Source organism: Tetrao urogallus (genome assembly GCF_951394365.1).
Source record: "Tetrao urogallus genome assembly, chromosome: Z".
Classification (NCBI taxonomy): domain Eukaryota; kingdom Metazoa; phylum Chordata; class Aves; order Galliformes; family Phasianidae; genus Tetrao; species Tetrao urogallus.
This window is the reverse complement of record NC_136816.1, coordinates 37,480,942-37,553,030: the sequence shown is the minus strand read 5'-3', so window position 1 is coordinate 37,553,030 and position 72,089 is coordinate 37,480,942. Positions and strand designations below refer to the sequence as shown.

Genomic DNA, 72,089 nt, shown 5'->3' with positions numbered 1-72,089 from the left:
CTGCTTCATGCTTCCAACTCTGATGCCAGAAACACTGCATACAGGGCCTGCTAGTGTTTCCTATGTTCAGTATCCCCCTGTTTTATACTGCTTTCCTGCTCGTGGTTCGTGCCAGTCAGACATTTTGTAATTAGACCAAATAAGCAGCGAATGCTAAAATACTTCCATAATTGTACCCGTAAGAGCTGTTCATACATAGCAAAAACAGATCTTTCCTGAGTGTTACACCATTCAGCACACAAAAAAATAATAATGATAATAAAATGTTCAGTGTTTACAGTTCTCTGTTACTGCAACAAAGCTAATAATCATTAATCACATCCACTGTACCAAGTTATTTTACACCTTCCTGGGATTAATTTTGCAGATTGTCATAGTATTTCAAAAGAAATATTTTCCCTTATAAAATCTGCATTGGCATTATACACCAGCAAAATAATGCTAAGAAGCTAAAAAGCAGAATTATAACTTTTTAACATTGCAGCATACACCCAAATGTACTTTCTTCAGAGATTCTCTTCTCAGCACATGCTTTTCACTCCTGCACTAATTCTGTATAGTTCTTTAATGTGAGAGAAAAATTTGGAGTCTCTTGGCTCTCTGACTTATGAATAAAATCCACTGACGATCAAAACCCTACATTAGTTCTTATGTGTTTCAGTGGGTGTAGATCACTTCTAAAATAAAGCCAAAGCAGCAACAAAAAACCTTTTTAAAGCACTGCAAACAAAATCTCTCTACAATAGATACAAATAAAAAATAGATTATGTCTTTTATATATATATATGTATATCTGTACATAAAAAATGATATTTATGTACAGGCATACACAACTGTATATCATAAAATACATCAAGGTGTTTTGCATCCAGGATAACATTGGAAGATACACTGAATAGAGATACTTATCAACCCAGTTACAACATGTCAGGATGTGTACATACAGTACTTGCTCACCTTACTATTGTAAATGTGTACTGTGGTACCTAACCAAACTAATTTCAAAGTGCACAGTGCAAGTGGGAGGATGGACCAGTACATACAAGGTAGCCAAATTAGGTTACAGTTCTAGCTTTTTTGTTTGTTTGTTTTTTAATACTTTAACAGAGCATGGAAAGTAGTTAATCAGAATGTACTACCCAATATCAGTGCTTGTTTCCTTTGAGAATAGGAATGAAATGTGTGTTATCACTTGACTCCCATCTGTAAGAAGGGTGTACTGCCTACCTGCACAAGGATTCCAGACCGTACAAGGGAAAGAAGATGAAGCCAAACACAAGACAGGACTGTAAAAGAGACTCCAAAGTTCTCCAGAATGCTTGGTCACAAGTGCACTCCTGAAACTGATCTCAACTCATTGCCTGACTGATTCTTAATAACATTCAGCATTCTAGGTTAATAGCAAATGTGTGAACCTACCTCACAGTTCACTGTCTTTCCAGTTTTGCTGTTGAAGATACTGAGATAAGCAGCTGCAAAACAGCCTACTAAAAACACAGAGAATGAGTACATTTGTGTCATTTTCTCAAACACAGTTAATATCTTCACCACAGGAGGACATAATTTGACATACTCAAGATGTACTTGAGCCTCTCTACTGTACAATGCTCTTTTAAAGAGCAAAGCACTGAAACAGATACAACAAAAAGTCTTTGATTACTTCAGAGGTTTATAAAAATAACACCTCAAACTACACTTGTGTGTATTCTCTGACCTTTTTCTTCGAAGAATTTTGAATGAATGTGATTGGAAAACTACTGTCTGAGATTTATGTCCTCAAGCTCAATGGTAAGAAGGTTTACATCAACAGCCATACAAAGTATGTCTGTTAAATATTCACATTTCTATTATGTTACTTGCTCTAGTTGGCTAGTCATATTTTCACATAGCAGAAATCTGTTTCTGAGCAGCTTAGTATCTGCAACAAATGTTAAGGAAAAAAGGGAAAAAGAACGCGTCAAACAGTGTGACCAGACCTCTGAGATTTAGTCAGTGCACATAACGTAAAGAGGAAATTCATTTATGTGTGGCTTCTCAGAATTCTCATTTTCACATACTTCTAAACACATATCTGAGTATATATGCACAAGCAGAGATTTACTGCAACATCTGTTAAGAAACTGCCACCCTGTCCTGCTCAACTAAACCACACAGAGCAGCTCAGCTACAGTAAAAATAAGGAAGCTTGCTTGTTTCTCTAGCTGAGGAAAAGATTATATAAGACCAGCGTGCTTCATTGTTGACTTAATGGGCTCACTTCCTCCTGGAGTTATCTAAAGAAAGTTGAAGCCCTTGCTGATTCACTGAGTCGCACATGATTCTTTAATTCAGCTGAAAGTGGTCTAGGAAAGCAAATACATATATATCCTGCATGCTTACTGGATATTCACCAGGTGCCCAGAAGCTCCTTTCCACATCAGACCAGCTGCCATCCATGCTAAGGCACATGGCTTATCTTCTATCTGCTTCCTTTCCAACACACAGACAACGAATATCAGGCAGCTCTCAGCACTGCACCTCTGTTATCTCGGACAGAAGGGACAATCACTTCTTAAAAATGTGTTTTGCACATAACACTGCCAGCAAATAGGACATTAAACAGTAGATATGCTGTCAGCCCCTCCAACACTTCACCTGGCCGAGGTTTCTGGATAGCCAGCTAATACGGCAGTGCTGAATTACCTTTTTTAGACATTTAAAAACATTTCAGAAAATGCTCTGAGAAAACAGCATGTAGTGTAAATAAATGCAGCACACAGTCAGGGATGTGCAGAACTGAAGGCTTATGGCTACAATCATTTAGCCTCAGGTGCTGCTTTCTGAGACCCAGCAAAATTTCCATGGATGACAGTCAAAACAATACACAGAAAACATGGAACTTAGGTATGCTCAAGTATGTAAATGCACACTTAAAACACAAACATGAAGAATGCTCTGCATCTTGTCTGGCATATACCAATATAGCGCATTAAAACGCCCCGTTTCTTCCCACCTATAAAACTAATGTAAGTGTTTTTACAGCTAGCAGCAAACAATGGATGGATATTAACAACTTAAAGCTCTGGAGAACAATCATACAGTTGTACAAAGCATTCAGCAGTAATGAAATCCAGAAGAATCTGAAAAATACATGGGATTAAAACCAAAGTCAGTGGAAGACTGATTTTGTTCCAAAGTGCCTTAAATATTACAGCCAAGTTCTGTTAGCAGAACTACTATGATGCTGTTGTAACATTCTTCAGTGTACGTTTCAAGTTCTGTCTCTTTAGAATTGCAACAGTAAAAAACTAACAAGAAACTCAACACTTTTTCCTGTTCCCACCTGTCCCAAAAATGAAGCAAAGATGTACAGTAAAGCACCTAGATGTCGTATTTTAATGTTTGATTGCAGAGGAGGTTTATTTTTAAACTAACACTTAAAAATAATCTTAGCATGCAGTAAAAGTGTTCCAGAAATTACTTAGCGTACTGAACTCTGACCCCACAAAAAGAAAAAAGATATCAGTATTAATACATACACAGGGCGCACCTGGCACAGTATGTGCATGTCACTCAGAAATGGTAACTTGCACAACCAGGAGAGAAAGGAAAAAACTAACTCACTTTGCAGGGAAGCACTGCAATGCCAACAGCTGGAGTGGGGTGAAGGGGTGAGTGGGCAGAACGTGTGAAGAACACCAGAAAACCCAGAACTTCTCTTCTGATCCAAAAATGCTATCTTTTTTTCCCCTCACATTGTACATGCATCTGACTTTCAAGCGTGGAAGTAAAAATCCAGCACAGATTTGCTTATCTGTGCCCTAAAGCCTTTTAGGTTAATAGCTTTAGCACAGGCTTGTTGCAAGTGAAGAAGAACATGCGTGGCCAATTAGCACAGCTCAGTGTAAGCTGGGCTAGCTCTCTCCTTCGAGCCAGGGGATACACCTTAGTCTCATTTTCAAAAGCCTTTAACCCACTTAGGCTTCTCAGTCCCACACCACACAGAGGGACCCAGACGTCGGAACTTTTGGAAAAAATAAGAGTTTGCTTATGTTTAAATATAACAAAACTAAGCAATATTAGCATGCTAGTCCTTTTGGTTTTGAGGGGGAAAGACACCTTTTATTTTTAAATTAGCAAGAGCTCTACTGTCTCATTACAGAACTTTAATTTCAGACATCTGTCATGCTGCCGGTCTCACAGCTTTTAATAAATATTTTCTACTTATAAAATGTCCGTCTCTCTCACTCTCCTATGAATAACTCACACAGAGACCACATTCTCACCAGCCAGGCACTGCTGATGCTGGGGAAGCGGTGAGAGTGACTAGAAAGAGTCCAGTCACACACCTAAAATAAACCACTATTCAGAAAACTTCTCCTCAAAATTTGTTTACAAATTGAAGCTTGAACCTCTACCCAATGCCACGACTTCAACAGTGGTTCACCACTATCTGCATTTCACATGATGAGATCATTAAGTGTTAATCCACACAGCTGCAGAGGCACACACACTTCCAGCCCAACACAACAGCGTGACACACACACACACAAAAAAAAAGTGCACACAGTAATGATGTCTGTTCCAGTTTTGTTACCCAAAGACAGCCAGAGATGCTGCCCAGCGGAACATCGAACCCACCCCTCCTGGTCTCTGGCACCTCTTGCTTACATCTCTCCCGGCACATCAGAACACCTGGCTTACACCACCTCTCCTACAAAGAAAGGCTGAGGGAGCTGGGCTTGTTCAGCCTGGAGAATGCTTCAGAGAGACATCACTGCAGCCTTCCGGTACTTGAAGGGAGCTTATAAACAGGAGGGAGGCCAACTTTCTGCACAGGCAGATAGTGACAGGACAAAAGGGAACAGCTTTAAACTAAAAAAAAGGGGAGATTTAGATTAGATGTGGCAAGGCACTGACAGAGGCTGCCCAGAGAGGTTGTGGCTGCCGCATCCCTGGAAGTATTCAAGGCTAGGCTGGATGGAACCTGGGCAGCCTGAGCTGGTGGGTGGCAGCCCTGCCCACAGCAGAGAGTAGGAACTGGATGGGCTTTAAGGTCCCTTCCAACCTAAGCCATTCTGTGGTTCTACAATATACCTACACCAGCAGAAAGCATTCCTGCAAGCAGCCCAGTGAGCCACTATTGCCCAGGGAGCTCCCATTCTGCCCTGTGTCAGCAAATAGCCTGTGGCATTGGGTAAGTGGGCTCTCTGGGCAGATAATAGGTGTCACTCAATGTACATTTCGCAGCTTTGAAAGCTTGGGAGAAAAACTGCAATAAAAGCATGGAAACACTTAAAAAGTTTGGACCTGAGTTAACAAGCCTGGTATGCCAGCTGTCTCTGCTGTAGTGAATGTACATCACCCAGTAATTTTACTTAAGCTTGCATTTGTTCAACTGTATGGATGGTATCTAGCCTGGTTCATTCTTATTGTGAATTCCCAAACAGCCACAACAGTCACCAGGCAGAACCAGGCCAGAAAGAAAACAGCGATTACTGTGTGTGCCAGTCATATCCACCTCCACCACTGTCCGTATCAGTTTGAGAAGCCCCAAACCTTCCACCGTGTCGGAGGACACAGTGAATCTCACAGAGCAGCAAACGGCACTTGCACAGGGAAGCACCGGCTAACTCTGTCCCGCTCCCTGCCGCACGTACAGGTCATGAGAGCAGCCCTCCCCCAGAACTCCTGGCACCGGTGAGGGCACATCTTGAGCCCCGGGCAGCGACTGCACAGCCAGAACACAGGATGTGGATAAACACATTTTAATTTAAAAGGCTCATTTTAACAGAAGCCAAATTCCTACTAGATAAGTATCGCAGCTGCATACTTGGAGCTCCAAAACAACAGCTACCGTTCTAATGAGAGACATACAGCGCCAAGGACTTTCTTTCCTGACGGGTGGGTGGGCTCCAAAAGTACTACGGGATCCTGTCATCCTCGGCACGCCTCAGGTTGCTCCCATCTCCTTGCCTGCACGCTAGCCTTCGTGGTTTCTTTTCCGTTTGTAACGTTGCTCTACAACCCCAGCACAACCCCTTATCCCAGTTTACCTCATTAAATACAAATCACAACAAACAAAAATGCGCCAAGCGAGCCAGCGGCCGCGAAACGAACGCCTGTTCCCGGCGCCGCACAAGGCAGCTCCCCCCGTGCTCCCCATTACCCCGACTCCCGCCCCTCCCGTCCCTCGCTCTCAGCTCCATGTTGGAGGCCGCTTCCCTCCCGCACCGAGCCTACCGCGGCGGGCACCCACGCCCCGTGGCGACGGGGGCAGAGCCGGCGGCTCTCTGGCAGGGCTGCGGCCGAGGAGGCGAGAGCCCGGGCGAGCCGGGCCGGCCCCGCCGCCGCCCCAGGCCCGACCGCGGGGACCCCGGTGCGCTCCCCTGAGGCAGCCGGGAACGGCCCGCGTCGCGCCGAGCCGGGTCAGGCCTGCCGGCGCCAAGCCGCACTCACCCAGCAGCAGCAGCTTCAGCTCCCGGCGCGCGTCCCGCTTGTCGCGGCGCAGCTGCCGCTCGATCTCGTCGTTGATCCGCCGGGCTTCCTTGGCTTCCTCGCTCAGGCAGCACGCCATGATGGACTCCAGAGTCATTCTTCCTAACTGGTTCACCCACAGCCCCCACCCCCTAAAATCGCACGCACTCACTCACTCACTCACTCGCTCGCAAGCCCGCACCGGCCGGAGTCCGCACCGCGCACCGCAGGGCAGACGCGGAGACCGCCTCGATGCCGCACGCGGGCGAAGAAAGAGGCAGGGCGGCTCAGATCCCCACCGCTCCCAACACCTCCTCTCCTCTCAATCGTGCACCGAACAGCGCGGACGCCTCCACCACGGCGGCAGCGGCGCTCCCCGGCCGAGCCCCGAACTCCCCGGCGGCTGCTGCCCCCGCCGCTCGCTGCGCCCACCCCGCCCGCAGCCGAGCGCTAGCGCCCGCCGAGCTTCCGCGCGGGCATCGCCCGGCCGCTGCCCTCGCCCTGGAGCTGGAGCCGGAGCTCAGCGACCTCGGCCGCGCCCGGCGGGGGAGCTTCCTCGCCCGCCCCTCTGGCGGGGACGGCCGCTGCCGTTGAGCTACCGCGGCTCTGCTCGGCCCTGACAGGGAAGACGGGAGAAGGGGTGGGAGGAGAGCAGCTGGCGGAGAGGAAGAGGAGACAGCAGGGGCCGGGCGAGCCCGGCTTTTCAATGGTTCGGCTGCGCGGGCGTGGTGAGGCAGGAATATGGCGGAGCGCCGCTCCCACGCACTCCCCCCCCCCCCCCGCGCCGCCGCACGCGGGGGGCGAGCGGCCGGGAGCGCAGGGCAGCTTGGTGGCCCCCCCGTTGCCCCCGGGCGCCCCCGCGGCGTTGGCGGCGGCGGAGGAGGAGGAAGAGAAGGAAAGGGGAAAGACAAGGGGGCGAGCGGAAGGCGACTGCTGGCGGCCAGCGGCCGCTGCGGCCCGTTCTGTGGGGACGCGCGGTTTCTCGGGCGCCTCGCCGCCCTCGTGCTGGGAGCTGACGGACATTTCCACCGCGATCCTCCACCGTCCTCCTCGGCTGCGGCTCGCGGGAGAGGGGAAACGCTGAAATTCCAGGGAAGTGAAAGGGGAGGGGGGGAGCCGCCTGTCCCCCTTCACAGGGAAACGCGAGCTTGGGGATGGATGCCGTGTTGCGGCATAGAAAAGCCGCAAACCAGCGGCACCGCGCACTGCCCGCACCAAAACCCAGCCGTCGGCCCTCGGCCCTCCCGGCGGGACGCACCGCGCGCTGTCCGCCGCAGCACCGTGCCCGCTCCGAGCCGGCTGCGGGGCGGCTGCGAGGCCTTCCCCCACCCTCCCCGCGCCGTGCCCTTTGCACCCCCACCGCCGGCTGTGGGTCCGCGGGCGCGTTCCGAACGCTTCGCGCACGGACTGGCAGTGCAGGCATTGTGCGGGACACGGTGGAGATGGAAGCGGAGAGCACAATCATCAGCCCCATAATGCAGTCAGTTAATTTGGAGAGCCCAAAACGTGTTTGTCATTGCGTTAGAAAACGAACGTTTTCTACCTAGCTTCAGGTAGGGTTTTATGTCCGATGTATAAGAATGGTCAGTGCAACTCAGAAAGGTTTTATGATTCTCTGTCCCTGCAAATCAACATGTCTCAGTTATTAATCAGAAATGATACTATTACAAAACCTATGTGTACATAAGTATAGCAATGTATTTGTCTGTCTACCCAGTGTCCCTGGGTTAATGTCTTAATGTTAAATGCAGTGAAGATTTCTAGAGATTGAATTTTAGATACAACTTGCATTTTTTTTTAAATAATGTTAACAAGAGACCAAAGGGGAAGAAATTCTTTGTAATATTAATCGTATCAGAGCCCTTCTCTAAAGACCAGACCTACAGTCTGAGAATAGGTGGCAAGAGACTTTCTGTATGTGCAGCAGTACTGTGCATAGAACGTGGCACACAGTGTTTGGGTTAGCAACGTCTGCACCAGGGCTGCACCAAGGATCCGAATGAATGGGTCAATAAGTTTGTGACCCACAAGTGAACCATTCATCCATCGCCCGAGGGCACTGCAGTCATCAGGCAATCCCTGGGTGATGAAGTCTGACTCAACTTTCTTAACCAACTCTCTTCTATGCACAGTGCTCTGTGTACCTCAAACACAAAACTGTCATTTAATTCTGCATTTTTAATGAGAAAAGACACCCAGGAGGCCATAAATGTAATTTGTATGTGCAGCTCCCACTGACATCATTGAATTTTAATCTCTACTGGATAAGTATCTTCAGGTTTCTAATGGAGGTGCTTTCTTGCCTGGCTCCAGCACCAGCAGAGAGTCACTGAGAGCTGCTCTGCCCCGTGCTCTCTGACTTAGTGGAAAGCAGAAGAACCCCCATTATGGACAATTACATGATAATAAACCCATGAGGAAGTTTCTCTCCAGCCCTCATCTTCATAATGGTCAGCGTTTGTTTTGAAACATGAAATACCGTTTATAAATATTTTATCTTAATAGAAATTATGAGTAAATGACAGATGCCATTATTACCCGTACAGGTAATTATGATCCATAGACACCATCCATAGAGCCACCTAATCCTGCAGAGATACTTCCCGATAAGCTTTCCCCATAACATTAATAATTTCATAGTGCTCTATGCAAGCGATCTCCAGCTCATGGCTCATAGCAACCCATTGTCTGTGAGACATTTTAGTGCTACATGCTGCCACAGGAAATTAAAAGTGAGGCGGACAGGGGGAGTAGAGCACATCATTAAGCACACTGAGCCCTCAGCACTCTTGCTCGGAAGCCAACAGAAGCTGGGGAACCACTAACCACTTTATCATCTCCGCATCTCTCCTTACATCTCTATATCACAGACTTGAATCGCTTCCTTTCATAGGTGTAAGGATTTTTATTGTCACTCTCTGTCCTCTCTGCATGAGACATACTCTCTGTGATGTTCTGACAGAATCCAGCAGCACCTGAGCCCACAGCTCCCGCAGCAAATCATCTGCAGCAGCATCCTGTCCTTAGCGATGGAGTGTGTCGCAGGTGCTTCTTGTTGCCATAGAGCATCCGGATGTTTTCAAAATGCCACGTACAAGAACATTCCAGCCTTGTTTCTGAGTACTTGCCATTAATTTAGAGACCAACAGCGTAAGCACAGGTCAAGTTGCCCTTCCAGAATACCTTCCTGATCCGCTGCCTCTGTGAGTTTCTTGCTTGCTTGTTTGTTTGCTAGAAAAAAAAAAAAAAAAAAAAAAGGAAAGAAAAGAAAAGGAAAGAAAAGAAAAGAAAAGAAAAGAAAAGAAAAGAAAAGAAAAGAAAAGAAAAGAAAAGAAAAGAAAAGAAAAGAAAAGAAAAGAAGAGAAAAGAAAAGAAAAGAAAAGAAAAGAAAAGAAAAGAAAAGAAAAGAAAAGAAAAGAAAAGAAAAGAAAAGAAAAGAAAAGAAAAGAAAGAAAAGAAAAAGAAAAAACAGTACCTGTGGGTTCTCTACTTGTGACGTCCAGCATCTGCCATTACACTCAGCTGAAACGTTCCAGTATGCCTTGTTTTGTCAGCCCACCTTCCTGGCATTTCCCCATGTATACCCATTGACAGGTAACACGTGTCTGCCGAAGTCCTCATGGTCAGACTGGTGACCAGAGTAGGGCTTAAGAAAGCATTTCTTCATTTAATTTACGTGAAGTACATTTGTGCAGTATATTTCCTTTTACTTAAATGCACATTAAGAAGTTCTTACTGATGACTTAGTTCCGTGGAAGTGCAAAAGCTGTGCAACCTTTTATGGTTCCCCAAACGCCGTCTTTGCCTACCACCGCCCGTGGGACGCTGCTGTGCGCACCCCGCGTGTTGCAGCATTGCACAGCACGCGGTCACGGGGCTCAGCGTTTTTAGCGCTCTTTGCAACCTGAAGTACCCGACAATCGTTCTCGTCTACAGGTCGCCTGTACACGCGGCTGCTTTCGGGCGTTCACAGGGCGAGGTCTCCACGTTCTGCAGCCCCGTCCCACCTCGGCACCGCGACCCCGGCGATACCGCCGGAGCAGGAGTTCGTCCGGCGCAGCCGCGGCGCCCTCTGCTGGCAACAAGGCGAGCCGCCCCTCCGCCCCGGCTCCTCCCGCGCAGCGCCCTGCACGGGGCGCTGAGAAACGAGGGGTCCGCGGGGGCCGGGCGCCGCTCCCGCTTCCTGCACCTTCCTGCGCCGCAGCGGAAGTGGCGGGCTTTGCCCGCCGTCCCTCACTCGAGGGCCGCGGTGTTGCCGGCGTCGCTGCCTTTCGCTTTCAGCCCCGAGCGCTACGGGGTCGTTTCTCCGCGGAGCCGCCTCGGGAACGGCTCCCCGCGCCGTCGGCCGCGCTCACAGCGCCATGCCTGTCCCGGCCACCAAACGGAGTGCGCCTGGACGTGGCGTGCCACGCCGGCGCTCTCCGAGGACCGCTTTTTGGGTCGAGAGAAAATCCTCCATAAAATAACACCGTGCGGCTTGGTGTTTCTCTTTGATGTCTGTGCGAGCCTGGGCTCCGGGCAGGTTACAGTCTCCACTGCTTATTCTTCCATGGCGGGAGAGGCCGAGCCGAGGCTGAAGAGCAGGAGGGAACCATGGCAACTACCGCCACGCAGAGCGCCCTGCTCGGCGCTGAGGCCGCGGGCTGAGGGGTCCGCAGTGCGGGACCGGGAGCGAGATGGCTGCTGCGGGTAGAGCGTCTGCTGCTCACTCTGTGGGCGTGTGGGGCAGAAGAAGCAGAGGGAGACCAATGACCTCCATCACCCTGTGATCCCCTGTCCTGCCCTGCCCTCCCCTGCACCACCCCACCTTGCCCTCTCTTCTATAGGCTTCGGTCCTCACCAGCTGATTGAACTCCTCAACCCAGCATGACACTGCGTATCTCTCCAAGTTACCTTGCTAATTGAGGCTTTTGGCGCTGGGAAATAGCCGAGAGTGGTAAGGACCACCTTAGGAGGCAGTCACCTACTGGACTGGATGCATCAGCCAACTGCTGGTAGAACAGCGTTGAAAGAATAACACTTAATACAGTACAACTTTCTGAGATGGATAGAATACTATTCCATATCATGCTGTCAAAGCAATTCAGTAAAGAAAAGTGGTTAAGTGTTTGGTGTTACCGTCAGTGACTCATCTGATAACTTCTGTCCTCTCGTTCATCAGCTGTCTTTATCAAGAAATGGATGATAGTTGTGCATCAGGCTACTGTATTTGTATGATGTGGGATTTGTTAACTGCATACCTTAAGATCTCCTCAGCAAAATCTTTCACAACGTATTTCTCTCTGGTGGGAGAATGGATGGAGAGAAATCGATATCATTCCTCTACTGCTGCCACCTAAAATGAAACCTATATTTTGGCAACATGGGAATACTTACGTTTCTGCCAAGATACCTCTTATGCTTTTTTATTATGTTCTCATTCAATCATATTTTTCATGCAACTTCTGATCTGATGCTTTTATTCTTATGAACTTAACATTTTTTGAGAAATCCCAAGTAAGTTACTCTTAGACTTCTCATTGTTCTTACCTATTAACCTATAGTGTTGATATCTTGTTTGGTTTTTGGTTTGTTTTGTTTTGTCACAGAGACATCTAATGCTTTGCTGCATTGATTTGCAAATGTTAATGAAATTAGATGTTTCGATTACTTATCTAAGGAAAAAAAAAAAAAAAAAAAAAAGAGATACCTGAGTGATAGTGATAGAAGGATTAAAATTATGACCTGGTCAATTGTGTTTTTGGATGAGAGATTAAATGTTTTTTATTGTTACATGTGATTTTATAAGATGATAGTAGGTGTCCATCAGGAGAGTATTTCCAGTCTTTGTTTTAAAGTGACTGTAGAGAAGGATCTTGAGGCAATGACTAATCAAGGTCTTTTTCTAAGTGGAAATACAGTAACAGTGAAGGTACTTTACTATCTTCTTGTGTGAATCTACCAGAAAATCTTGTAATACTAAGAAAAATAGACATTTTTGAAGTCTAATGTGAAACCATCACAAATACTTGAAAAAAGTATGTTTTCTGCAAGCATTTTTTAAATGGTGGAAAAGACTGAGTTAGCAGAAAGCAGATAATTGGCATCCATTTAGAACTTCTGCAGGAAATGAGACACTCCATCACGTACTGAAGTAAAAATGCAGGTGTGTTGTGAAACTTGGTTTATCACAGATAGCCAGTTAGAATGTTGCCTCAGCCCATCTGGCGTGGAGATTCTCATGCCTGAGATGCACGGCTAATGATGGCAGTGCAGTGCCTGCTGTATATTAGTAAAATTCCCTTGGCACCTAACACTGAATTTAGATAATGTTCCTTCAAGGAAGGAGACGAGTGAATATATGATAGTACTTGAGGGAAATACAGAAAGTCACTGGTGGGAAAAGGGCAACATCACTCCTTTAATTTATGTGAAGAAAGAGAGAAAGGAGGCTTTTGAACACTTGAAAATTCTGCCTTGGACATATACAGGGCATTGAATGGCAAGATATTTTATATACGTATTATTTTAAGTGCATATTTATTACTGCAGAGTATGATAATAAAGCATACTCTTAGGCTTCTGTACTTCCATTAGTCTGCTTCCAAAGCCAGTTAACTTTGAACATGAGAACTAACAAAAATAATATGACGTCTTGCTTTTATTTTGGTGCTGATATGTTTAAAGATGTTGCAGAAGGTGATTTTTTATTTTACTCCAAGATGTTTAATGCATCTGTTTCTCAATGAAAATTTGAGACCTTTTTGGAATTTGTGGTTAAACTTTAGGTTGGATACACAGAAAATTCTAACTATGTTTTGGATTGCATTGTATATTCAAAGCCCTTATATTTATGCTGGGAACATTTTGCCGTTCGTATCTGTTTGTGCTGAGAAACAAGTCATTAATCTATGGGATTTACATGGAAAAAGCATAGTGCTCCCCTCGCCACAGTTGCATCATATACAATTAGGCAGAAAAGCTGGATTGTCCTGATGGGTCCACAAAGATAAATCATAAAATCATAGAATTGCTTAGGTTGGAAAAGATCTTAAAGATCATCAAGTCCTACCACAACCTAACCATGCTACCCTACTTCTCTAAAATAAAGAAGCCCAGCTCCCTCCGCCTTTCTTCATAGGAGAGGTGCTCCAGCCCTCTGATCATCTTAGTGGACTCACAGGACTCACTCCTACTTGTTTCGGATGAGGCTCCTAGAAGTTAAAGGAAAAAGTTGCATCTTGTTATGACTTCCTTTTGCTCTGTGGAATTATCACTGATAAGAGCCAAAAAGACACAAAGATAAAAAAAACCTAAAAGCTGCTACTGAATTGTGTATGTGAGAGAATACATGTTACACTGAGCGTAACTAACTAGGGACCTCTTCCTGGACTCAAGTTGCAACAGGGGATATTGAGGTTGGAGGTCAGGAACTACTTTGTCTCTGAGAGAGTGGTCAGGCACTGGAGTGGGCTGCACAGGGAGGTGGTGGAGACACGGCCCCTGGAAGTGTTCAAGAAACATGCAGACGTACTGAGCTACGTGGCTTAGTGGGAAATATTGATGATGGGTGGACAGTTGGACTGGATGATCTTAGAGATCTTTTCCAACCTTGGTGACATTATGATTATATGATTTTCAGAAGTAGCTTGTGCTTCAGTAGAGACAGGCACTAGCATGAATATGTACATTTTTATATGGATCCTTGTTTTTCGCTAGCCTGAAACAGGGCTGTAGGTAGGACATCTTCTGGGGACTTGTTAATTTTCTGGCATAATTCAACTTTTCATTTTAGTAGCTACGGTTCTTTCTTAAAAATATGGCAGAAGTTTCCTGGTTCTCCTACTCTCATGTCCCTCCCCTCCCTCCTTCTCCATGTTTGGTCAATCTATAATGAAACAGAGAGCTGAATACCTGTTCTTAACACTCAGTGGAAAGATTTCATGGGCAGAGGTAGAAGTCTATCTCATATAAGAATAGTTGCATACTCAGTCTTATATTCAAGCATAGTGTTGAAATAAAAATCCAGGCAGTGATTTAATGCTGGTGAGCCACATGCCTCTTTTCTGCTTGTGAAGAAACTGCACTTTGTAATATATGCTAGAATATGTAGTGATATGCTGCTGTTTGTGCAGAAAGTCATTCAAAATTCAGGACCGATAGGTATAAGTGGCAGCAAATACATGTGCACAGATCTCAGAAGGAAGCTGACAACCTTACACCAGTAACACTATTGTTTCTAAATGTGTTGTGAGCAAAAAGACAACCACTAAGAAGAAAGGTTTGTTTTTAGGGCTGGTTTTTAGGGCTGTTTTTAATCCTCCAGAAGCTTTAGGTGGGAACAGGACAGGATGTCCTGTTGGATCATCATTTTATTTTCCAGTACAAAATGCTATGTGAACACATCTGCATGTTTTCCTGCCTAGAGACCCTTACTTTCTTTTCCCGGATGTTTGGTGAGGGTTAAATCTTGCAAGCACTCACTTACAGCTCATTTTTAACCCGGAATTCAGGTAAAAAGCTGTAACTGGTAGAAGAGAAGCCCTGTGAATATACTGAAAAACAGAATTTGAGACCTCATATGGGGTTTTTTTTTTGCACAATGTGTGAAGAAGCAGTGCTTTTCCTTGGAAAATATATCCCTCATAAACCTAAACGCATCAGAGAAGCGGCTTTTAATGTTCCTCATTCAAAGCTTAGTTGAAAAGCTCATTGCAAAGCATTTGTGTTGTGTTTTGCAGTTTGCTTTGGAAAAGCACAGGTCCTACAATAAGAATGAATTCAATGTCTGTAAGAAATGCCACACTTCATTATTTGTTCAGGAGTGACAATGTCGCTATTAACCTATTTCAGGTAATTATAAGTGGTTGTCCTCCCCCTTGCTTCCTGATGTTCTCAAGTCAAATATTCTATTTTTAATGACCTCAAATGAGCTGGCACTTGGAAAAAGGGCCTCAGCATGGGGAAAAATTACCCTAAGTGTGTTCTGGCATGCATACCTACGATTTTGAGATTTTGTGCGTCATGACTAAGTTCTGGGGTGGGGTTTTGTTGTTGTTTTTCTTTTTTTTAGAAGTAAACCAAACAATGGGTCAGAGAAACATGAAAACAGGAACGTAACATGTTACCTCAGTAATATACAAAGATAACTTAAATTTTGGTTCTTTAAAAGGGAGAGAATATAGGACACTGCATAGCATTCTTCATTTCAAACACAAACACTTAAAATTCTGTTTTATTTATGAACTTAGTAACTGCTTATCATTTTATTAATTGAACGTCCTAATGTGTAATTATGAGTAAGACAGGAAGTAATGCAAGCAGCAGTGAAGTTGTGTCAGCCTTTTTTTAACCTTTAAGCTTTTGTAAAGAAGAGAACAGTACGTACTTGCTCTACTGAACGAACCACAAATAATTCTGGTATGTGCTATACCCCATATTTTCTTTAAAACAGTACAGTCTGCAACCTGCCAAAACTTAGAATCTAAGCCTAAAACTTACCTTTTTTTTCAATTATGTGTGCATCTGCTGTTCTAGCAGAAAGTACTATCTCTTCCTGTAGATTCTGCCCATCCACAGGTTGAATGAAAATAGTACATGTATGTCATGTAATTTTTACCTTTTCTTCCAGCAACACTGAATTCTGAGAAAATCATCAGTTCTAAGGTGCAGTGGAATACCAAGGTTTACAGCAGCTTTTCAAATCTGAAGCACCATCTGGTGCCATTAGAAATTATTTCTGAAGTACAAAATAAATAAATAAAACAAATTTTAAAAAATTGAATATTTAGGCACTTAGTTTCTTTTTCATTTGGTTAATAAAAAGTGCTGTGCAGTGTGTTAAGCAAGTAGTGTACAACACTTAGAAGATGGAGGTCATTCTGAAAAAGGTTTGGTGTATTTCACAGAAATCCTGCTAAAGCCAAAAGTTGTCCCCATTATTCTATATACTTGGCTTGATACCAGGCTCTTTGTCAGACTCACTAAATCTTTTTGAAAAACATCGCACTTTGTTTTCCATGTGTGAACAGCTTTAAGTAAATGAATGTAATGGTCAGACCCTAAATGTAGTTGAATTGTAATGAAACAAACATGGACTTAGAGGAATGACACTCTTCATATATGGTAGCTGATATTGAAAACTGCTGTAGAGACAAATGAGTACCTGTTCTGGTACATGCATGAGCACAAACAATGTCTTTTGTATTGGATTTGCTTGAATAAGTTTCAGTAGTCATTGAATAAGAAAAGCGGAATTTAATGTTTTAATGTGAGTATGCTAGCAACATATTTTAAATCGTTAATTGCCGTGACCTAAGCTGGCAGCTTTGTGTTTCCTGCTGAAACGTGTTGTCATTAACACTTTTTAGGAATATGTTGTAATATTAGGACCAAATATAGCTAAAAATTACACTAGAAATATTTGTCTCCCTAGAAGATACTTTCATAAGCAGAGCTCTAATTATATGAATTTGTCACAAGACAACATTAAATGAAATGAAAATACTTTCTGAGACAATTTGAGTACTACTGGCAGCTCTGGAGGTGAAGAAATAATTAAATTGTTCACTGAGATACACAACATTATTATTGTGTTATAGTACAGGAAGGTGCAAAGATAAAGACCGGAAGACTAGAAATGACTTACAGACTTCCCTTTAAAATGTTAGATTCTGCTTTTGTGATGTGCTAGCAGAGATTTACAGAATAACCAGTTCCTTACATCTCACCCAGCAGTGAAGTAGCAGTTAAATTGAACAATCAGGGAGTCAGAGGTACAAAACCTTCTATGCCATTGGAGATCTTTTACAACGTTGCAAGATTTTCCCCTTTTTCTGAGGCAACAAATGCTAATTGTTAGTTAATTGTGTGCGGTTTTTTTAGTACTTGGTTCAATCATTTTAATTTACCTCAGAACAAATTTCCATCAGTCCCAGCAATCAGATCTCTGAAAAAAAAGATAATGTTTGTCTGAAATTTGTGCATCATACAAATCAGTAAATACTGGTGCATTCACACAGGTAATAAATTGAATTTACTTTTCCAGACAGCTTTCAAAAATCAAGACTTACTGCTTTTTGTTTTTAACAAGTGATGGGGAACTCTCACAGACTGTAATCTTTTAATAAATTGACTATTATCAAATCTAGTTTTGGAAGTCATTTACTTTACTGTCACAATAAGTAATAAATGAAAAGTACTGTAACAATTAAAAGCCTAATCCATATGTTTGTTCACATTGCAAATACATTTTACAGAATTTATCTTTCTAATTCCATAATTGCCAGTTTTGCTTATTTCGCAATTTCTGGCTTCAAGATCACTATCAGCATCCACAATCAAAAGCCATTTTCATCTGCTTATTAGCATGTTTGTTGTTGAATAAGACTTAACTTTTCTAGGAGAAAAAAAGCCAGACACATCGGCCTACCTTTACATATATGCTGAGCCATATTTTCATTTCTTCGAGAGATCCAAAATACTAATGTGCTGGATGCATCAAGCATTGTTATTGCAGCCATCATCACAAAGTTTCTTACAGACTCTTCATAGGTGACCTGGAAGTGGTAGGGTTGTACACACAAAAATAAGGTAAATTTCTCCAGTATCCCATATATATTGGCACTTATGCTTTAGTTTCTCTGTTCAGTTCAGAGCTCCCCAGTGAAATCACCATCCTATTTTTTTGGGGTTTTTTTTTTTGTTTTTTTGGTCATGCTGACATCTTTAAAATAGTTCAGCAAACCTCTATTTATTTGGGCTCATAACCCCAAATCCCATCTGTTCTGCACTGGAGCAGTTATAGAGAGAGAGCAAGCAAGTGCAGGATCTTCCCGGTAAGAAAGGCCCAACAGCAAACGGCTTACTGAAGCAACTGCTTTTAAAAGACTAACAAGACAAATTTAGTCAGTGACTAAATCCTGTGTCCTTTCAGATGCTCAGCAGCCCACCTGCCTGCAGCACTGGATGGAGCCTTGATGGATTTTCCCACAACACGTTTTGCAGGGTAGGTTCTGTCCATGAAGAGGTAGCATTTAAGTTCCTTACAAGAACACAATTGTATTCCCAAAGGAGATTCATGAGAACCCATTCATACCTCCCTGCTAAGTAAAGGTAGGGCCACACAGGTGAGGCCATTGCTGGTGCCAAGTGAGAGCAGGATGCAAGGCTGCTCCTGTACCGTGAGAGGTGGGGTTTGTCCTGCAGCCTGGAATGTGGGCAGCATGGCACAGTGCGGCCCAAAGGCAGCCAGCACATGCAGCAGAGCACAGCTGGTTCTGCATCGCCCCAGGTTAATTGCAGTGTGGGCACGGTCACCAACATGGCCAGGATCAATATATTCACCCCTTGCTCACTCTGGTTACCTTTGCCAGAGATGTAAGTTACAGAGTGTATTAATAACACACAGGCTTCTCAAGCCCTAAGCACAGGTCCCAGTGTAAAAGACATGTCCTATTCAAGATCAACAGCTTCTGAATGCAGTCTTCTGCAAGGCTCCCAACACACGATCTTCCAGTATTTCTTGCAAAATGATGGTGTTGGATGTTCTGTCCACTGTGCTGCTTACTGATTAAATAAAACTGCTAAACCAAAAGGCTGTGTTTTGCTACCACTTTGTGGCTTCATTAGATACTGCTCCAAGATCCACAAAGGAATTGCTTCTAACTTCATTCACCAAAGGGATATTTCATACCAAGCAGAAGGAATTTTGAAGGGGGTGGGAGAGCACCTGGCTCCCTTCCACTGCTCAAGAGTACTGCTGGGCATCAGTTGTGGGGCAGTGAGATATTGCTTCTGCATTACTTGTTAGTCATAACTATTATCTTTTCCCTTTTCTCTGTCTTAGTAAATAGTTTAATCTCAACCCGTAAGTTCTTTTTTTCCTATTCTCTCCATTACCCCACTGGGAAGGGAAGAGTAAGTGAATTACTGTGTGGGTTAAACCACAACATTAGCACCCAATCTGGGGCTCAAAGGCTTGAGTTAACAGCTGATCTGAGTGGAGCATGTTAACACAGGGTGTTGTGGTAATTTGATATTTGCTGCTCATGATGTTGATATTTTCCCTATGTATGGAGCTCTTTGAGAGTCTTCTCATGGAACTATATTGTGTAGCATTTTACTCACTGCTTGTTTTCCTTGTTGCGTTGTTTATCATCTCTGGGGGTTGGATTAAGGTTTTTATTTTGCTATGCTGTGTGGCCCTGGCATATATCATAAAAAAATTGGCTGCCAAGAAACTAATGCTTTGTGCATATTAGTGATTACAGTCATCTTTGGGTTTTGGAAGCCATATTGTTGATACTATTAGTAATTAACTCTTTCCCTTGTCTCCTCAGGGAGCCTCGCTATGGAGGAGATACGGGAAGACACTCAACCTCCCTTCTAATTTTCCTTCTTTCCCTAGAGCTCTAGAACTATACAACACTGCTTGATGATTTTGAGTATCCATGTTCAAACCAGTGTGCTGCTATTACTGTGTCACAAATGTGTTTCCAGTTATGTTTTAAATTAAACAATTATTTAAGGAAATAATCCAGAGATCTGCAGAGATGGGATAGTTCTGAGTGGCAGGGAGTGTTGTATGCTATGGGCAGGTGCGTAGAGCAGTGGACTGAAGTTCCAGACACCTGGGAGTGGTTTGGAACTTCACCTCTTCGTTACTGCAGAATTATTAAAAACTGGGAGAATATTTGGAAAAGGTCTCCTGTTGCCTACAAAAGCACAAATCATGGCAGCATGCGGGGGCCTGGCCCATGCCTACTGAGCTCTGTCCAGCATTATTCAGCATCCCCAAGGGTAAGAGAATCCGTATGGGTCTGAACTGAACAGAGATAGCTATAGGTCTGATAATAAAGCGAAAGACTCATCCCTCATGACGAGCCCTGCAGTTGCTCCTGCTACAGGCTGTTGCAAGTATTGCAATGAGAAAAAGAAGTCCTCCCAAAGTAGGTGCTCTGTGCTCAGACCAACCTGTGGTTCATCCAGCCCCTGCAACGGGTCCTGCAATTGATCTGACCTTTTCGACAGACCCCACAATTAATCTAAACCTTCTGATGCCACGACTCTCATGACCAGTCCTGTGCCACCTGTTGGATCAAACTGCAAGTACCCAGTTAATACTTTTCTTTATACGCGTTTACCATTTCAATCTCTTTTCCTTCTATGATTGGAAAAAATCCAGCTCTGCAGCCTCTATCAGGCCTTATCAAGTCCTTGTATATGAGGATTGCATCTAATACAGTTCTTACACAGCTGGCCATGCTGGGAGCTGCCTGTTTTAGCTGTGAGCTGAAAGTACTGCATGTCATTTGAGTTCTTTTGTAAATCATAGATACTAGTTATTGCCATTTGCTTAATCTCTCTTACACTCAGTTTTTGCCTTCATTGCTTCATTTGGATGCTTTGTTCATCTGTTGCATCTTTTTGTAAGTTATTCCAGATCTGAACTGTAATGCATGCAGGCAGACAGCAAACAACAGTTGAACAGTGGCTTTTCTTTTTTCTGTAATTATGTAATTTAGTGTTCAGAGAGCATTATCACAGTCCTAATTGAAATCAGCTGTAATACAAGTACACAGGAGAAGCTCTGTATGATAATGTAGGTATTTCAGAGAAATTAGTTTTCTCAGTGAATACATTTCCTTCTTTCACCATGGCAAAGCCCTCTCTGCAGGTATACTATATATCACCCAGTGTGAGCACAAATTGAATTCAGAGAAATCTTCAGCCCTTCTGCAAAGATGCAGAGTAGAACATTGAGCAGTTACAAGAACATTCAATAAATGTATCACCGTTAGTGAAATCACACCATCAGTTAGCAACTCCTGTATTACTAAGCCAATACAACTTGTTTGGTTGTCTGATTTGGGACATCGTGCCCTGGATCAGTGTTTAGGATCTGTTTTCTTTCTGTCTGTCCAATTTTGGATTTCTTTTTAGCAATTACTGTCTGTCCAATTTTGGATTTCTTTTTAGCAATTACTGTCTGTCCAATTTTGGATTTCTTTTTAGCAATTACCACCCTCACAACTTCCCAAAAGCTCTCTCCTTAGAAGGAACTTTCTGACTAAGTTTTCCTTAGTCAGAAAACTAATTTCTCTGAAATACCTACATTATCATACAGAGCTTCTCCTGTGTACTTGTATTACAGCTGATTTCAATTAGGACTGTGATAATGCTCTCTGAAGCATCCTTATTTGCTGGACACAGTCTGTCTCATGTTCTCTGCAGTGGAGTTTTTAAGAAAAGTCTAGATGCTTAACTTAAATTTGTTATTCAAGAATTATAGTAAAGATCAGAAAGATCTTTCTGTCACAAACAGATTTTTGTGTGCATGCCACAAAGTGAATTTTTAACTTTGAGACATCAGCGTGATACTCAGATGTAAAATGCAGCAGTTACCAGGAGTTTTCAGTATCTCTGTATGTCTGTTATATATATATATATAACATATATATATAATAATATATATATATATTAATATATCAGTATGTCTGTTTAGAAGTCATTTTACTCCCTAAGTATCAATAAATAATGAATAATAATACACATTTATTTTTGAAAGTTAATATGTATTTACATATTAATACATGTACCTGTATTAAGTATCAAAATGTTTTACTGCATATGATACTGTAGTAAGCTGTTATTCTTCATCTTTTTTCAAATGTTTTATGTCTCATCTACGGATAAGTAAGAGGCATCAGATATGACGTGAAATCCCGGAGTGCTCAGGTGCAGATTGCTGTTGGCTCCAATAGAGCTACACACATGAATGAATGGTGAATTGAGTTCTCAAGTGTTTTGCTAAGTATAGCTGCAAGGCCAAACACTGAAGTAAAAGGGCTTGAATAGCATTCTTAATAATACGGTTAATATGGTCTTAATACCGTTCATCTTATGTCAGGATTATGGAAGATTCAGACATCTGGTGTGGGCACTCAAGGATAACTCAAAGGTAGCCATTATGTGAAAACACAAGTCTCCATGTAGAAGATGTCCTCTGGATACCTTAAAGAGCAGACAGACAAGAATAATCTGAAAATAAGTTCCTTTCCTTAGGATAACTCCCAGTACAAATAAGCAGAAACAAGCTGTTGATTTTCCACAGAATTAAATGTTAGTCTCTTAATTAAATTAACTTGATTAGTAAAATGTAAGGTGAGAAAGCAAGTTTAATGGTAAAGAAATACTGAAGTATGAACCAAGACTATTACTGCATTGCACAAACATGGCTCCAAATAGGTTTGCCTGCTCATGGGTTTCCACAGCTGTTTTGGAAACATCCGGATTGAGCACCTCATCTCACGATATCAGCAAATATCACAGGTAGTCTCCATAAGGAATTCTTGCTGTGACAGTGGACGAGGCCAGGCTTCTCTTTGCAATTGGGCTACATGTCAGGAAGAGAGCTATTTCGCTGGAATTGCTTTAGGAGATTTGATTCATTTCTCCATTACTACTCTTTTCCGCTCAGGACAGCATGCTGTCTCTACATGTTCCACAGCTCTGCTTTTATTTTAAATGAAACCACTGCTAGAAAAACTTTGAGCTTCTATTTAGTAGTTGGTCATCTTGTACTTTCCTGAGTACAGTACTCACTGAGTCATTAGCAGTGCATTCTCTTACAACTGTGGTGCCAGCTGTATGTACCTTGTTGTCAAGAACATTTTATACATAAATCAGACTGTTACTTCTACTTACTTTAAATCTTGTTCATTGATTGCATTTCTAGGACTGCTTTGCTATTTTCACCTGGCTAGAAATACAACAGGCAGTAGCTTGTTCTTTTGAGAGAAAATTACATTATTACCAATTATTGTATATTGTCTTTGGGAACACCGTCTCTGCAAGTGTCCATTTGCCTACTGTTATTCAGATAACAATTATATTGAAGAATTTGTGACTAGTAAAAAAGTTACTTATATTCTTGAATTTTCACTTAATTTGTTTTCAGAAATGCTAATAGCCTTTCAGGACTTAGAAGGATGTCTGCCTCACATTACCCTGAAAAGTGCGTGTATAAATTTTACCTGCTGTTTGCCACTTAATTTCTTGATACAGGAAATACATTCTGGTGTACCAGGAGTCCACACCAAAATTTTGGCAGAAAAGAGTGCCTGCACAAGTGGCTTCTGTGAGACAAGGTGTAGGACTGTGTTGGACACAGTGAATGCACAACGGACTCACCACAGGACATGTGCAAGTCTGTCAGCAGCACTGGTAGTGCCACTGTGAAACATTTATTAAGGGTAAAAAATGCTGTATAACAGCTGGGAGATAGGAGAGAGAAAACATGAGAGAAATGGCCCTGCAGCCCCCAAGGCCAGTGCAGCAGGAGGGCAGGATGAGCTCCAGGCACTGAGCAGCAGTTTGGCTGCTGCCTGTGGATAGGACAGCAATGAACCATGGTGCTGGCCCACACAGGACCGTGCCACAGCAGTGGTCCACGCTGCAGCCATTGAAGGACTCTACCCTGTGGCAGGTATGTCCTGAAGGAAGCTGCAACCTGTGGAGAGACCATATGGCAGAAGGAACTGCAGCCCGAGGGGGATCCACACTGGAGTAGTTAGTTCCTGATAGACAAACCTGTGGAGAGGACTAAAGCTGTTCTTGAAGAGCTGCATCTGGTGCAAAGGACTGTATCCTACGCAGACACCGTCGAGAGACCTCACACTGGGAAGAAGAAGCAGAGGCTGTTACAGAGGCCTGTGGACTAACTCCTACATTAGAGATGTAAGAGGTAGAAGAATTGAGGATGAGGGACTGAAGTTGATCCTGGGAAGAAAGCAGGGTGGAGGGGAAAGTGCTTGTCATTTTTTTTCTTAGTTTCTTACCACCCTACTCTATTGTTTATTGGCAGTAAATTCATTATTCCCAGGTTGAATCCATTTTGCCTTTGATGTTAATTGGTAAATCATTTCTCTATTCTTATCTCAACCCTTAAGCTCTTCATTCTTACTTTTTCTGCCCCTGTCCTGTTAAGGAGAGGGAATGAGAGACTGGCTGGGCAGGCATTGCTCAGCCATCTGATGTCAACTTACCACGTATAGCACAGTACATTAGGCCAACTGTTTTAGCGAAACTTATATCTCTGTTTGACTTTTTAGGTGATAATATAAAATGAGCACACACTATTTGTAATTGAATAATTAAAATAAAGGCTAAAAATTCCTGCATCACTACATCTATACATTTTTCAAACTGCATAACAAACGTTGCAAGCATAGTTTGTATCTACAGCGTTCCTAGTGGACAAGGATCTGCAGACTACCTAGCTGGTGTTCAATAGTGTAAACATTGTGATCTACTAACAAAGAAATGTAAAATACATTAAAGTGTACATTTATATTCATATGCTAAATTTAATTTCAGCAGTTAATGTATTTTGGAGAATACACAGAAGTACCATTCTTGAGAGGTTCTTTTCTCTGCCAGTACAATAACTTATTTTATGACTTCTAAAGAGAAAATCCAAACATGGCATTGATGCTGCAAATAGAGGTAAGTTACATGAAATGATGCTCTGGAAAAGATTGGAAAAATACATGAGAAAAGAACAATCTACTTTCAGACTGAGATGTCACTGGCAGTGAAATTCAGGTAAAAAATATTTACATGTAGATCAACAATATTCATACACTGAATTCTTAACTATCATCAAACAAATATGTCAGAATTAGAACAGCATATTCTACGCTCATACTTACATACTTTTATACTCTACAGTCTATACTCCTCCTGTACTCACAGTTCTGTACTGCTACTTCCTTATTCCACCCCATTGCACTCTTACTTCTACACGCCTGACTGTGATGCTGGATTTTGTTCTTTTAGCATTTTGCTAACAATACACCTAAGACTGGATGGCTGCCAAACTACTTTACAGAGCCCAGCAAATGTTACTTTGTCTTTATACATCACAGTTGTGAGAATAATTTCATCCTTGACTGCAAGTCTAAAAAAATACTTTTTTTGAGCAAACACAGTGTTTTCCTTAGTATTTCTAAATGCCATCAACCACATATACACTGCAACAAATTGCTGCGGACCCAATTTTCCAATTCCCTATGTGAGAAAGTTCAAGAACTACTGCAGAATCTTGAGTGAGTCATTGGGTTTTATCAGGGTAAGAGAAGAGACCTCCCTATCACTCTCTTTTTTATTTACTTTTTGAATTTGGATTGCAAAGAATGCATCTGCAGTACCAGTAACACCAGCACTTGTTTCTGAAGAGCTTAATTCTTCCAAGATACTGATCTAAAGTTCTAGGTACACCTCTGAAAATTTACAAGCAAATTTAATGGACAACTACATACACCTAGAAAACTAAAAAAGAAAAGCAAAGAAAATGAAACGTTAGTGCATTCTTGGGAAATTATGAATTAGCTATAGAAATATGTGGCTACTACTTGAAAATGATTAATATGTTTCTAACTGTTTTCATGAAGTCTCAGAAGTCTAAACAATATTTTCTAATGAAATTCTGAATTTCTGTACTTCAGCATGAATTTTTAGTAAAAAGACACACGTGCGGGAAAATATTACAAAAATAAATGTGTAAGAGTTCTGTATTTCAACAATTTTTACTCCAGATTATAAAAAACCAAACATTTATTTAGCTCCAAAAGTATCTGCCTATCCTTTAATTTTCCATTTTTGAAAGGAACTTTTTCTGGAAATACAAATATCAAGAAATATAAAATGTTCTTTGGGTTGCCCTAATAGAAAATTCCTTAAAGAGACAGGAAGACCTACAAAAGTATGCAAGAACTTTGAGTCTAAGCGAGCCTCATTCAATGTCACAGAAGGACATGCTATTAACAGAAACTAAGATGTCATTACACATTGAGTAAAATGTCAGACATGATTAAACTAGTAATGATGAAAAGCTGAGCAGAAGAAATAAATGTATTATTGTAATTATGTAATAAATATTTGATGAATTAATCCAATTTCATTTGAAATTTCATTTCAAAATAAATTTAGCTCTTTGACCATGTATAGCTAAGTACAGCTCTGGTAATGAAAGCTGTACAAGAATTACAGCCTGCTGCACTCTGTGTTGCCAGCTAACTCTGCTTGGTGTTCCTCAGGCTAAGATGCATGGGCATTGTGAGGGAACATCTAGTTAGATGTCTAGCAGCAGTGCTGAATAACAGTGCTTAGTTCCTGTCTATGCCCCTTATGCTTAATATGGAAAATTCAGTGTTCCTCAGGCATTGGAGATCCCCCTGCAATATCATCTTACACATTAACATTACCAAGCTGGACGGAGAATAGAAAGCATTTGTCCTTTCAAGCATTTAACTCTATGTGATTGAGTCTTGTAATCTTTATCTTCCTCCAACAGATAAAAAGCACTTCTGAAACTTATCATAATGCAAATAGACTATTTTTCACCCTCCTTCAGTACTGAAATGCAGAAAGTTACTGTATATGTCAAAATTAACGTTCTAATGGTACAGCTACCACAGCTAGCTGTGGCAGTTCAGCCTGGCAGGTCTCTGCACTGAATCAAAATACTATGACTAATTCTATGCAATAGGTCTAGAAAATGGTTCCTAAGCTAGAAGGAAATGTAAGGATAAGAAGAGTTAGCTAAAAGTATATTACTGTCTTATATGTTCCTCATACCATGAATTTTACCTACATAACTATCTATATCAGAAAGAAAAAAAAAAGAAAATTAACATATATATCCTTATAAATACAGCTGCATGTAAATACACAGATGCAAGTTTTAGATAATACACAATAAAGTACTATATAGTACATTTTGGATAACGTATTTTGCACATATGCAAATAGAATACAGAATGTAGCTTTTTTTTTTTTTCATACTGTCCTTCTACATCCTCTTCATTCATTATTTCAGTTCAGTTCAGTTCAGGAGTCACTTCCTAACTCTTGGGCATTTAATTTCTTGGGTGATTTTTCCTTGTGGCTTCTCATTCACACGACTTTCAGAATCAATCACAGAATCACAGAATGGCTTGGGTTGGAAGCATCCCCAAGGACCATCAAGCCCCAACCTCCCTACTGCAGGCAGGGCTGCCAACTTCCATATCTAATACACGACCAGGCTGCCCAGGGCCCCATCCAATCTGGCCTTGAACACCTCCAGGGACGGGGCATCCAAAACCTCTCTGGGCAGCCTGTTCCAGCACCTCACCAGTCTTCTGTAAAGAACTTTCCCCTGACATCCAACCTAAATCTTCCCTCCTTTAACTTAAAACCATTTCCCCTTGTCCTGCAGTTATCAACCCTTTCAAAGAGTTGATTCCTCTCCTGTTTGTAGGCTCCCTTTAGGTATTGAAAGACTGCAAAGAGGTCACCCCGCAGCCTTCTTTTCTTCAGGTTGAACAAGCCCAGCTCCCTCAGCCTGTCATCGTAGGAGAGGTGCTCCAGCCCTCTATTTTCTAAGAATTTTCTTCCCAGATGGCTGAAAAAAGATTTTATGTACATTCCTGACAGTGAGACGGAAAGAAGTTACAAGATTGTACTGTAGACTGCAAGGACGCAGCTTTTTACAACAGAAAAGGAAGCCAGTGGTACACAAAAGAAAAAATTTCTACTAAACAACTCCTTTGCACTCAGCCAGGTCTTATACTCTACTACAATGAAAGCTTATCCATAAAAATAAGATAGGGTGTTATTTGCAGAAACAAAAGAACTGAATTTAAATGACCTATATCCATCTCAAAGTTTTCTGAAACAAAGAATATTCACCCTTGAGGTCTCAGCATTTCTTTTTTTTCCTCAGTCTATACATATTTTATATTTCCATCTTGCCCAGCTTTTTCTCTCTCTTTTCCCTTTAGGCTGTCCCGAGTGTTACTTCCTTAACACTGCTTCAGCCATGTCTACCCCACGTTTCTAGGCCTTTTGTGCAACTACTTAGTAGTAAATTAACTCAAACAGAGTTTGAAAACTCTTTTAATCATTCAGTGTGCTTTACTATGAAAATTCACAAACAGTAGTTCATTTTTTTTCTAACTGGCATGCCTTTGGACTGTCCTGGGAGAAATACTGAGATTTTGAGCTTTCTTTAAAATATTTCCTGTGTGTAAAAGTGCCACGTCCTTCTACGGTATAATGCATATAATAAATAATACTGTGCATTTGTCTTCATGCAATCATGAAGTTCCAAGAATAACATGATAAAGCTGTCTAATGATGACACAAATTAAAAAACTACAATCAGGAGGAAGGGCATATTTTTTTAAGACCTGATAGTGATAGGGAAACAGGGGAATGATTTTAAAATAAAAGAGGAGAAACTCATGTTAGCTACCAGGAAGAAATTCTTTACGTCAAGGGTGTGAGGCACTGGTAAAAGCTGCCCAGAGAAGCTGAGGGTGCCAGGCTGGATGAGGCCCTGGGCAGCCTGAGCTGGTGGGAGACAACCAGGCAGGGGATTGGAACTGGGTGGACTTTAAGTCCCAAACCATTCTGTGATTCTAATTATTTTCTGCTTGCTTAAAACAAAATTCTTAAGTTCCACCAATACATCTTTTCTTGAGGAACACTGCCACCTAGCAACAAAGTTCCCTTCTCACTTCTGGACGAAAGAACTGTCCTAGTAGCAGCTCTTAAAAGTTTTTCACGTTGTTTAGGAAACAAAGCTTTTGTTGTTTTGCTAAGTAGAATTCAACGCCAGAATATTCTGCAGAATACGGCAAAATTGTTAACCATTTTGTTTTACAAGCAGACTTAGGAGAGCAAGATAAAGAAACTGAAAAAAAAAAAAACCCCAACAAAAAACCCAAAAATGTTAAGTCATCAAGTAGGCTGACTTTCAGTCCACATATCCTTATAAAGCCAAGAAAAAATATGACAATATCTGCTGCACAAACAGGTTACCTGATAAGATTAACTGTACATTTTTTTTCCTCCATGTTGTCAATAAAAAGACTAACATCAGCTCCAGTGTAAAACTGACAATTGCTTGTAATGTTAAATTTGATTAAAAATAAGAATTTTTATATGATAAAAACTTAACAAAGCAAAACAAGAAGCCTAGAAAAATACAGGAAAAAAAAACACCAAACAACCCCCCTCCCCCCCCCCCCCCCCCCCCCCCCCAAAAAAAAACAAAAAAAAAACACCAAAAGAACAGTTAGAAAAATCAATTAGTTTAACAAATTCATCAAGATGATGGCTGATAAAGCAGGCATCATTTACCAAAGTGATAATATAGAATGGGTCTGTTTCGGAGCTGTTTTCTATAGCAGAGATACCCAGTATCTCATCAATCCTTTTCATACTTCTGAAGACCTAAAACTTTCCAAAGTAATCAGAAATGTCTCTGCCTAGAAAAAGCAAGGGTTATATTCACAATTAGAAAATACAGGATGTTCTACATAAAAATGAGAAATCTGGCCAGAGGAAACACAAAACACTACAGTAAAAATTCCAAGTCTCATTTTTTTTTTAATGCTCTCGTGAAACCAAATATCTAAATAGCTTCCACAGCATTGTCAGAATATTGTCAGAATTGCTAAGCTGGCAATGAATGAACATGAATGAAAGCAATACAGCAAAATGGCTTAGATCTCCAAGACCTAGGTGCATATATGTTTTTACAAACATCTTGTACTTATTATACATCTAAAAACATAGTATTAAGCGTATCGTGAATAAAAACAGAGATTTTTTAATACTGACCGAGTTGGGCAATACAGAGCAATGAACAAACTCAAGGAATGCAGGAATAAAATACAAAAAATAATATTGTCAACCACTAAGAGTACATGCAAAAATTATTTTCTAACACCCTGAATAATTTTTTCTGCAGAAAAGTTGGGTGCTCTGATACATTTATTTTTCATGGTTTATTTGTTCTTTCCAGATTAAATACAGGAGGCTGGCACAATTACTTGGAAATCTGTGAGAACAAAAGACTTCAGAATACTTTTCAATGGCTGGAATATAATATGGATTTTTTTTCTTATTTGCAAAACCAGAGAGAATACAGTACACATTCAGGTCAAATCTTTGTGTGGTTAGGGCTGAAGTAGCGAAAGCTTGCCCGTGTGTTCATTTTCCTGGACATCCAGAACAGTTCTTGAATGACATTACATTATTAAATCTCTTACTAACTTACCAAAAATCCAAATCTTCATGCTATTTTCAAAGCACACAGTGGTCATAAAATAGGATTACTTTGGTTACTTACAGTTACTTGAATCACTTGCAGTTTGTATGCTGTGGAAACACCATGGATGCAAAACTGTGATGGGAACTGAGATAGTAATGGCAGATTCATTGTTATGTATATTTATAGCTGCTGCCTAGGGCATAAAGCCCACACTGAAAGTCTTCACAGCGATTCACATGCACAGAACATTTCTGATGCTTCCTCAGCACCCAGGCAGCTGAGGAAGATCTTGGGCAGATCTGTGCTACATTAACCATATTTGATTATAAGAAAAAAGAAAAAAAACACTTTAAAGGAGCAAGTAGAATGAAAAAACAGTGAATTACAGAATCACAGAATCATTGAGGTGGGAAAAGAGCTTTGAGATCATCTAGCCCAGCTGTCCACCTACCACCAATAAATCAGTGTTGACAAAATGGATACCCAGCTCTGATTTGAAAAAAAGAAACAAAGTCTGGTGAGAAGCAACCTGCATCAGATTCTCCGCAATATTCTGAATTTCCAATCTGAATATGTCTTTTTATTAACAAATTCCCTTTTAATTATAACTTGATTGTGACCTTAGTAACTTGCAGATTTCAAGATCTAGGGCAATTGTTTGACAGAACATGATAGAAAATTGCAGGAGCTCTGTAACAGTGCGATCACTCCTCATCTTGATTTTTTCCAGGTTTAATCTTGATGCAAACACATGACACTGTATGTGTAACAGTTGCATACAGACACGTTTCTTGCTTCATCCATATAGCAACGACAGGGATGCTATGATTCAAGTTCTGTTTTGAACTTCCAGTCTTTACAACTGAAGCATAACTGACACCAGAATTGACAACAAAACGTAAGCCTGAAGTGTTTCTGGTTGGTAATATCTTTAGATACCAAGTGCACTCCCCTGGAATCTTCAGAGATCCTTTCTATCTTCCATGGCTTAGAATGCACAGGATTCCAAGTTACAACTGAAATAATAGATTAAGTACTTTAGATTAATTTCCCAAAGAAAATGGGGAAACGATTATAAATTCAACTCATATGTGGTAAGACAGGGTTATAGTTCATCTCATACCTTCGATTTGTAGGGTTAAGATTTGTAGACACCACCCTCCACAAAATCAGATTTCTGACTGACAAAAAAAACAGCTCAGAAACCTAAAAGGAGTGAATTTAAAAAAAAAAAAAAAAAAAAAAAAAAGTGATAAAGGACATATTAATCAAAAACAATTTCCAATGCTTGTGGACTAGCACTGAAGAAGTATTATAACTCCTATTCTGTTAATGGTGAGTTACCAAAACAGCACAGGCAGCATTTTATCTAGATGTGCCATAGATTTGAGTTTGCTTGAGTTTTGTCTGTGATCATAAGAGGCATTAGAAGCGCTGGGAATATTTTGTGTTATAGTCAGAATCTTCTGTTACCATTTGGATGCTTATAGCCCTGCACAGTTTGCCTTTTATGCTCAATTCACAAAATGTCATGATGAAACAATTTGTACAGACAGTGACCTGAGAGTTACTGAAATAATTCTCGTTCCAGCACACTTCATTGCATCACTTGGGCTGCTTTGGTTACTTCTGATGCTGATAACATCAGCTGTACATTGTATTACACCTCTGTGAACAGACAGCATTCAGACGATGTTCTAAGGGCCTTGATCTGCTTAATTTCTTTAGATTTCCTATCTTTGAAGTTTAATCCTGCTGTCTGCAAGCAGACTAGAAACACTAACTGGCCAAATAAGCAAACTGCTGTGACACCGATTTACAGCAGGCATTTTCTTAAGTGGTTGGTGCGCCTTTCAGTGAATGACCTGCAATTCCAGGGTTGGGACACTGAGTACGTGGAATTGGTGGAGTTAGAAGGCAGGTACATCTAGGGCCCTCCACTGTGTGCTAACAAGGGCTTTCCAGTAGGGACTGCGATCAGGTCTTTCTGAATTAAGCCAGCAAGGTACTGAGAAACGTGGCTAGGGAAGAAGGGTTTATTTGCTCTCCAAGCGCTCAGACCAGCTGTCGGAAGCTACTGCTGCCAGCCAAAATGCTGTAATGTACTCAGTTCACAGTGCCCAAAACATGCCTCTCTGGTAGTGCAGATATAGGGACGGTAGGCAACAGGATTGCTGTTTTCCCGGCCTTTCCTTAAAAGCTCTTTTAGAAAAGGAAAGCTGTGACATACTAACAGCAAAACCTCCACGAATCGTTCTCCAGGCGGCAGTTTGCCCCAAGCACAAGCAGGCCTCTCACAAGGCGCACAACTAAAGCCGAGGTGCCGCGCTCCGCCCGCACACCCATCCCTCCGCACACGTCCCCAAGCCGCGCAACCCCTCACTGCCGGCGGGGCGGAAGACGGGGAGCACGGCCCCACGCGGGGCGGGGCGGGGCGGGGCGGGGCGGGGCGGGGCGGGCGGTGGGCGCGGCCATTTTGAAAGCATGGAGGGGCCATGGCAGAGGAGTGCCCGCGGCGACCTATTGGGGCTGGCTCGCTGCGCTACGTGGCGGCGGGCTGTTGGGCGGTTGGCTGCCAAGGGAACGGCCGCGCGTGTAGGGGCGGTCGTGCGGGCCGGGCAGGCCGGGCGGCGGCGGCGGCGGAGCTGGCAGGCTGGGGAGGAGCTGCGAGGTTAGACCCATACCCGCTCGTACGGGTGGGACTCGGGGCTGGGCAGGCGGGGGAAGGAGGCGGCCGTGCCCGTGCTGGGCGCAGCTGCGAGGAGACATGTGGAAGGAGGCGGCGGCCCGGTTGCGATAACCCGTCGGGCGGGGGCTCTGCCCCGCTTTGTGCAGGTTGGGTGAAGCGCGTTGTCAGGGAAGCGGGGCGCAGAGGGCGGGAGGGAGGGCGGGAGGGAGGGAGGCAGCGAGGCAGCGCCCCTGGTGGCGGGGGCCGGGTGCGGGGTGAGAGCAGCAACGCACCGGTCTGTGCGCTGTGACCGGGGCTCTGTTTGCTGGGCGTTGGAAGCGCGTGGCTTGTGCTTCACGGTGCAGGCCGCGTCAGTCCGCTCTGCCCTGCCGGAGACCGGGAGGTGCTTAAGGAAGTGTATCGGCGGAGTGAACGTGAGCTCGTGTTGCAGCTCAGGGTGCTGGGCACAGCCCGTGCTTCTGTGAGTGGGTCTCGTGTGAGACCCCCCCGTCTTTTTTTTGAATCCGTACAAACTTTCTGTTTACTGAAAGCTTGCTTTGTGCAGCTGAGTATCTCAGGTTTGCTATGTCCTCTGTTTTAATGCTAGCCGATAGCAAATATACATGTTGCTATATATACATATTTGATAACTTCTTACTTCTGTACCAAAAGAGTAAATTAGTTTTCCTTACTTTCTCAAAGCCAGTCAAGACATTCTGGAGTTTCGTTAGATCTGTTGATATCCCTCTGCAGAAGAGTGCTGGTTTACATAGTGGTTGCTCAGTTGGGAACCTGGATGGCCTTTCTACATTGAATGCTAGGGCCAGGAGCTCCATGGGTGTGATGGGCAAGTGCTGGAGCAAAATGAACCATGAGAAAGAATAGTGATGAAGTTCCAGAGATGAAAGCTGTGGTGCTGTGCACTGATTCATCCCCTGATCTCTGGATGATTTTACATCTGATGGTCACTTTCTGAATGTGAAGTATTGGACTGCAGTTCACTCATTTCAGTTCCAGTGACCACGATGTGCAAATTATCTAATGCTAGTAACTTGGAGAGCTGAAGTAAAAGGGAATAAATAATAATAACTAGTGAATAAATCGGAGTAGAGGAACTAAGAACAGCGCTATACAATTTCAGTCATTGAAGTAATAACTTTTTTTAATCCCGAGTTATATTCTCAGAAGTAGCAGTCATTGCAGGCTTGCACACATCCATTAATTCTCCTTTTCTGAAGGTTCTTGAAGCTTTGTAGCCTTTAACAGTACAAACAAAAATTTGGTATTCTGTGTGGGATACTTAATTCCATCTTGAGTCAATTTGCAACCCTCAGGCAAAAAAAAAAAAAAAAAAAAAAAAGGGGCATGGGGTGCCTTTACATATTTCCCAAATGGAAATTTAGAGTTATGATTGCAGGAAGACGGTTTATGAGGGTGGATAGTGATAGGACAAGGGGAATGGTTTTAAACTGACACAGGTTTAGGTTAGATATTAGGAGGAAGTTTTTCACACAGAGGGTGGTGACGCACTGGAACAGGTTGCCCAAGGAGGCTGTGGATGCCCCATCCCTGGAGGCATTCAGGGCCAGGCTGGATGTGGCTCTGGGCAGCCTGGTCTGCTGGTTGGTGACCCTGCACATAGCAGAGGGGTTGAAACTCGGTGACCATTATGGTCATTTTCAACCCAGGCTATTCTATGGTTCTGATAGAGAAAATAACATACATACATACATACATACATGATATGTATGTATGTATTAATGTATGTGAGTCCGGTTGGAGGCCTGTAACCAGCGGTGTTCCTCAGGGGTCTGTGCTGGGTCCGGTCTTGTTCAACATCTTCATCAATGACCTTGATGAGGGGATAATGGCCACCCTCAGCAAGTTTGCCGATGATACGAAGTTGGGAGGATTGGCTGACACGCCTGAAGGCTGTGTTGCCATTCAGCAAGACCTGGATAGGCTGGAGAGCTGGGCAGAAAAAAACCGGATGAGGTTTAACAAAAGCAAGTGTAGAGTCTTGCATCTGGGGAGGAATAATTGCATGCACCAGTACAGGTTGGGGGATGAGCTGCTGGAGGGGAGCTCTGCGGAAAGGGACCTGGGTGTCCTGGTGGATGACAGGTTGGCCATGAGCCAGCAGTGTGCCCTTGTGGCCAAAAAGGCCAATGGCTTACTGGGGTGCATTAAAAAGAGCGTGGCCAGCAGGTCAAAGGAGGTGATCCTCCCCCTCTACTCTGCCCTGGTGAGGCCTCATCTGGAGTACTGCGTCCAGTTCTGGGCTCCCCAGTACAAAAAAGACAAGGATCTCTTGGAAAGAGTCCAGCGGAGGGCCACGAAGATGGTGAAGGGCCTGGAGCATCTCCCCTATGAGGAAAGGCTGAGTGAACTGGGTCTGTTCAGCCTTGAGAAAAGGAGACTGAGAGGGGACCTGATCCAGATCTATAAATATCTAAGGTGTGGGGGGCAGAATGGCGAGGCCGGACTCTTTTCAGTGGTGAGTGGAGACAGGACAAGGGGAAACGGCTGGAAACTGCAGCATAGGAAGTTCCGCACAAACATGCGCAAGAACTTCTTTACAGTGAGGGTGACGGAGCACTGGAACAGGCTGCCCAGGAAGGTGGTGGAGTCTCCTTCTCTGGAGATGTTCAAGACCTGCCTGGATGCCTACCTGTGCTACCTGGTGTAGGGAACCTGCTTTGGCAGGGGGGTTGGACTCGGTGATCTCAGGAGGTCCCTTCCAACCCCTACAGTTCTGTGATTCTGTGATTCTGTGATTCTGTGATAACATGTAGTTCTGCTAGGAATAGCGGAATAGCCCTTTGTATCTGTTGATTTTTGGGTCAGGAGATTTTCAAGGCTTTCAGGAATCTGCAGATCCTGATGCAACTAAATTAAGCTTTAAAATGAAAATGTGAACTTATCAGTAGTTTGTGCTTGTATGTTAGATTTTTGTGGTTTTATTCAGCTAATTCAGTATGCATGCTGAATGGAGGTTGATGCTGAATGAATTTCTTGTTGAAAGAAGTTGATATATTTTTTCCTTATTTTACAGGAACATTTATCAAGTAGAAAAATGATTGATTCTGTCCAAGTAAGAAGACAATGCATGCTGGATTTCTACTCACACTATGAACATCTTTGTGCAGTTCAAGGCTCTGTCCCACTGAAAGCTGTGAAAGTTAACCTGACTCAGGGTACCCTTGATCTAACTGTAGATAGCATCAAAGCTGCTGACTGGACACCACTTTTAGATGCTATTAGGCATGATAAGAGTCTGACTTCTGTTGGAATAAGAAGTTTTCATCAACAAGGTCTTGGAGAATCAGGTTTGTAGGAGTGTCTCTGCTGATATGTATGTTAAAATTGTGTAAAACTTCTGTGTGATTAAGTGCTTGAAAAGGATTGAACCATCCAAGGATTTATTTTTATTTAAAAGCAGCAACAAAATGTTTTGTAATTATGCTTAGTTTCAAGTCAGTAAAGGCTGGGGGTTATCACTGTGTAAATTTTTGTTTACTAGGTGTTGAAAGATATAAAACCTACTTTAGAAGGAGAATTCCAGCAATTAGATCAAAAGATTTGACTGGCCAACTATGCAAAGCTGTCAAAGGCTGTCTCAGCATCTCAGATGTGCTAAAAAATTTGGAACTGCAAGGTTTGCTTCTGAGGGAGAGAGATCTAATACTTCTAACAAAGGTGAGACTATATTAGTATGCAAATAAATGAAAAAATGCTTGGAGCCTAAGAGGAGCAGCAACTAAACTTTATTTGTGACAAATAGATCATGTTAAAACAGACACATTTTTATACATGTCTGTGTTATACAGTGTATGCATGATTCTTTTGAGATACTTAGTGTAACACTGTTTGTTCTGTCAAAAGCTGTCAAAATCACACAGATTTCCTATGCCCTGATTAAGGAAGGCTTATATGAAAGTTGTTAACAACTTTCCTGTGTTGTATGTGACTGTATACAACTTACACTTGTGGCTGTAACTACATTTAATGTGAATGGCAGAAGAAAAGTGATAAACCAAGAAGATAAAAGCAGGTCTCTAAGGTGTGTTAACTAGAATACGTCCTCTAGTTTGCATTTGAATGGCTTTTAGGAAAGGAAGTGCTGCTTGTTGCACGCAGGCTAGGTTCCTCCTGTGTTACAAAATGAACCATCTGAAAGTGAGCTTTACAATGACCTTCCTCCCAGCTCCCTAGGATTTCTTGTAGTCTTGGACTTCTATTTATTTGTATTTTTGAGTTTTGAGTCAGTAAAAAACACTGTTTTTATTCTGAAGGGCTTGGCCACAACTTCATCTCTAGAGAGCATTTCTTTAGCCCACTGTCCAATTGGAGATGGAGGATTAGAAAGTAAGTTGAGAATCAAAAATGTGTCAATATACTTCTTTCTTATAGTTTTCAAATAGATCAGTTATTGAAGCATTTGTCTTACTAAACTTATTTGTAGTGATTAAAATACACTTTATTCATGAGTTTACACTATTTAGACTTGAATGTCCTTTCTTGATACTGGCAAATAGCTAAACTACTTAATAATTACAACTGCTAGAAATAAAACTGTAAGTGTAATATGTAAGTTTGAGATGATGTCATCATGTTGAGATACGTAAACAGAAATAACACCTTTTTTTGCATGTTCAGATAATCTTTGCTAAGCACCCGCACTGAAATATATAATCTTACAACAACTTAAAGGCATCTTTGACATGGCATTTGCCCACTAAAATTGATTCAGCTTCTTAATATGACAGTGAAAAGATGTTTGTTTTGATAGCCTTATTGTGGTGTGTGTACTTAGTACGCAAGGTTTTTTTTGTTTTTTTGTTTTTGTTTTTTTTCCAGCAGTCTGTCAGAGTGTGAAGAATTCAGCTACTATCAGATATGTTAACTTCACAGGATGTAGCCTTACCTGGCGAGGAGCAGAGCACATGGGAAATGTATTAAAGGTAATTTCATCTCATTTCTGGGAACTAAATTTTCACAGTAACTTAAATAACTAAGAATAACAACTAAATTCAGCTTGTAACAAATCCTTGTCCCATTTTTTAATTTGATCACAAAAGCAGTGCTAGTCCTTGTATTGTATTGAGCTCAAGGAACGGCTCATGACTTTAAATCTCAGGGAAGAGAGATTATGGCAGCTATGTCACAGGTTGCCCTCTTAAGATATATATACCCTGAAAACTGTGTTTCATTGTGAGAGGGCTTTTGCCATGTTATTTTTTTATGCTGAGCTAATTTTTATTGTAATGAATTTCATAAGCCTACAAGTGATTGTCTAGGGAGACTGAATTATTTGTTACTTTTGTTGAAGTAGATTTAAACATCTTAGTATATCACACAAGCAATAATAAAGGAAAATGTTCTGATTAACAATAAGAAAAGTATAGGCTATGCTGTGTAGCCCATACTGATCACTGTGTTGTAATAGGACTGAGCTCAAAGGAAGCAGTATGTTTTGGAAGTAAGTTCTTTTATATCCTCTTCCAAGTTTTTCCCAATATATTAATATGTAGCAGGATTGAATAACGAATGAGTTGTCATTCTAAGTGGCAGTGAATGTGCAGGCGTGTTTTTTGTTTTAGTTACTATGTATTTCCTTAACTGAGTGTAGAATTAACCTGTGCTATTGAGTGCTTGTTTGTTTTTTTCTTTCAAGCTCTAACCCATCAAAACGTATGTGATGTTAAATGTGTGAACAGTCCTTCTGAAGTTTGTGAAACTGCATTCAGAAGAAGCGTATTTGTGGTGTGGGAAATTAAATATGGTCTTCCTTAATAGGCTTTGCTTAAAGAAATAACAGTTTAGACTGTCTTTATTTTTTTTCAAATGGGGATTAGGGCTGTAAATGATAGCTGTTCTGAGGAGTGCTTTCATCATTGTCGCAAGTGTTTCAAAATGTTTTAAGTATTCTTAAGCGTTTAGTAGAAATAATGTAATTGTTTGCTGTTGAAAAACTACTAATTAATAAGCTTGTGACTAGCACAATGTTCTAATTAATGTTAACATTGGCTTGCATGAAAGCACAAGACTTCCTACTGTGTATGTCTTATTCAGGGTGCATTGTGAGTGGGCAAAGAAGGTGGTAAGGCGTTTAGAATTCTCTGTTCATATTTAATAACTTCACTGGGAACTGGATGATGTGAACAAACATGACTTAACTGTAATTTTGATGCATGACTTGTATTATAAATGCTTCTACACTCAAACTACTAAGTACTAGTATTTATCTGTTAGTTATTTATAATGGCTTTGTCTTCTTGCATTCGGTAACATTTTGTTTCAAAGCACCAGGCAATGAAAAGACATGGTGAAGCTTGGGCTGAAAGTTTACGTTACAGGAGACCAGACCTTGACTATATGACAGGCTTGAGGCGTGTTACTTTCAACTGCAACATGCTTGTTGGAGATCGAGGAGCAAGTGCCTTTGCAGATTGTCTGGGAGAAGACCTGTGGCTTAAAGGTATTGTGATATAGTAGAGGCAGATGGGAAATAAAATTTGCTACCCATTACAGCAAATGTAAGCAGTAGAACAATTCTGTATTTATCTAGAAAAGAATCATCTCTTTGGAAAGCAATGTCTTCTTAGAGAAAGTGTCCTGTAGGATACTGGAGAAGTACTTTGTTCTATACTATGTATGTATAAAATGACTAATAGTGATGGTACAATTCAAAGCATTCTGTACATGGAATCTATTTCAATACCTAAGCCTCAGAGCCAGATGTACAGATAACATGCATATTGGTATAATAATTACGGATTACTTAAGAATTAGGGATTACTTAAGTAAACTGGACATATGGTTGACTATGGGTCCTGATGGGATACATCACAAATGCTGTAGGAGATCCCTGATGTCACTGAGTTCTGTCTCCATCTTTGACTGATCTAGGTGATTGGAAGAGGAGCCTGAATACAGGAGGAAAGCAAATTATACTACTTTTTTCAGGAAGGGCAGAAAGAATTCTGGGGAGTTGTTGGCCAGTGAGCCTTATTTTGATTTTTTTTTGGGAGGTGGAAAACTGCTGCCATCCAGAGGGTCCTCAGTAAACTGGAGAGATTCAGTGCAGTGAAGAAGAGTTCAGAGTGCTGCACCTGAGAAGGAATAATCCCATGTACCTGTACATGCTGCGGGCTGACTGGCTGGAAAGCAGCTTAGCAGTGAAGTACATGGGGGTGTCCTTTTGTAAACAGTTGACTGTGAGCCAGCTGTTTGCCTCTGTGACAAGGAAGCTGTCATACGTTAGAAGTGTTGGTAGCAGTTTGAGGAAAAATCCTCACTGCTCAGCACTGGTAAGGCCACCACACCTGGAGTAGTGCACTCTTGTGCAGGAGAGAGATGAATCTGCTAGAGAGAGTCTTGCAAAGGGCTTCTAAGATGGTCAAGAGACAGGACAATATGTCCTGAAAGCTAAGGCTGAGGGAGCTATTGCTGTTCAGCATGGAGAGAGAAGTCTTAAGGGCAGGTTTCCTCAAATGTACAGCTGTGTGAGAGGAGGTAGAGAAAAAAATGGAGCTGGATTCTATTCAGTATGTCTATTGACAGGAAAAGAGGCGATGGGCACAAACTGAAGCACAGGAGATTCCATCAGAAATGTTAAGAGAGATATTTTGCTATGAAGGTGACAGAGCAGTGGTACAGGTTGTCCACTGAGGTTGTGTAGGCTCCTTCCATCTTCAAAAAAAGATTCAAATTTTGCATCCTATTCAGATTGAGATTGTGTATATTATGTTACTTTGGGCTGCTGAATTAACTGGTATCCAGAAATATATCTACTGGGAATTTTCAATCACAGTGACTTAACTGTGATTTTGTATTCCTTCATTTGCAGTTGCTTAGCAGTCATTTCTTAATGTTGGTCTGTGATACTGATTATTAATTTCAGAAGTGAAAGGTAGAAATTTCAATGTTCTCCATTCATGTTCTGTGAAACAGGGTCTTTGAAAGGTATGGATTAAATTGTATTAGATATTCACTAGAAGTTATGCCACTGACTAACTTATTTTTTTAACCTCCCTAAATATTTTAGCACTTGATTTACAGCAGTGTGGAATATCCAATGAAGGAGCAAGGTCACTATTAGATGCTCTTCAAACTAATACAACATTAGTGATTCTTGATATAAGAAAAAATCCATTGATTGGTATGTATCTATAGCTGCTTCTGTCCTCTTCCGTGTAGGTTTTTTTTTTTTTCCTAGTAACTTGAGTGGGTGAAAATATAATGTTTTCAAAGAAAAAAGCATGCAACAATACTTTAAGCATTTAAAAGTGGCTGACGAGAGGGGGCAGCCATCAGTTATACAGTGATCTATTTTTATAAATACTTGTCTCATAGGAAATTCTCTCAAAGTAAATTCTTAAGACCTCTTAATTCATTCTAGATCACATTTTGATGAAAAACATCATTGAAAGAGTTCTCCTGAATGGAAATAGTGCGAATTCAGAGGTATGTGATAGGCATTTTGTTTTGTTTTTCTTGCACCTGGCTTTGCATTGTTTTTTTTGTTTTTTTTGTTTTTTTGGCAAGGTTTTGTTCAGACTTAATCTAAGGCAGCTATTCTAGTTACAAATAGGGAAGTGACACTTAAGCATTAAAAAACCCGCTTAATTTAAACCTTGATTTATTTTGATACTTAATATTGTTGATAATTTACATCATCAATTTTTAAGTTACTCAAGACTATTCTTTCCAGTATTAACCATCTTAAAAAATAAAAAATAAAAATTTCTAGAGATGTACAGCACCTTTTGCCATCTTAGTATGTAATACTGTGTACAGTGCTTAGAGTAACTTCCATAAAATGTCCAGGCCATTTAAATACTAAATCCTTTGTTCATAACATAAAAATCTAATTTAGTTGCCCAAAGAGCTAGTAAGCAATTAAGTTTACTCTTGTTTTCTGAGAAGTGCAGCAATCACAGATCCTGTTTTGGAACTTACTGCATTTTGGCTTTGAAAAAGCTTGAAAGTCAGAGCTGTGGGTTCTACAGGGAGAATTTAACTAACTGTGAATTTCATTTTGGCATCTCCTGGATTAATATGGTTTTCCATTTCAATGTCTTATTTACCTTTCTGGAATAACAGTGAAAGACTCCTCTTTCTCCTTGGCAAATGCAGTCAACACTTAAAAAATGTTGCAGATATGACATGAAAATTGGTATCTGCCTAGTGAGAATGTAGCTCAAGGTGATTGGAAAGTTGAACTATGAAAAGAAGCAATTGTCTGGGGAATGTCCCATTTACTGAGATTGCTCTACTCAAGACATTTGTTTTATATTCATCAAAATAGTTCAGTATACTGTGTCTTACTGTCAGTGCTAACAGTCTTACATGTCCAGTTAACAATATAAATGAAAAATAACACATCAGCAGCTTGCTAAATAGCAGCTTCTTCCACAAATTACAACACACCAGACTATATCTATTATCTCATAAACTCTGGGGGTGGTCTGTTGTAAGTAGCATTTACTGTTTATCATGGTGACAGTGGAGACATTCAAAGTTGGATAATCCTGTTTAGCCAGATGAATACAAACATTTGACGTTCTGGTTGATACTCTCTTGAAACTGAAACATTTACTATCCTAAGCTCAGTTTTTATAGTTGATTTTTTTTTTTTTTTTTTTTTTTTTTAAGCTCAATTACATAAGCCTTAATATTATCACAGAATCATAGGGGTTGGAAGGGACCTCCAGAGATCATCTTGTATCTTGATGTATTACATACTAACAACAGTATTGATGTTTTATATTTTGCATAGGATTTGGTGCTTTTTTTTTTTTTTTTTTTTTTTAACAATAAAAACTGAAAGAATAAACTTTAGAAGTTGTCAGGAATATCACATCATGGCTTGGTTTGGAAGGAGCTCAGTGATCACCCAGTTTCATCCTCCTCCTGTGGATAAGGTTGGCATCCAACTGGACAGGCCACCCAGGGTTCCATCTGCCTCTAGGGATGGGGCACCCACAGCTTTTCTAGGCACCCTGTGCCAGCATCTCACCACCATCTGAGTAAAAAATTTGCTTGTAACATCTAACCTAGATCTCCCCTTTTACTTGAAGGCCATTCTCCCTTGTCCTATCACTGTGTAACTTTGTCTGAAACTAGTCAATGGTTTGTTCTTCTAATAAGTTTCCTAACTCACCTGTCGTGTGGAGCCAACTAAAGATTTCCTTGAATGACTGTCCTTAGGACGTTCTCCAGATTCATCTCTCTCTGCTTACAGCTTTTTAACTTGCCAGGCTAACTGCTACAAATTCCGTGAGTAAAATTCAGAAAATGTGGAATCAGCCACCCCTCAGATACATACAGAGCTCTGTTCTATACTGTATAAGCAGTATACTATGTGAAATATGGTTTTTGCCTAACCTGCTTGTCCAGACAGGAAAAAAGGTTGAGGTGCTGGTGTTTTGCTTCCTAAAGTGGAGTTGTGGACTTTTGAATGGCATTGTAATAATAAGCCTAATTACAGAAGATGATGTACTGGCTGTCACAGCCTTTAATGTACTGTTATGACTTTCTCATTGGCTATCAGTCACAACAGTCCTTCACTTCTTATGAAGAAAAGGATGAATCACTTCTTTGCCTTTCAGTAGCATATACATTCTTGCTGTTTGTGTTGTTTTTTCAGTTTTACAAGGTGGGTTGCTAACTAAAAGCCTCTAAACATAAGAAATTTTCCCACAAATATAAAGGGACCCTTAAAACAAATGAAGTTGTATTATCCTAGCAGCACTGTATGGCTCTAATATTGTGGACTGCAATTACAGATATTGTATGTAACAGATACTGAAAGTTTGTGTAGTTTCTGGGAGAGACAGAAAAAGTTAAAAATTCATTGAAAATTCCTATAAAACAAATTATTCCCATAGCCTGAGCTTAAGAACTTAGTCATATTTCAACAGTCTTAATGTTTGCTGTCTCTATTCTTGGGTGTTGTACAACAGAAGCAGGTATCTAGAAGCAGGTAGCTATCTTCTCAGTTACAAATGAATGTCAAGTTTAATGTGCTAATAGCTGCTGTTTAACATGAAGTAAAGCAAAGTTATTTTTACTCTCAAAAATTTAGAGTTGATTTTATTTTGTAGTTGGAAATGAGCAGCTTACTTCTGTCAAGAGCTAGCTCAAAATATAGCTTATATAAGGCTTATTTAAGTCTGAAGGTTTTTCTTTTAAAAAAAAAAAAAAGGAAAAAAAAAAAGAGGGGGGAGTGGGGGGGAAGGCAGTGGGACAGGAAAGGGTCCTACCAGTGATAAAACTGTGCTGGAATTGCTTGGTTAAAACACAGTAAGTGCATCTTTCCTGTGCATTAGGTAGGGATGACATCAGCTTACTGTTCATAGTACTCTGATGTAGGCTTAGGGCTGTCTGAAATAATATTTGCATTAGTATTTGTTACCTATGATGGCTGCTTCATTAGTGAATTTTGTATCAATTATGCACACTGAAAGCTTTGTGACATGGTAGCTTGATTACCTACATGGAATAACAATAAATAATAACTAATAATAAAACTAATTGGCAGATGAGGAACCTTTAAAGCATAAAGCTGTTGCTGTGAAGAAATAAACAACTGCTTTTGGTTATTGTTGCCTTAATTATAATTTGGATATTCTAGAGGCAATGAAAATTAAACTTTATATTTTTTTAATTACTGACTTTGGTTTAAAAAAAAAAAAAAAAAAAAAAAAATAATGTAAGTTAAGTTTTTATTACTTTGGAGAACCCTGGCCTGAGCTAGTCATTCTTAGTAAGACAGCTTGCTTTAGAGAATGAAAAGCAAGAGCCAGAGTTTCCTTTTATGGAGTTGATGCTTTTATTTTCTCTATAAAAGGAAAAGTGTTTTGCTGATAATACAGCATTCAGACTTGCACTGAATCTGTCGCTGAGTTGGGGCGTTGTGGGATTTTTTATTTGCTTTATAGTTTTTTATTAAGTTGTATGTAATGAGCAGAGGCCTACATATATCTAACAAAAAAATCACTTAGTCTTAAATGAGCACCTTTTTAAATACCAGGTTCTAAAATAACTTTTCTTTCTTTATAAATCTAGTATAAGTGGCTGTCTTCCCTGTCTTCCAAGGATGCTTTGAAAGCTAGACCAAAGAAAAGAACTATTGTTCTAGGAAGTGGTCGAAAAGGAAAAGCTACTATTCGTATTGGTAATTTTGTCTTTATTTTCTTTAAACATTTCATAAATTCACTACAGTCTGTGTTTAAATGTCAGTGTTCTGCAAAATCTTTTTTTTTTTTTTAAAGAATAGTTTATACTTAATAGTGTCTTACTGTTAGAAATTTGTATAGCAAATTTACTCTTGCTTTTAATGTTGCTACATATATGGCTGGCAGAACAGGAGAATACACTGACTTGAATATGGTGAATCACATAATTCTGAGTGCATTCTCCCCACAAGTGTTTGCTTCTAGGACACTTGCTGTAGTGAGTTGTCTATTTTTTTCTGATTTTTGTAATCTTTCTGTAGCAGACTGTCCTCTGCCAAAACAAACAAGAATGATTTTTCTTCTACTGTTTTACAAAGAATGTTCTTTTTTTTTTAACTTCATATAAGCTCATTATAAGCAGTGTATTTAAAATAACATAGGTGTTGTGAATATTTATAAATATTCAACAGTTGAAATACACCATTTCTGAATATGTTACTGAAAACTTTACTGTAATACATTTGGCTCTTTCATCTTTGCTCCAGTTATCTGGAAGTAGAGAGGTAAGCATAATTCCATTTAAAATCTGTACAAATAAACTCTGGTTGAGCAGAGTAATGGGAGAAGAAAATACCTTACTCAAATACAGGATCCAGGAAGGGAGAAGAATGTTGAAAAATAAACAAACTCAGCCAACCTCTCTTGCCTTGCTTACTTGCTAAGAACAAACTGAAATTTGGAATACAGTTACTAGAGTTATGTATTTCTGCACCATTAAAAAAAAAAATTGGTTGCTTTACTGCACGTTCTCAAAGAATGAGTAACTTCAGTCCGTTCCCATTTAACAGTTTTGAATTGGTTACTTTTACTAATACATGATGCTTTGGTGATCATTCTACCTTCTAAATTGCTTTGCATTACGGTATAAGACTTGAACAATGACAAAAGGTTGAAGCAGTGAATATGAATTTTCATTATTGTTCCTGTTAAGTGGTGATATTGCTGGTGGTCTGTGGAAGTGACAAACATGAATCCCAGCTTTAGACCATCTTGGAAAAGTTAAAAAATACTTTTCTCACTGGAACCACTAGAGGGCTATTTAAAGAACATAAATTGCATTACTTTCTACTTGGGCTGTCTAAGCTGCAAGTTCAGAGAAGTTAGTTGAATAACTCATATTACTCATATGAATAAAACTCTCTGTGTGTGGAACTTTGCACCCTTTTCTGATACAACAGTTAAGTATACTAGACTGGAAACACATTAGCTGGCCAGCCCTCCTTTTGAGAAACAAAACAAAAGTTAGTTCTTGAACGCTTCATTAAAATAAGATTGAAAGATGGATTTCCCACAGCCCCTGTTACTACTTCAGAGATTTTGCTTATAAATAGTAAACTCTGATTTTATATGTAAATACCTAGGTAACATGAATTTTCTCATATTCTTGCTATTCAATACAGGATTAACCTCTAAAAAATCTGTGAGTCCTGGGAAAAAGAATACATCTGTGAAAGACAGTTATTCACCAAAGCCACAACCACCAGGCACAAAAGGCTTCCTTCCCTGGCGCACTGCAGAACGTGCAAAGAGGTGCAGGTGAGACCTTACTACAAGGGGAGAATATTAAAGCATAAAAACCTGCATGTAGGAGAGAACTGCATTTTTTTTCTCTTAAATACATGTTTGAAAGTTGAACATTTAAAAAAAAAAAAAAAAAAAAAAAAAAATCTGAAGATATGAGAATTCTTTAAGGATGTTATAAATCCCGCTCAAGTAAATTTTGAAAATATACACCATAGGAATCAACAAGTGTACAAAAATCTTGTTCTTTTGTTACTCATGATTTATCAACGTTGTGTAGCTGAAAATGTAATTTACATTTCCAAGCTTGCAGTATAATTGATCTGGGGTCCAGTTCAAGCTGTCTAGGTAGTCTGCGCATCTTTTCTTTCCACTTTGTTTCCCTACTGTCAGTATTATTACTGCCTAATAACTATCTTAACTGTATGAAGTTGAAGAAAATATTAATTTTACAACACTTGGAAGTTGTAATACTGTTGTTATGCTTCTCTTCCAACAGCATGGGGGGAAAAAAATGCGCGCACAAAAAAACCATAACCACAGATCCTTAGATATTGTATGCTCAAAGTTGAGGTTATTCAAATGAGCATACAAAAAAATTTACCTAATGCTTTATCATAACTATTTTTATTAAACTTTTTTTTCTAGAGGTTCTGGACACTAAATTATTCTGATTTTATAATAAACTGAGCAAGTTACCTATTGAAGGTGTTGTTAGCATCCAGTAATGCTGCCCTTAATCATGATTAAATAGGAATAGTAGCAGAACAGACTGTGGATGTAATGAATGTTAAACGAATGCTAAAAGTGTCTAACACTGTTTTAAGTGTTAGACTTTTCCCTAGAATTTCACATCTCCTAGAACCCTAGGAAATAGAAGTAGCAATGATGACATGATAAATTCCTGTTTTCAAAATGTTTCTTTTCTGACTTTTTAGGGGAGAGCCAGTGGACAATTCTGAAGAGTTACCAGTGAAGATTCAGGTACTTTCTTACTCTTATGGCAGTTTATCTCTTAGATGAGTGCCTATAAAAAGATGCGTGCTCATTAGAATCTTAGTATCTAACAGTTGAAACTGAAACATTATAACTTAGTTTCTTTGTCTCATAGAAGTGCAGAATAAGTTTTCTTCAGCATTCGGTTGAAAATTTGGTACTTAGTTTGTTCCCACTTCTTTATCACTAGCTTTTTATCTTACTCTAATTGGCAAGCTGGTCCATCCTGAGGCTATAAGGAGAATTCACATTTGTTTCTCTTGGAGATGCTGCTTTCTCCCTTCCTCTCTTCCTTCTGCTTTTGGACTACTTAGTTTTACATACTTGAGTTTGAATCTATCTGAAACTACCAAATTGTGGGGGAGGTAGGTGGAGGAAGGGAGGAAATCTTTTCCCTTCTCCATCTTCATATTATTCCATTGTTGTCCTCTCCCAGCCTTCTCTTCTTCCCTGTACATCAGGAAGAAACTGCATAGTTGGACAGGTTGAATGTGCATTTTAATGGACTTATGGAAAGTTTTACATTTAAATAATGCTTTTGATGCTATTCAATTTTTTTATTTTATTGCACGGATTGATACTGTTGCTGGACGTGGTTTTGTTTTATGATGCAATCAGATGGGTATTCCTGTGAAAGTGACTGTAGAAAGTGCTTCAACATCTGAAACTGAAGAGACTGAAGATTTAGAAGATGTAATCCATCATCCTGTTTTGACAAAATCCCAAGATAAGGTTAATGTAACAGAGTATCAACAATTCCAGGTAAGAAGCATGTTTTGTGCCCTAAATTTCATGAATACCAGTGATATCAATTCAGCTGTGTTTGAAAGGTGGAATATTAGGTGGGAAGGGAGTTGGTTAGATGATTGCATTGTGGTCAATGGCTCTCTGTGCAAATGGAGACCTGTAACAGGCAATGTCCCTGAGGAATCCATCTTGAGACCAATACAGTTCAACATCTTTATCAGTGATGTAGATGATCGAATTGAGCGTACCTTCAGCAAGTTTGCTGATGTCACCAGGCTGCGTGGAGTGGTTGATACAGCAGAAGGAAAGGATGCCATCCAGACGGACCTTGGTAAACTTGAACAGTGGGCCCTTGTGATCCTAAAGAGGGTCAACAAAGCAGGGTGCAAGGTTTTGCACTTAGTCGAGATAATCCCAGATCTGTATACAAACTGGGAGAACTTGAGAGTAGCCCTGCCAAGAAGGATTAAGGGTCCTGGATGATGGAAAACTTAACAAGTCAGTTGTGTGCTTTTGCATATTTGTTCTTTATTCCTGCTGCTACTTTGGTAGTTATAAATAAATAAAAAATTAAGAGTAGTAGTGAGAGTACAAATATCTTCACAGGGCACATTCTAATGAAATTAAAACAAAGGGCATGTTTAAGTGAGCCCATAACTCTACTGTCCTATTCTAATTATGTTATAAAAATAACATGCTCACTCAGAGATATAATCTCACGTGTTGTTAAGATGAATGGAGAAGCTATATTGCCTCCAAGTACATACTGCTTAAAATAAGACCTGCAGTTGGTTTTCATGATGGCTGTCATTGTGCACAACATTTACAAACTGCTTACAAAACTTACAAACTGACAAACTGCTCAGGTCTGTAAATACGAGGATGACAGAGCTGTCTTTAGATAGCCACATTGAAGTCCAAACTTCATGCTGTTGCAGATCTGCATTCAGTGGCAAAGTTAGGATAGCTTAGAGTTAATAGGAAAAGCAAAATGACTACAGATACAGGGTAAATAATAATGTGACTTTTTTCAGCTAGTGTATACTTCCGGCTTGTCATTTTTCTCTGGAAATTTTATTCAGGAATGTTTTCCATGGGCCTGAGTTAAAGTTGTGTAGGAGCTTTCTTCTTTGTAAGTGGTTTCATATTAATACTGTTCATGTGCAGCACACTGATATTGTGCTGCACAGTGATTTCAACACTCTCAGCTAGAGTATTGTTGGAATCGTGGAAATCCATGTTATATGAATATTGTGCCAGAAACTTGTATGCAGGAAGAACCTCACTGTTTTCAGGAACTACTTGATGTTTTTGTTCCTGGTATTTGGAGAGAGTGGAATATTAATTTCAGGACACAATAATTAGAGTGTGAAGAAGTTCAACAAGGAGAATTTTGAAGTCCTGTTGTTCCTGGAGAGGAACAACTCCAGGCACCAGTAGATAAAGGGAGCTACCCTCATAGAAGGGAACTTCACATAAAAGCACCTTAATTTCCTGGTGCACGTCATATTGAACGATAGCCAATGCTGAAGGCCAGCAAAGAAGGTCAGTAGTATTCTGGGCTCCATTAGGAAGAGTTCTCAGCAGGTTCAGAGACATGGCCCTTCTCCTCCTCAGCCGTGGTGAGGCCATATCCAGAGTGCCGTGTTCAGTTCTGGGCTTCCCAATGCAACAGAACCATGGACATCCTGGTGAAGGGTCCAAGGAACAGCCATGAAAGTAACAAAGGGACTGGAGCATCTCTCTTATTAGGAAAGGCTGTTTATTAGGGTGTTCAGCCTAAGGTAGAGAAGGCTCAGGGGAAATCATTACTATGTATAAATTTATGAAGTGAGGATGCAGAGAACACAGAGCTAGTCCCTTCAGTGCCAAGTGCCAGTACAAGAAGCAGTGGACACAAACTGGAAAACAGGAGATTTCATCAAAAACATCAGGAGAAACTTCTTACTGTGAGGGTGACCAAGCATTGACATAAGTAATCTTTTGGTTACATGTAGTGCATCCATTACGAAGGGAAAACTTAATTTGTTTCCTGAGAAAACTACAAATTTTAGGGATATATTTGAAATATATCAAAATTGGCTCCAAATGCAACCATCTAGATTTTCCTGATTTTGTTTTGAATTGTTTTTTAGTTATATTAAGAACATAATTGTAGTGTTGTTTTCTATATTTGATAAACAAAACACTTCCGAGTTCCGTAGTTATGTATCTGATAGCACTGTTTAAGCAATATTGGGCAGTTCCCATACCTTTTTGTTATGCTGACGTAAAAGCAGTGTTTCACAACATGGCAGAATGAAACTAACTATTTGCCAGCAATTAATTGTGAGGTCTGCTTTCCCTGCATCTTTTCATATTCTTCCATTTCTTAATTTTCCTTTCCTATCTTGTATCTTTTTCTGTTTATCATATGGCAAGATGATTCAACATGCAGTTTTGGCAGAAAGTGATGTTTTTCCAGGTTAGTGCTCAGCCATGTTGATGATTCGTACTTGCCAGTGTGACTAACTGGATTTCAGAAATAGATCAAGACGAATGGCAGAAGTCTGTGGCTAATAATGTGAGACAGGAAGTGATGGACACTTCAGCTGTCGTGACTGGACTTAGGTTGTTAATCAGCAGTTATCACACTGATGCTGGGATCAAGAGTTAGCTTGAGGAGTTGATCTAGCTGAGAAGCAATCAAAATGTTCAGTTGTAGCAGGATTTGTCATGTTCTGCTACCGAAGTGGGACAATCGTATGGGTAGCACAATGATGAGATTGCAAAATGGGAATAAACAGTAAAAGGTAGAAACTCCTTACACAGCTAGCATGCCAGAAAAGATCAAACATCTTTGATGTGACTGAATGACTAGGATTTGACTTCATTATGCAACACCTTGAGAACTTAGCATCCTTCTGCTCAAGAAAAGGATTTAAGCATTCTGTTCAGTTGAAATACAGTTTTGTTTTCATCATTCACAAAAAATGCTTGGCATACCAAACTTTTAATTTCTGCTTAAATAGAAGGTAAGATTTGATAAATACTTGTTCCTACCACTAGAGGGAATTTGAGCTGTCAGAGCTACTTATTGATGAGAATGTAGTTGAGGGAACTTGCGGATCTTAAAGTTGTTGCTTTTACATGTTGTGTTCATGTGTAATACATTTGGAAATAAATCTTCTGTTTTGTGATAGCTGGAGCTGGAAGAATGCATGGGAAAACTAAAGGAAGAACAAAGAGCAAGAGTCACTGCTGAGGAACGGATAATGGAGGTAGTAATTCTTAACTATTTACCATCTTTACACCTATCAAACTACTTACTTACGTATTTGGAGTAATTTTCAGTAACTTCCTAACTCATAGCTTCCAGAACTTCAGTTCAAAGTTATATGGATCATTCACTAACCTAAGGACAATGATGAAACCTACATTTAGTAATGTGTTTGTTCTGTTGATCCTATTCCAGAACCTTGAACTCCTGGCTGTGCTGAACTTCCAATGTACTTCATTCTTTAGGTCTATCAGTTACAAACAGGAGCATTTTGGCATTGTTTTTCCTTGAGAAAAGGATTTGTTCTGCTTGAAAGTTTTAACAGTTACAATTCTTTGATTTGCACTGAGAAGCTGTTTGTTTGTAAATATATATTTTACTTATGCTGTTCCTTTTATTTATTTAACCATTCCTGTTGATGATGAAAATCTCAGATGCATTTACGGGTAGTTAGCTTGTTGGCCATAGTTATGAGTTACTATTGCTGACCTAGATAAGACCCTTTCGATTTAAGGGTAATCACTAAGCAGAATTCTTTGCCACAGAGTTAAAGTAATGTAAAATAAACAGATTTTATTCTTAGATGTGATCTGCAGTGGGATGAATAAAAAAAGGGTGGCCAGCAGGGAGAGGGAAGTGATTGTACCCCTCTACTGTGAGGCCTCGTCTGGAGTACTGTGTCCAGGCCTGAGGCCCCCAGTATAAGAAAGATGCAAAGCTTTTGGACCAAGTCCAGAAGAGGGCCACTAAGATGATCAGAGAGCTGGAGCACCTCTCTTATGAAGAAAGGTTGAGGGAATTGGGCTTGTTTAGCTTGGAGAAGGCTCGTGGAGACCACATTGTGGTCTTTCAGTAGTTGAAAGGAACATACAAACAGGAGGGTGAATGACCATTTACTTGGGTTGATAGTGATAGGACAAGGAGGAATGGTTTTAAACTGAGACAGGGGAGTTTTGGGTTAGATATTAGGAGGAAGTTTTTCACACAGAGGGTGGTGACACACTGGAACAGGTTGCCCAAGGAGGTTGTGGATGCCCCATCCCTGGAGGCATTCAAGGCCAGGCTGGATGTGCCTCTGGGCAGCCAGGTTTAGTGGTTGGTGACCCTGCATATAGCAGGGGAGTTGAAACTAGATCTTTGAGGTCGTTTTCAACCAGGCCATTCTATGATTCTGATAGAGGTGGTACCTTTTTGAACTTTAACAATAAATGGTGCCCAGTACAGTGAGCAAATTTCCCCCAAAAGAATCTGTGCTCTATAAGGTTCATTGTTGTTCTTCACTGTGGATATTCCTATTCTGTCATGTGCAGTGGGCTCTGATAGTTGTATTTATATACTTTCTAGGTTAAATATCCCCTGCAGGATGTCTGTCTTTCTCATGCTAGGCTGCCTGGGGTTGTACCTTGCCTTAAGGGAAGGGATAATCTAAGTAGCAGCAATATCTAAAGTTTTTCACTTACTAGTTTAACAGCTAGAGTATACTACTTAGATCTCTGTTTTCTGTTCTCTGTTGTAAAAGATGAAAGAAAGCCTGTGGTAGCTCTGATTATATAGCTAAAATAAGTGAATGACAATGCTTCTCTCATGCAAAAACCCCTGTGTATCCTACAGTTGTCATTCAGCTCTAGATAATCACTGATGTGATTCATGTTGAATATGAAGAAAATGTAGGTTATCTTAGTTCCATTTCTGACGTGCACAGAGGTGGTAAGAAAGATAATATGCATTCCCTTCGATACAGAGAGATGAATATAGGAGAATGATGGCCTTCATTATGGTTTTTATAAGTAAAAATAAGTTATTTGTGAATGTGTTATATGTCTGGAACTATGTGATTTAAAAATAATGGCTTTTTGCTTGCACTTGCTCTGCACTGTTCAGTGCATACTGCAGATAATGCTGAATCATCAGTTTTGAGTTCTTGACGCAAGTTCACATATGGTAGCATAGAATTGCATCTGTAGACAAACAAACGTGTTCCATGTGGCAGTGCTCTGAATAGTTCTGGTACCGGAAGCTTGCCATTAGTTATTTTGTGTATTTCTTTTTGTGATCTCTATAAGCTTGCAAAGATGTTTGCTTATTTTTTGAACTGGGAATGATAGGAATGGCTTTACTTTTTTTCTTTAGCTGGAAGTTGAAAATGCAAGGCTGAGGAATCTAAATACTTCTCTATCTGAAGCTCTTCATGCGCAGTCGGTAACCAACATGATTTTGGAAGATGAAGGTGTTCTAGGCAGCATTGAGAACTCTTTCCAAAAGTTTCATGCTTTTTTAGACCTCCTTAAAGATGCTGGGTAAGTTCTCACTTTACTTGAGTTTAACTGTCTCTGTTGAGATTTTATTATAGTTATGCTCTGAATTATGTGGCCTTCTTCCTTCAGCTCTCTAGAATTGTAGTAGTAAAGAGCTAAGGGAAAAAAACGAATTGCTGTACATTCTTGCTGTTCATTCCCTTTGTTCAGTGACACAAGCACTGTTCCACTGAATTCAAGGATCTGTCCCTCACAAAGATTTTGAAGAAACGTGTTTCCAAGAGTAAGAAAGCTGCTATTAAAAAATCTTTGCTCAATCTTTGTTGGATTGTCTGTCACTTTTAGCATTCCTGTGGTTCAAAAGGCTTAGAGTGCAGTTGATCTGGCTTCAGAAAGTTTTGGGCCCCTTTCTGCTGATTGATAGAAAGGAAGATGGATGAAAATATCCTCTGTACTTAAGTTTTAGATTGCTTATTAGAACTTGAAATATTCAAGAGAACACTGATTAAAGTTTATATTAATATTCTGACATATTTTGTAGTGTCTCAGAGTTTGGTTTACCTTTTTCATTCATCAAACTTAAGTCCTTAAACCTGTTCTTGTAAGGCTTATTTAGCAAGCCATGGCATATTTGCCTGGTAGAATGAGGGAAAGACATGAAAATATGCTGTAGCCTACTCAGATGTTCAGAGAAGGCTAGTTTTATTTGCCTTCCCTGCCTCCTGCTACCCCTTCCATTCTCCAGATTACAGTAATGAAGCTCAATGTAGACTTCACTGTGAAGTAATTTTCTATTTTTTAACCAATCAGTGGAGTTACCATTACTTCTAGGATGAATGTCAAGCTTTGGAGAAAGGGAAATGTGTTCTCTTTTTTACATCAAAAATATGTTTTTCAAATGTGCCACACCTTCAGTCAGAATTTGTTAAAATTACTGGGAGTAATTGAATAATGCTCATTGTAGGTTCTTTCACATAGGGAGCTGCTCTGAAACTTACAAAATGCCAATCAAAAAGACTGGCTTCCTCAGTAAGGTTCTCTGATGTGCTGTGTTATCAAATAGTGGCAGCAACTTCTCACTAAGACTTAGGCAAGCAAACCTCATATTGACAGGTTTGGCTGACTACTAACCTGGCAGATACAACAACATGACTGTATTTGTGAAGCATATAATTGCATTTGGCTGTTAAAGGTGATGCTAGTTTGGGAGATGTGCACAAAGTTTCTGCTTGAATGATAAAGTTTTAGTCTTTGTTCTGCCTGATAGGGAGAATGTTTGCTAGTATCCTGCTCTGGGATCAATGCTAACTGGAAGAACTTCATTACTTCCCCTGGTAACACTGAGTCAAAACTGACAGTTTAGTACATGCAAGCTAATTAGTGCGAAGATGAGAAAATAGCTTTCACCACCTGTTTTGATCTTCTGTAGTCTGTTCTGGGCCTCTTAAAAATGGAAAAATATCTTCAAAAGTTCAAATAGATACTGTTTCTTCTGGTTTGAAATTTGTAGATCTTTTACATGGATAATAATTTAGTCTTATTTAACTTTGTTTTACAGACTTGGACAACTTGCTGTATTAGCTGGGATAGACCAGTCAGATTTTGGTCTTTTGGGACATCCACAAATGAATTCTACTCTCAGTAAACCTGCTAATATGCTAAAGGAGAAGTCCTTTGAAGAAGGAAGACAAGAACATGCTCAAAACAGCCAGGTCAGTCTATAGAGGGAATTCTAGCTGTGGTGTACTTGATGCTATTTTAATGAATTTTTCAGCAGTTTTTCCACTCTGGACAGTAATGATTACCCAGTGATCCAATTATCACAATTTTTTTCTGTAGCTGTATTTTACAGATGATAGCAAATCAGTGCTTTAGCTTTTTAAGTAATCAGCATTTTCCACTTTTGCAGTTGGAATATGTTAAAAGTAATGGGACTAATTGAGTAATTCTATCATAGTTCTTTCACATAGCTGTTGTTTCACTTGCAACAGTGGTTTCTCTGTGATGTTAACTTGTTCACAGACCTAACCATGATTTTTCTAATTCCACTACATTTAGAAGCCTGAATTGAAAGTATTTAAGTTATATGTGGCAAAAGATGAGTACAAAAACCTCCAATTAATGTTTACACTATCTCATACTTTCTCCTAAGATTGCATGGTTTAGATTCTTTTGGCAGCTAAGTATTGTGGGATAGGTTACTGGTATCAAGCTGCTGTAAACTCATAGCATAGTGAATTTCAAGTATTTCAGAATGTTGGTAGGGATTGTGCTTTGGCTCCTGTGGTGTGACTGACTCATTTCTGTAGCATAAAGTTCAAGCTAATAGGGAAACAGTGAAATATACCTACTCTGTCATGACCACGTTAGCAATCTTCTGAAACTTGCTTGCTTTGTAAGTAATAAAGGTTATTATAAGGTAATAACTCTTAATATATTATAAGAGACTGCTCTTGTCTTTGAACGTTTTCTATGTTATGTGAATACTTTATTTTGCTATGTAGATTCTAGCATATAACAGTTGCAGTGCTGGATTTTCTCTATCAGAATCTTTACCAGAATCTCTTATTTCAGAACAGAGATGGGAACATCCATCTTTCTCCTGGCACATCTCAATCTCAGATGATTGTGAAGTTCTCTGCTCTTAAAGAAATGCATGAATATCAGACTGCTGTGCAACAGCTGCAGCCAGCCTTATGGAAAGAAAAGGAAGCTCAAGCAACTGACCAAACTAAAGAGGATAAAACTCGAAATAGCACTCCAGCATTATCTGAGAGGAGAGTCAAACAGAATGAACAAGCGAAAGGACATCATTCAACAAGGCAGGTGGTTACTAGTCTGAATGCATTTACTGATTCGAGCGTAAATATTAAAAATAACGGTAGCGGGACATCCAGTTCTTCTGGTGAAAAAAGCAAAAATTGTTTCTCAAAGAAATATATTCCTAAAGTGACTGAAACTTTAATTGCTAATGATGAAGAAAGAGGAGAACAAAGTAGACTGCAAATGGTAGACCATTCTGGAACTGACATTGTAGAATCTGTGTCTGAAATACAAGAAAGTATACAAAGTATTGCCAACACTTGAAATGTTTGGACTGTTCATTACATATGCAGGGTTAAAAATAAGTTTTGAAGTTCTGTGCAAGTTGAGAAATTTTCTGTAAAGCAATGTAGACTTGAAGACTTAGCATTCCATAGTAGTAGTAGTATGTAGTAACAGTTTTGTTTCATGTTTACAGCACTTTTCAACAGATTTCTGTTTTTTTGAAATGCATTATGTACTGGTACCCTTCACTTTTTACCACTTGAAAAGAATTTCCTGGAGTATGCTTTTGTTTGTCGTTGATCTTTTTATAGAGTGTAAATGTTTTCTGCTAATAAAACAGTTTAAATTTATTTTTTTTAATTTACTTCTAGTCTGTTGCAGTGGGAGTGGACACAATGGTTTTTGGGGGAAACACCAGTTCATGCCTAACTATGAGGGCATGGTACTCACAAGCATAATGGAAGCATAATGGATATGAAAGTGAACACAAACATCTCTAAAATGTTTAAATACTGTCATTATGGCTGTGATTGCAATTCAAAACATAATATATTGTGGAAGGTACCTCAGAAGGGTGTGCAGTCCAACTCAGGTTGCTCTCAGAAGCTAGAGAAATGTGAGAAGATAAAACTAGAAGAGTTGTCATTGTTTTGAAACTCCTGGGATTTTTCCTCCTGCTACTACTTCCTATCTCTTCACAGGCAGCTGCCTTGCAAATTCCAACTATGGCATGTAGTAACAGACTTTGACTTGCATGCAGCAATGCAGGAATTATCATTTTGCACAGTAGATGCACTTCAGTATGGCACTGAAAAATAGTGCAGTATTTTTTTTTTTTATATCTGTACACTTGGAAAAGGCAATCGAAGAGTCTAGTATGATTTGTACTGTAATTGTAATTTTCTTTGCTAATTTTAACAATGTTTTGGGTTTTTTGTGGGGAGATATATTGTTTTCTTCATACAGAGTTCTGTAAAGTTAACTTCTTTGGACAGGTCATAGAAATGAAGTTGTTGAACATTTAAACAAGTTCTCTGAACAATTTTTAAGTTTGTCAGCAAGGCAAAATTTGCACTTGGAAGAATGGAAGAACCTACATTTTTCTAGATTAGACTACAGCCCAGGTCACTTGGTTGTTGAGCAATAGGAATTAGTTTTCACTTTGAATAAGCCAGTCAATTTTCTTTGCTTAGAAGATTCATGATCCTTGAGGTCCCTTCCAGCTCTGGCCATTCTGTGATTCTGTGAATTTTCCTGTGGCTTTTTCACATGCATGTGCTTGCATTGGTCTTGATTCTGAAAAATTGCCTCTTTTAAAAGTAGATTAAATGTTGAAGTTTTATCTTAATTTCATACCTTATAGCTGATGTTTTCTGTAATCAAAAACTTTTACCAATTAGTGATGAAGATTTTTATTTTTTTCTTGACCTTGGGATTTCTTCCAGAGAGCTAGGAGGAACAAGGAAGTAGAGCAGTGGAAGACTGATTTTTACGTGTATGAATTGGGCAACATAATTTGGGCTGATCTGAGGGGTACAGAAATTACCACGTAATCTTTTTTTTCTTTCTGTTATGTGTTGTGAGAATTCTGTAACACAAAAGATCTGTAGAAATTCCTGTCTCTGTTTCCGTGAGAATTATGAACATACACATAAATCCTTAAATTTTGTACTGAGCAAATAGCAGATCACCTTGGCTGTTGCAACAGTGCACAAGTAATTGCACAATGAAAGTGCACTATTTACACAGTCTTCAGAATAGCAGAGTAATATATTAATCTGTGTGGTTTTAGATATTCTCTTAAACGTTTGAGATCTGTGACTTCAGTCATGATTCACTGCTTGTGATTTTGGAATGACTGTCTCATTTGTTGATGAAATCAGATTCTTCAGCAGTAAAATGCTATGTGTGATCATTTTAAAACAAAAACGATAAAGCTAATCACTATGAAATAGTGTATAACAAAATTTCAGAAGTGTTCACCTGTGTGGGATTAGGAATTTCTTGTTATGTGCCTCTAAGAATACTATCAAAACCTTAAAACAGTTTATGCATCGTGTCTCTATTAACAGGCGGCACAAGTGATGACTGTTAATACTTTAGAAGCAAATACTAATGGTGTCTATTTATGTCAAAAATAATCATGTAAAGCAAAACTGATCAGGTGGTACATAATTTAGATGGTCTTTCTTGTCTTCATCTTGTCGGAGGAACTGTTTTGTAACTGCCCTACTATCAGAATCTGGTGTGCATACTTTTACAGTTGAATGTTGCATCTGAAATCAGTAGAGAAAATGGTTGCAAGGGGGAAAAGCATTTTTTTAAGGCTATCATGAATACTTAAGAAATTTCAAGATAATTTTTAAAAAGTATTAAGAAAAAAAAAAAACAAACACAACTTTTGGTATACAAAAATGTGAATAAAGTATTTTAATAGAAAGTAATATAAGTATTACAGTATTTTGTTGGTATGCATCTCAAAGGATTACCTAAGCACCTTACGACTGAGTTTTGCTCTAGGTTGTTTCAACCACTTGCTATTTGTTAATGTTTTACATAACTTGTCTATGTTCTTGTTTGACATAAAAATCTAGAATCAATAAGTAGCCCAGCTATTTGCTAGAGAATGCATTACTGTTTACTATAAAGCTCTAGCATTTTAGTTGTCTTATTAGTTTCCCAGGAATTATTACACACATTCTGTAATTGTATTATTTGAAGTCAAATCTCTGAGGAAAACAAAACAAAACAATACCCTCTAATCTACCTGCATTTTATTTTCAGTCTCATCAAAATTTGCCCGTCTGGCTAGTTTGCTGGGCCAGACATCCTGCCTGCCTCCTGAAATGGATGCCAGGTTGCTATGTAGTCAGCAGTATTTGTCTTTGAATAATGACGTCAGTTTACTCATAGTTGGACTAGACAGAGAACGTGTGTACTCAGTCTCCTGGAGTGAGTCAATTCTTTTCCAACAGTAGCTGGTGAAAGTTTTTCTCTCTAGCATGATATTAAATCATGATGAACCCAATGAAAGTTCACTGGAAACTTTGGGATTTAAATTTCTCTAAATTTTGATTTGCTTTTTCTAGTATCCATCAGAGTAAAAACAGCACTCACTGATCTGAAGTTTTTAATTATACAAATTCACATTTGCAGGGGCTTGTGGTACTTACAGGGTCACAAATCAAATACTGGAAGCCAGAAGTAGTACTGTAAGTCGTGATTTTTAAAGCCTATGTTTTATGCAGGATGCTTATGAATACTGGCGTAATGAATGTATGGATTTTGACGTAATAAAAAGATAATAATTGCTGGTAGCAAAATATTAAAATAACAGAAATCTCAATTTAAAAGTAACAAAACTTTGATGTGACCTTCAACCATTTTTCTGCATTGTCTCCAATTGCAAAAGCTTAATAGCTGCATGTGAATAGAAATGGACTGTTCTGTGTTCAGGTAACTGTCAGGTTTATTCATCCTTATCAATTTTATTTACTCCCTTTCAGCACACAGGATGTAATGGATTTTTTTAAAGCACTGGGTGGCAAGTCTTTCAGCAAACTCAAGGGAGCTGCTGATTTTTATCTTCTTGGTCTTGAGGGGTCTCTCCTGAAGTGAAAGAAAACAGTAGCTGGTATTTACTCCCTGTGCTCGGAGCTGATAGTTTCTGCTTTTGTGTTCTAGCAGCGGGTACCAGAAATTTGAACAACATTTAATTCCAAAGTTTTAATTTACATTTTGGGTTGTGACACACAGTATTCAAGACCGATGCTGTTTGGACATCAGTGTGCTTGGTATGGTAGGGCCCAGTTTGTTGATGTGAGCCACCAACCTGCATTATTTCTGATCATTTCCACCACCCCTCCTTGGGTACCTTGTTCCCATCGAGTTCAGAGTTGATCCTCTAGGCAAATAGAGGTACTTTTGGCCTGTACAAAGATCATGTACCTCTTTGCCCACTTCTGTTAGAGCCTCTAACAAAGGCAATTATATTGTGGCACCTTTTATGTTGTTACTGGACAGCTCAGCTGGGATTTCCATTCAGGTAGAACTAGTCTGAATAATTAGAAGTAATTTAGTTGTCTTGGGTCTTGTGACCTAAAGTGATCTTTAAAAATACCCTGATGTTTTGAAGAGAATGTATCAGATCAGCATTTCTCAAGTTTGCTTTTAGTTCTTCAGAACCAAGGAGGGCTCTGGTGCCTCAATGCAAGTTTGGTGAAGTTCTTAAGCTATGTCCATGGCCAGAATGAAGGTCATCTCTTCTGTAAAGCTGCCATCTCTGTTAACCTTTCTTAAGCAAATTAACATGCACAAGATGAAAATGTTTTTATGCCAGAAAATTTTTTTCATAGTGCCAGATTGACTTGGTTAAACAGGGAAATGAACAAATTAAAGAGTATTTCTTCACTGAAAAAAATTTGTGATGGATAGTGATTAGTGAAGTAATAATTTCTTTGTACTTGGCACTGGTGGAACCACACCTTGAGTTCTGTGTTCAGTTTTGGGCACCTTGCTGCAAGGAAGACATTGAGCCCTTGTAGTGTGTTCAAAGAAGGGCAGTGAAGCTGGTGAGGGGTCTGTAGCACAATTCTTATGAGGAGCAGCTAAGGGAGCCGGGATTTCAGTCTGGAAGAGACTCAAGGGGAGACCTTACTGCACTCTACAACTAGCTGAAGGGAGGTTGTGATGAAGTGGGGTTTGGCCTCTTCTCCCAGGTAACAGCAATAGAATGGGAGAGCATGGCTTTAAATTGGCTGGGAAGGTTCAGGTTGGATATTAGGAAAAAATAATTCTCTGAATGAGTGCTCAGGTGCTGGAACAAGAATATCATTATATCTGAGAAAGAAGATCAGCATGCACAGGCTGAGGCAGCATGAGCTCTTGGGTATTGCTGAGCAAAGAGGGGTCCAGAGTGTGCAGTTCATGCAACTGTGCAAGAGAACAGCAAATCTTCGAGATATTTGGAAATTATGGGGCTCTTAAGAGCCCGTCTGTCTTCAATCATACTTCATAGTTTGTTTTGTCACAAGTGACTTACTGCCGTTTGTTTTAAAATCACTTCTGAAAACGGAGTGTGGGGCAGCTGTAGTTCTTCTCTCACTAGAACTATGAGAGGAAATTGGATGAGCTAAAGACTCTCCCTCAGCAGCAACAATATCGTGTTAACTCCATGTTTCTGCACCAAGCTATCTGTGGAAACAATGCTGCATATCGGCCTGGAAGAGCCAGACCCAGCCTCGCTCCCCGCTCCGCGACGTTAATCATACGCCCGGCCTTGCGTGGGGCGCACGGACGGGGGAGAGGGGAAAAGGGGGACAGTGGGGGCGCGGGGGCGTACGCGGGGCGTGCGCAGGGCGTCCGCGGGGCGTCTCCCGGCTGATCACGCCTCCGCCTCGTGGCCGCGCCGCCAGGAGCCGGCCGGGGCGCTGCCCACGGGCGGCCAATCGACGGGGCGGTCCGGCAGCGGCCCCTCCCACGGGGTGTGAGCGGGAGCAGCCAATCGGCGAGCGGGCGGCGGGGGGTTTATACCGGCGCGGCGGCCGGGGGCGGCGAGCGGCGGTGGGCGAGCGGCGCCATCATGGAGGGGGGGAGGCAGGTGGCTAACTTCGGCGCTGGGCCGGCCAAGCTGCCGCGCTCTGTGAGTAGGGGCCGGGACCCGCCAGGTGTGGCGGCGAGGTGGGGGGCGCGCTGGGAGTACCTCGCTGGGGCCGCGCTCCCGGTGTGGCCGCGCTCCCTGTGTGGCCCTGTGGGGCTACCGCTGCCGAGCGAGGGCCGGGAAGCTGAGACGAAGAGCGATAAAGTGGACCGCGTAGCTCTCCGTTCCTTTATCCCGGCTGCCGTCCCAAGTCAGCGTGCGGTGAGCCGCTGGCCCTTCTCCCGGAGCGGCTACGCCGGCGCTGCAGCGCGGCGTGCTGGCGTTGTCCGGCGCTGAGGCGGCTTCTGTGTGGAGTGCTGGAGTCCCGTCGGTGCGCTGCGTGTTCGTGTCGAGTTTGATGCTTATGAGCTGATAGAAGGCATAGCAACCCGGTGCCATTTATTCGTTCAAAGAAATGGTAATGAGTGCAGTGCAGACTCAACTCTGTGGGAAGTTGCATCAGCAGCCGTAGATTACACAGTTGCATATGGAGCGAGGGTGGCTCCAGCTGGATCACAGGCATCCGGCTGCCGGTGTAGGGGCGACGTACTGGGAGAGTTCGTGCTTCTTGGTTTCCTCCATAGTTTTCTTACTTATTTTCTATGTTTTTTCTTTACCAGTTTTACTAGGTAAATCAGCTTGCTTTACAGCGATTTTATTTACAAGTTTCCTCCTGGAAACATCCCCTATAGACCACACTGCAAGGACATTGATTGCTCCATATGGTAGAGCTGCTTGTTCCAAAAGGAGCTCTTGCCGTGACTGCAGCAACTTTGGTCATGCTGTCACAGTTAACTGGGTGTTGAGGAGGGCCCTGCTGTGCTCCAACCTGCTGGTTACTTAAGCACCTTCAAAAACACAGCAGCAGGAATGGGCTGTGCTGCCGCAGTTGTTTCACGTTGTTTGATTTTGAGGTGATGCACCTCATGCCTTGATCTGAGCACGCAGGGTGCTCAGACTGTCTAAAGACAGAGCACTTTATGCCTTCTAGGAAGAGCCGTAAGTGTTGATAGTGAGGCGTGTGCCGCTTCTCAGATAAAGCTACTAACAGAACTGGATTCTACACAGCAGTTTAAGGAGCCCTTTCTGATGCTCTGCAAGTTCGCTCTAACTTATTAAACTCGTTTGGCATGGGTATGTTCGTAGCGTGAAACACATTTGTTAAAATACTGTGATCTTGGAGATGAAAAGCAGCACGCTATTCATGGTTGAACTGCAGGTGACCAGCTTTACAGCTGACAGATCACACAGATGCCCTGTCAGCAAAGCTCCTGCAGCTGCCTGAAGCATGTGGTGTCTTGGCAGACCCCGAGATGTGCACGTACAGCAGTTGCTCTGGAGGCTTTTCTACTGGATTTCCATCTCCTGCATCTATTTGGAGGGGCTAAGAAAGGTTTGCCTCTCATGCAGGAATTCACTGAAACCAGAAGTAATGATGAAACAGATGGTTAGGATCTAATTCTGCTTTGTTGATATGTAAGAGCTGTGAGAGAAAGGCAAATTAAAAGCTTGAAGCAGCAGATCAGCTTGTCAAGGCTGCTAAAAGTAACCTGATTTTTGTTGCCTCAGAGTTTTCATTTAATTCTTTTCTTAACTTTCAGTAACAGATAACATGCATCTTTAGGAAGTGCAGGACTTTGTTCTATGAAACCAGACCTTGTGGCATTGAATCACTGTGAGGTATCAAGTGCCACATGCTCTTTTTTGATTATTCTTTCAATATCTCAGTTAGCCTATTTGTGGGAGGTGAGTGAAAGAACACAAGATGGGGGAAATAGGAATAGAAAAAACACGTTTCTGAACATTAAGCCTTCTATAAGCATTTAGGTGTTCCACTCAGCACTTAAAAGTCATTCTAAAGTAATCTGGAAGTGCAGCTATTGAAATAATGACTTGAAATATGAAGTCTCTACATGAAGCATAGGATTTAATTATGCTATTTTAAGACAAGCCTTCAGCTACTAGATAAAATGAAATTACATGGAGCCTATTATTTTGTTAATTTCCTTAGAGAAGTGTTAGGCTACTGCACTATGGAGCAGCTGGTATATGTATGATACATTAGGGATTCCACATAGTAGAAAATTCTCAATTTATTTGTGGATTTTTTTTTTGTTTGTTTGTTTTGTTAGGTATTATTAGCAGCACAAAAAGAATTGGTGGACTACAAAGGACTTGGCATTAGTGTTCTTGGTAAGTAAGACTTTCAAATTTTTATATGATTTTCGGAGCGTAGATTCTTAATTCAATTTCTTAAATAAGAGAAAAAGGCTTCTGCTATTGATATTTGCAACTGAATACCTCATTTTCTTGTGTAACAGCTTGTAATACCTTGTTTGGTTATGTTTGGTTATGTCCTTTTGTAAACTGCTGTTCTTTCCTTGCTTTTTATTCATTCAGGGGATCATAAAACAATCCACAGGTTGCTGTTTACTAATCCAACATAAAGCACTATGGATGGAAGTAACTAATCATAGAATGGTTTGGGTTGGAAGGGACCTTTAAGATCATCTTGTTCCAACCCCGGTGCTTAGTCAGGGCAGCTCCACTTGACCAGGATGCTCAATGTCCCATCAAGCCAGGCCTTGAATGCCTTCAGGGAGGGGGCATCCACAACCTCTCTGGGCAACCTGTACCACTGTCTTACCAGCCTCAGAGTGAAGAATTTCTCCTTGATTTCTTGTCTAAATCTACCTCCTTCCAGTTTAAAATTGTTTCCCCTTGTCCTGTTGCTACATGCCCTTGTAAAATGTCCCTGCCCAGCTATCCTGTAGACAACCTTCAGATGCTGGGAGACTACTATAAGGTCCCTCAAAGCCTTCTCTTCTCCAGGCTGAACAGCTCCAGCTCTCTCAGCCTAATTAATCATAATTAAAGCCCTATTATTTCTGGATCTTTAAGAAATTACCTGCGTTTTTATTTACATAAAATGCTATATGTGGATATACACATACTGTGCACTTGTATGTCTGCACTCATTATCTCATGTACCACCTGGCAAAACAGTTCAGATGTATTTGATGTCTAGTGTCCTTTCCTTTAGGAAGTCTGTGCTATTCAGCCAGAAAGATGAGGTGCTTTATGGTACTTGCATGGCTGAGTCATTATTCAGTCCCAGAGGCATAAAACATTTAAGAGCAAACATGCCCAACATTTTACTACCCCCTCTGAAATTTTTCATTGCTAAATTTATCATATACAGCAGTCTCTTTGGAGTACAGATTTGTGTTAAAATTGTTTGCTCTTCTAGACAGAAGGAAGACTATGGTTTAATAAAAGAAATTAAAATTCAGTAGCCTGAAGTTCTAATTTGGACTACTGCATTATTAAGTTTTTTGTGAAATAAGATAATAAGACAACCCCCTGTACTGGTTTAGCAGGTATAGAGTAAAGTAATAACTAAGGATGTTTTTAGAGTGAAGAAATTTGCACCTTCCTAGGGAATGTTTTTATTTGCCTGCTTTTTTTTTGAGGGGGGAGAGGGGGGAGGGAGAGGAGTAGTTAGGTCATGTGGCTGCCAAATATTAGTGGGGAGGATTTGCACAGAATCGGACAAAATCTGAAAAGTAAGGGTTTTGTGGGCATTTGGAAGGGCTCAACAAAAACAGGAGTTGGAACTGGGAATGGAAGCCTTTGGGTACTGGCTCTGTGAGTGTAAAAATGTTAAGGCTTAGCACAGTTGATAAAATCACATTCATACGTGTCTGTCTTGTTCCATGCTATGCTTTTTTTTCCGCTACCACAGAAATGAGCCATCGGACCTCGGATTTCTCAAAAATTTTAAATACAGCTGAAAATCTCTTGCGTGAATTACTGTAAGTGAACTATTTCCTATTTTTAAATTAAACTTGTGATAGTTGCACTAAAATTGCCAAATGTGGAGACTTTTCCTTGAAGGTTCCTAGTTTGTTTAGATAGGCATCTGATTAAGTAATGGAGAGGATATCGTTCTTCCACTCGCCTATTTCTTAAGAAATCTGTTTTAAGAAATAAGTGGAAATAACAGAAATATGTTCTCTGATGGCATGCAGGTGATCTGTATATTGCTGATTCGTACGTTACCTTATTTTACTAACATAATATTTATAAGAAATGACTGGTCAGGAGCCCCTTTCTTACGTGTGCTGTAATGCTTAAAAAAGTTTTAAGTAGAAAATTTTTAGATCATGGATTAGGGTTAATGTTTTTATATCATGCATTAGAATTAGTGTACTATTCTCACAGTAATTTTATATGAAAGGACCATACTTTGTTTTTTAAAGCTTGACTCCTTGTCACAGCCAGTGTGAGTAGTTGGAACAAGTAATTTTTGTGATGATGTAAATAGCTCCTCCACGTGCTCCGCATGTACAATGTACTGTGCAGTTGCATGTGCAAATTAAGAGTCTAAAAACTGAATTGTACTTCGAGAACTTTGTTGTGAAGCCATCTCAATTCAGAAATGTCATGAAGCTTGTAAGAGACAAAACTTCAAGTGAGCATTAGCTCTGCTGGAATACTGTTTGAGCCTGTGTGCTATGATAGAAGCTTCTCAGGAATGAATTTGCTTATAGTTTGGGTCAAAATTTGCTTATTTCCAGTAAACGTTTTTAAATCCAATATAGCACTATTCCTACTGTTTAGGTTCTTATTCAAGACCGGCTTTGAGGTAAGTTGACAGGATTTGGTTTAACCTCTTTGAAAAACATCTACTGAAATAGCAGTGCTCCTTCTCTGTAGGTTTGCAGTCAAATGTATGCAAGTGATATGTGTCCTTTGTCTTTTGAGAATAAAATATGGTAATTTCTTGCTTGCAGAATTATACCAGAAAACTACAAAGTTATTTTCCTCCAAGGAGGTGGATCTGGTCAGTTCAGTGCAGTCCCACTAAACCTGATTGGCTTAAAGGAGGGTAGACAGGCGGATTATGTGGTTACTGGAGCTTGGTCAGCAAAAGCTGCTAAAGAAGCAGAGAAGTATGCCAAAGTGAATATTGTTCATCCGAAACTATCAGCCTATACAAGTAAGTTGATGATTACACATATTGATGTGAATGCTTGCTTTTCTGAATTGCTATAAAAATTGGCCTGTCTCAGCTATTGTGTTATTGAGCATTAACTAGTTAAATGGTTGACTGGCCAGCACTCAAAAACTGTCTGCTGCATGTCTCCACATCCATGACTAGGAGATTGGTTAGGTAGCCTAGTGGCCTCCACCAGGCAAGCATTCTGAGATGAGGGTGACCGGGTTCCAGAACTTGAGCGGTAGGAAGGAGACAGGGAAATTATTTGGGCTGTCTGAATTATTTTATTTTTTAACTTAGATTTTAAGGTATTTGCAGATATATGAAGTAATTCAATTTCTTATGCATTCAATAATAAATTATTATGAAATTAAGAAGTATATTTGGCATCTTATGTGTACTGGCCCAGGAGATGGGTGATGGGTGCTTTCTGTTATGGTCTTTCAGGGGTTCCCAAACACTCATCTCCTGACCATTTGTTAGTTAGCTCTGAAATAGGAAAGGCACTTCTAACTTCTTCTCATAGAGCGTATGGACATGACATAATTTTAATGACCACTGTGTACAAGGAAGAGAGGTTATGTGTAACTTTTTTGTTAGAAAATCTATTTCAGGACATTTTACATGTATGCTTTAAGTGGTCACTGGTTATAAATAAATAATTATTGGACTAGGGATATCTAAACTCTTCTGTTAATTGTGCTTTTATTTCTTTTCTCTGGTCTGTGATACATAATTTAAAGTCAAAAGAGTGGCAGCAGGGAAGACAAAGAATATTCCCCAAACCAGTTGGTGCCCCGATTACCATTTATATAATCTTCCAGGTTAATAAATCCTCTAAGACACAGGAATTATTTAAACCAATGACTTATTATAGGCAGCTATAATTAAAGTAAGAGGGAATAAACAATGGGAGAGGCAATGGCAGCATGTATTCCCCGCATCTTTTGGAGAAGAGAAGAGAGGGAAACCCATTTGTTCTATGCAAAACCTGTTCTGTTTGGGCTTGCCAGTGTATGGCCTATTGACTGAGGCAAATTTTAATTTTGTAGATCCCTTATAAGGTTTAGATAGGAGACAGCTGAACACATACTTACTTTGAGAGGTCTAAAAATGCTTCTAGAGGTTCGTGTAAACAGAGATTCCAGTAACTTTACCAGTAAGAATTTGGATGCTTCAGTAGTTTCAAAGACATGTAGAAGATTCCGCCTGATGAAGATTCCTTAAGGAAAAAGGACTGAAAGTCAGATGAATGTTTGTAAGCCTGATGATGGCCCACCACAGAATACTGGGGATGTACTGATATATTTCTTTTGTGGATACCTTACCAGGAAGCTACAATGCAGCTTTTCACTTCAGGCTGCAAAATCATTCTGGGTTTATACTTGAGGGTCTAGCCTTAAAATAAAACTGCGTGCCAGGAAAATTACATCTGTGTAGTGACCTTTGGTATTCTTTTTGTCTGTCTTAGACATTCCTGACCCAGGCACTTGGAATCTCAATCCAGATGCATCGTATGTGTACTACTGTGCTAATGAGACTGTTCATGGTGTGGAGTTTGACTTTGTACCTGATGTCAAAGGAACAGTCTTGGTTTGTGATATGTCATCAAATTTCCTGTCGAGGCCTGTGGATGTTTCCAAGGTACAGCGCAGTTAAGGAGGGGGTGAAGGATGGAAGGAGTAGGACTCAGTAGAAGTGGGATTTACTAGTACTTTCATCTTCAACTGTTTTTGTTTTTTTTTCCTGTTTTGCTTTCCCTTGAGCAGGTGGATTATATGATGCCTCTTGTGAAATACCAAACTGATTGAAAATAGTTTTGTCTACGTGTTTTTTGCAGATTTTGCTTGCAGTAGTGTGCAAATGGGGACAAGTTGCCTTGAGAATCATTTGTGACTATTAAATATTTGGCAAATTACTGGAAAACCTGTTGAATGAAGATATACATGGGATAACAATTATAGCTGGAAGCACACCTTGAAATTAGAACTTCTGCTGGCATGTCCTTGACCAACTTACTTATGACATGCTCTCCAAACTGTTCAGTTGTACAATTCCATATAAAAATACTGGTTTCTTATTCAGTTAATTGATGTATGTTGTGATCTCTTCCTTTCTTTCTGTCAGTTTGGTGTGATTTTTGCTGGTGCTCAGAAGAATGTTGGCTGTGCTGGAGTTACTGTTGTAATAGTACGTGAGGACTTGCTGGGATTTGCACTGAAGGAATGCCCTGTAGTGATGGATTACAAAACACAAGCAGCGAATGGCTCTTTATATAACACTCCTCCATGCTACAGGTAACTTATCCAGCTTTTTAATATCTGTTATTCAGGAAGTTTCTGCATTACCATCTGCTATGCTTAGTGGGAAAAAAAGTTTCAGAAAAGAGTGTTGCTTGTCTTCAAGTAACTGATCTGCTAAAGGATTTCATGTGATTTTGCTGAAAATATTTGAAGTGATTGTAGTAGGCCTTGCTGCCCAATGAATGGGACTTGGACATAAAGGATGTAATATTTTTAGAATTAAACTCTGTGTGCCATAATTTCATCATTGAATTTCAGGATCTAGTTCTTTGGCTTAAACAAACATGACTCGAGCTGCTACAATACTAATGCTTCTAAGACTGTGAGTAGGTAACTGGGGCATTTAGTCTTGCTGCTTGAACACTCATTAGACTTCATTTAATTTCTACCTGAAACCACTGTCAGCAATTAAACCTTCATATCCATTTCTGCCTTCATGCTAGGAAATAATAAATGGTGTCATCATTACTAAATGTTTTTAAAATATAAAATATGAGATATATTTTAAAATTCCTTGGAACATTTCTAGTTCGAACTGAACCATTCACTGCAATGAGTTTTGAAATGAAACTAGAGAAAAGTTTTAAAAAGGGTGGTGTAGTCATTGCTTTCCCTTCTTTTCTAGTAAGACTTTCCATATTTCTTTAGGTACTACCTCAGTGCTTGGCTTGGGATTAAAAAATGAAATTGGTCAATCTTTGTAATTATTGGTAGCAGTCAAGATAACAAAGTAGTCATGTTATCAGGGAATTCATGTACGCCTGAGGTAAAACAGACTATAGCTTGCTTTTTTAAAAGCAGCGTGTCTCATCTTCTGATACCTAGTTAGATGATACTTTGCTAAGGAATGCTTAGGCATTAAATTAGTAATATTTAGCCCTACTTAATATGGCACTTCTAAACTGAAATAATTAAAAATACTATACCAATGCCAACTAAAACAGCTGCTTTTTAAAAAATAAAATCTTAAGTTAGAAACTTCCTTTCCTAAAAAGTATTTTTGCAATATGTCAAAAAATAACTTCTTTTTTTTTTTCAAAGTTTGCATCATCTCTTATCAACAGGAAATTCTGTTTCATGCTGACAATGTTTAACTGCAGCTCTTGGACTCCATTTAGTACAAGCCAGAGTTTGTGAAGTTACAGTACCGAATGATATCCAGCAGATTTCATGTACACTGTATCAAAATGAGTTACAATGATTCCTGCACATAAAGTCTACCTTAATACCTTTATAATTTAAATGCAGTAGAATTTTGAGATACAGATTATGTTACTGAATCTATGTTTCTCACAGTGTGGCGCGTAAGTTGTGTATTAGTGGAAAGGCATAGACATATAGTTTATCTTAATTTATCAAAAGGAAAAGTAAATCCTGTACCTATATGTTTATTTCATATTCTGTTGCACAACTGGAATTTTCCAAAGCAATATGGCCACTGTAGAGTGGGTAGTACTGTAATGATGTGCTCCTGCAGCCATCTGAAGACTGCCTTACTGACTAAGCATAGACACTATCATTAGGATTTGCATTTAAGAGAAAAATTAACCTAAATTTGCCAGATTATTCTCTTCCTCTCTGCAGTACACAGGCAGTATGAGCACTTTCTTCAACAACTGATAAAGCCTCTCTCTTGTAATTGATTATTTTCTGACTGCCAAGTCATGCATACCATTTTGGACACTGTGTGCTTGCATTGCACATGCTGGGTTTCAAATCCAGCCATTCATATTTTCCAAGTGCAAAGCTATTTCCATTTAAAGAAACAAAGTTCTCAACACTTCAGCAGTGCTGCTTCTCTGATTTGAAAAGAAAAACCAAAATTAAGTTTTGCAGTCTTTCATTTAATTTTAACCACTGTGAATA

General features: G+C 40.3%; 3 protein-coding genes across 3 annotated transcripts in view; 2 read left to right on the top strand and 1 right to left on the bottom strand.

The window, feature by feature from the left end:
* Nucleotides 1-6,574, bottom strand: part of LOC306956820 (guanine nucleotide-binding protein G(q) subunit alpha) — a gene marked incomplete at both ends in the record, with an annotated part of 104,349 nt that extends 97,775 nt beyond the window's left edge. The window contains one exon of the mRNA XM_079548133.1: nucleotides 6,439-6,574. Within this exon, the coding sequence (XP_079404259.1) occupies nucleotides 6,439-6,574 (136 nt within the window). The remainder of the gene's footprint in view (nucleotides 1-6,438) is intronic.
* Nucleotides 6,575-36,285: 29,711 nt separating this feature from the next.
* On the top strand, nucleotides 36,286-57,319 carry CEP78 (centrosomal protein 78; the record flags this gene model as incomplete). Its single annotated transcript, XM_079548531.1, has 15 exons — nucleotides 36,286-36,538; nucleotides 36,733-36,908; nucleotides 37,505-37,577; nucleotides 38,070-38,173; nucleotides 39,516-39,690; nucleotides 41,260-41,373; nucleotides 41,614-41,678; nucleotides 45,285-45,393; nucleotides 46,855-46,990; nucleotides 47,914-47,959; nucleotides 48,590-48,733; nucleotides 51,901-51,978; nucleotides 54,108-54,274; nucleotides 55,791-55,944; nucleotides 56,807-57,319. The coding sequence occupies 15 exons, from the start codon at nucleotides 36,286-36,288 to the stop codon at nucleotides 57,317-57,319; spliced, it is 2,307 nt and encodes a 768-aa protein (XP_079404657.1).
* A 5,542-nt stretch (nucleotides 57,320-62,861) lies between these two features.
* Nucleotides 62,862-72,089, top strand: part of PSAT1 (phosphoserine aminotransferase 1) — a gene marked incomplete at both ends in the record, with an annotated part of 14,122 nt that continues 4,894 nt past the window's right edge. Inside the window, 6 exons of the mRNA XM_079548445.1 lie at nucleotides 62,862-62,921; nucleotides 65,051-65,111; nucleotides 66,664-66,733; nucleotides 67,715-67,920; nucleotides 69,392-69,564; nucleotides 70,048-70,217. Coding sequence (XP_079404571.1) covers nucleotides 62,862-62,921; nucleotides 65,051-65,111; nucleotides 66,664-66,733; nucleotides 67,715-67,920; nucleotides 69,392-69,564; nucleotides 70,048-70,217 — 740 coding nt within the window. The remainder of the gene's footprint in view (nucleotides 62,922-65,050; nucleotides 65,112-66,663; nucleotides 66,734-67,714; nucleotides 67,921-69,391; nucleotides 69,565-70,047; nucleotides 70,218-72,089) is intronic.